General features: G+C 44.6%; 2 protein-coding genes and 1 pseudogene across 5 annotated transcripts; 2 read left to right on the top strand and 1 right to left on the bottom strand.

The window, feature by feature from the left end:
- The first annotated feature begins 38,164 nt into the window (after positions 1 to 38,164).
- Positions 38,165 to 39,853, top strand: LOC123065092 (zinc-finger homeodomain protein 9-like; annotated as a pseudogene).
- A 3,393-nt stretch (positions 39,854 to 43,246) lies between these two features.
- Positions 43,247 to 46,196, bottom strand: LOC123069123 (uncharacterized). 4 transcript variants are annotated; one of them, XM_044491887.1, is made up of 2 exons: positions 45,727 to 46,184; positions 43,247 to 44,223 (listed from the first exon to the last, which is right to left on the bottom strand). In XM_044491887.1, the coding sequence occupies exons 1-2, from the start codon at positions 46,062 to 46,064 to the stop codon at positions 44,187 to 44,189; spliced, it is 375 nt and encodes a 124-aa protein (XP_044347822.1). In that variant the 5' UTR covers positions 46,065 to 46,184; the 3' UTR covers positions 43,247 to 44,186. The 4 variants fall into 4 exon arrangements, with proteins under 4 accessions (XP_044347822.1, XP_044347819.1, XP_044347820.1 ...); XM_044491884.1 differs by lacking the exon at positions 43,247 to 44,223 and adding an exon at positions 44,399 to 44,794 and having other exon boundaries at positions 45,727 to 46,196; XM_044491885.1 differs by lacking the exon at positions 43,247 to 44,223 and adding an exon at positions 44,399 to 44,876 and having other exon boundaries at positions 45,727 to 46,187.
- Positions 46,197 to 52,954: 6,758 nt separating this feature from the next.
- LOC123065091 (protein REVEILLE 4) lies at positions 52,955 to 58,596 on the top strand. Its single transcript, XM_044488457.1, has 9 exons — positions 52,955 to 53,122; positions 53,211 to 53,269; positions 53,354 to 53,522; positions 53,697 to 53,798; positions 53,894 to 54,025; positions 54,113 to 54,234; positions 54,349 to 54,408; positions 56,603 to 56,747; positions 58,457 to 58,596. Exons 1-9 carry the CDS (start codon positions 52,987 to 52,989, stop codon positions 58,594 to 58,596), a joined length of 1,065 nt encoding a protein of 354 aa, XP_044344392.1. The 5' UTR covers positions 52,955 to 52,986.
- Positions 58,597 to 72,089: the final 13,493 nt, after the last annotated feature.

The following is a 72,089-nucleotide window of genomic DNA, read 5'->3' as shown; positions in this document are numbered from 1 at the left end:
AGAGGAGAAGAGCGGAAGAGCGGCGCTGGTCTTGGAAGTATTTTTTTATTGTTTTGCGTATTTTGGGTCAAAGTTTGACCACGTCCTGTCATTACTAGGGAAAAGCCTATACAGAGAATCTTATCAGCAATGCGCTTTAAAATAAAGCGCTGCTGCTAATTAGCAGTAGCATGCTCAGGGGTAACTCGCTGCTAAAACAAATGTAGCAGTAGCGCACCCGCTCAAAGACGCGCTACTGCTATAATTCCCACGAGGCCGCCGCGAGGCTAGTTATAGCCGCAACGCGTTATAACGACGGGCGCTACTACTACGTAGCATAGTAGCAGCGCATTTCTCCAATAAGCGCTACTGCTAAGTTTACTACAAAAATTTAGTCCCACCTCACTCCGTGAAGAGAGTTTCTACCACCTTAAATATGTTACTTCTCAAACTTTGACAAGCACTTGGTCTTCATTGAACTCTATGTGTAGAATTTGTGGCTGCAATATGAGTCTTCACCTGTTCCTAAACCGGTGAGGACTCATATTGACAAATCAGATTGTACACAAAAAGATCGTTGATGATCAATGTATTTTTGATATATTGAACAAAGTCTATTTTTACATGCTGACACATAGCAGTAGCGCTTTATTGTGAAAGGCGCTGCTGCTAGATAGCTTAGCAGTAGAGTCTTTTACTACAGCGCGCTACTGCTAAGCCATTCATCTCCCACCCCCATCTCCTCTATCCGATCCACTCACACAGTCACACACTAGCTCACTGGATCCCCTCTCAATCCCCCGCGCCGGTCCACCCCCGTCGCCCCTCCTCCGTCTGCGCCGCCGTCACCTCCTCCTCCTTGCTGGACTCGGTACCGGCCTCCTCCTCCGTCCTCCCTCTCCACTCGCCGCTGGCCGGCCCCTCCTCGCTCCGCCTTCCTCCTCCGTCCTCCCTCCACTGGCCACGCCGGCCGGCCCCTCCTCGCTCCGCCTTCCTCCTCCATCCTACTCTCTTCTCCCTCCTCGAGTCGCCCCTCCTTCTCCCTCCTGCCCGCTACATTTTGATTTAGTAGCTAGGCTAGTTCATATGCAACATTTTGATTTAGTTGATATGATTTAGTTGATTTAGTAGGCTAGTTGATTTAGTTGACTTAGAACATTTTGATTTAGTTGATTTAGTAGGCTAGTTCATTTAGTTGATTTAGTTGACTTAGAACATTTTGATTTAGTTGATATGATTTAGTTGATTTAGTATGCTAGTTCATTTAGTTGACTTAGAACATTTTGATTTAGTTGATTTAGTAGGCTAGTTGATTTAGTTGATTTAGAACATTTTGATTTAGTTGATTTAGTAGGCTAGTTGATTTAGTTGACTTAGAACATTTTGATTTAGTTGATTTAGTAGGCTAGTTCATATGCAACATTTTGATTTAGTTGATATGATTTAGTTGATTTAGTAGGCTAGTTGATTAGTTGACTTAGAACATTTTGATTTAGTTGATTTAGTAGGCTAGTTGATTCAGAACATTTTGATTTAGTTGATTTAGTAGGCTAGTTGATTTAGTTGACTTAGAACATTTTGATTTAGTTGATCATTAATCCTTTGCTTATATTGCTTTAGGAAAAATGGCGCCACCACCACCACCACTATGTCGACTGTGCAAGTCAAGATGCGCCAGCAGCCTTGCAACTAGCAAGCTGTTCGGCATCTACTTCCAGCCGAGTTTCCGTCATGCGGCGGTAAGAAATTAGATGAAATGTAATAACTATTTTATTTTTAGTGTTGGCATTACTGCATTGTGTCATTTTGCTTATTTTACACAGATCGTCCCATGCAATGTGAGGTTGAAATTCAACAAGCTGACAGGAGACACTGTGACATTTGAGGCTCCTGGGGGGCCATACACTATGGAGGTCGAGAAAGGACGCAATATGTCGCAGATTGGAGGAGATGGATGGGCCCGTTTCGTCGCTCGCATGCGTCTTACTGGTGGTGAGTTGATCAGCTTCTCCTTCCGAGCAAAAAAACCCAAGCTAGCTGTCATTTATCTCAACCCGGTGGAAGATGATGAAGATGACGAAGATGACGAAGATGATGAAGATGATGAAGATAATGAGGACCCACTCGATGAAGATGATGAGGACCCACTTCATGAAGACATCGTAGCTCAAAGAACAAGGCTGGGTGAGGAGGAGGTGTCCAACCTGTGGGACATAATTCCGCCACGTGCTGACTTTGTCGGGGTGCCATTCGTGACTCGCTTGACAAATACCATGGTTGATCGACATGATATGGTATGTTATACTTACAAATGCAAATTATCCGATGAATTACTTAGTGTACAGTCCAATGATATGGTATGTTGTGTGGAATCTAGTCGATGATATGTTTTAGTGTAGAGTTCGATCACATGCTTATTAGTGTAGAATCTAAGGAAACTATTAATAGTGTAGATAATCCATATGTACTTATTTGCGAGGCTATTTATTAATTGATATATTTTTCTTATTCAGAAATTGGCAAAGAGCATATCTGTGAGTTATGGTATTGAGCCTGATGAAGAAGGCTCAGCTAGACTACGCCTTACTGCAAGGGGCTCCGTCACAACCTGTACTTACCGCGTGGACACGGACGATCGCACACACTTAAACTCGGTTGGATGGAAGAAATTCCTCGATGGCAAGAATCTTCGTGTTGGACAGGCCATCCTAATTACTATCAGGAACACCAACCGCCAAGGCTTGAGGATGATGATTGTCTTTGGTATCATCTAGAACTACATATGTGTGTGTGGCTATATCATCTAGAACTACATATGTGTGTGTGGCTATATCATCTAGAACTACATATGATGATCATCGTTGATATCATCTAGAACTACATATGATGATGGCCGTTGATATGACCTTGTACTGCTTGAGGATGCATGTTGACTATGCATGAAATTGTTATCTAGTACTCCCTTCGTTCCAAATTACTCGTCGTGGTTTGAACTAAAACCACGACGAGTAATTTGGAACGAAGGGAGTACTACCTAGTAATGGTTTATGAATTGATATCTACTAGCAGTACCTAGTATCTAGTATCTGAAAGGGAAACTGAAAGGGAAAGGGGTAATGGGAAAATGATGAAAGATATAGCAGTAGCGAGGGATGTCGAAATCGCTACAGCTAGGTAATAGTAGCGTGTTCTTAAAAAGCGTTGCTGATATTGTCAACAGTAGTAGCGCGGGTAAGGGCCGCGCTACTACTATGAGTTAGCTGTAGCGCCTTATTAGTAGCGCGGCCACCCGCGCTGCTGCTAGCCTCAAAACCCGCGCTACTACTAGGGTTTTCCCTAGTAGTGTGTATTTGACAAGCAAAATGTGAATGCATGTCACCAAAAATTGTATCGTTTGGTTCTTATCTGAATGTACTTTCAAATTATATTATTTTTGCAACGTATAACATATATTTTATGCACGAAAATCATGGTCAATTATGATCCAGAATAAAAGGGAGACTACTTAATGTGGGGTTGCTTTCTTAATTGAAGGGTAAGTTGATTTTGATTTTGATGTAGTCACAGCGCGCCGGCCCTCTCGTCCAATCCTAAATCGCTGCCGCACACTCCTCTCCCTCTTCTCCATTGCAAAACCACCTCCTCTCTTCTCCATCATCTCCATTCCAAAGCCCATGGCTCGCCTCTCCCTCTTCTGATCTTCTCCATTGCAAGACCACCCCCTCTCCTCTCCATCATCTCCATTCCAAAACCACTGTCTCGCCTCTCCCTCTTCTCTATTGCAAGACCACCGTCTCTCCTAACATCTTCCAAAGCTAGCACCGGACCACTCAGAAGGACATCTATGGAGAGGATGCAGCAGTGAATCAGGCAGATCGCCGGCGGCGACCAGGCAAAGTTAGCCAGGTTGAAGGAGATCCTTACTTGGTTTGACAATGAGTGGGATATTTCGAGGACGGTGCGGGCCATGTGGCAATGTATGCGAAAAAGCGAGACAACAGTGATGAGGGCGGCGATGTACATGTACTCCTTGGTGGCAGTCACGTTGCAGTCCTCTGAGTTCATCGAGTATCTCCTCTGGGCGATGGAGCAGACAGATTCGCCCGAGGCGACAGTCAGGCGGAGGTGGTGGGCGTACAGGTCGAAGGTCGAGCACCCAGAGGATAATGAATCGATCGAGTATGGTGTGCCATTCATGAGGGTGCAGAGCCAGCCGGAGCCACAGGAGTATTCGTTCTCCCACCGCAAGAGGAGGCCAGATGGCGTGATGTCGCTTCCCCGCCATTCTCCATGGTTCCCTCGATGCTCGCCTCGTTTCAACAGCGGTGGTAGGGTTTAAGGTAAGCTTCACACTAACCTAATCTTCCACCTGCTCATGCTTACAATTAGTGTGACAGCTAATGAAAATCATGCTTACAATCAGTCTCTGAGTACTACGCCAATCACCCTAAAAATAGCTCTGGACCTTTGGGTCAAAGTTATGACACAGTGTACAAATAAAGAAAGATAGATTGGTGCTTCTTTCAGAAAAGAGTACTCCCTAGAAAACTGCCAATATAAGCTACTAGTATTTGGTTAGAGAATTTGCTGCCGAGAAAGATCCGTCCACAGAGAGTGCCACACATCCCACTGGTGGTGGTGGATGCCAATGCGTGCATGCAGCATAGACGGTGTCGATAATTTTTACTTGGCACACCTTGCACTCTACATATATGCCGGTTCCATACGTACATTTGTGCAGTTCCACCAAAATGCAGCTGAATAACCCTGTTTGCACAGATAATGAAAAAGCGTGATTACATTATAGTGGCACTAGTTGATGAAACACACAAAATAAATAAAATAAAATGTTGCGATAGTATCATAGTATGCCATGTTGCGAGGGCGAGATGGGCCCTGCAACGCCTCATACGGTACGCCTCATACTGGAAATCGTCCCAAGACTCCCAGATACACCTTCTGCCAGTGATGAACATTAGTGTACAGTGGTAGTACAAGGAGGCGCCTTGAGACATTCAAATCTCTATTTTTGTACAGATCGACTAAAATTAAGCACCCCAGTTTGCAGAAATGCTTAAACATTAACAATGGGACTAGTTGATGAAACATACATTAACAAAGAGAAGCACTTTCTTTATCTACATTGGAAATGAAATGATAGAGAGGACACTTGCTCTATTTTAACTGTATTATTACTTCATTTTATCAGTGACACTAGGGTCGAGCAGGTGGCAAACAAGGTGTACCGTGCGTCGCAAGGATGGAGGCCGGGGGTGCTTAGACTGGGATGCTGAAGCTGGCTCTTTCAGTCACCAACATGGATGATCCAATTCATGGGACCTTTTGGTGCAGTTCACCTAAAATGAAGCAATGTCCCGTGAGCTAGCAGCCTCTTCTTCAAATTTTTTAAGAAAAGGGCTCCAGCCCCGGTTCCATTTCCATCAGAAAACGAAACCCACAGAGCTTCTTCTTCATTAGTTGCAATAAAATTGAGCAACATCAAGGTTGGTTGTGAAGCTCCTGGAATGCTCAACTATAATTTGGATATCATTTGTGTAGTTCGACTAAGATCGAGCGTGAAATGTATATCTCAGTTTGCACAAAAAAGGTGGAAAGGAGGGTGACTAACAAGTGATGAAACATGCATCAAATCAAAAGAAGCATGTTCCTTATCTGAATGGCAATCCTACAAGGACAGTAACAATTTCTAAAGCAGTGGCATTGCTAGATATTAGTGTGGGCATTAGGATTAACTATGACAACCATTAAATACGACATTACTTTGGGCACGGGAGAGTAGGCGGACCAGGACAGTTGCCTTTCTAACAAAAAGAACCAACTTATCTTAATGGGAAATTTAGCAGGGCATGTAAAAAAGTGCCATCGATTCATATTACTGGAGGCATTACATTGAAAACAACATTGGTTTAACGTGTCCTTACTTTTAACAGTGCGACTGCTACATTTTACCAGTGGCATTACATAAGAGTGGCTCGGGGCAACAAACATCAGAGCAGGATATCTGGGTTGGTCCCATTTTTGTTCGGTATAGCCACCTTATACTGTGTGAGGCTAGCAAATCTAGTGCTGGACTTACTCTGTTGACTTGTCCCCTAGTCCCCACTTTATTTCCTGTTTCAACCAATAGATTAGGTTTATATTGAGTTTGTATTGCGTTTCCCTTTATTTCCCTATTAGACCTAGAGACCAGTTGGATAGCCAGTCTCTGCTACTTTTCGCCCCCATTATTTCCTCTTTCGACCAAGTCCTAGATTCAGGTAACAAATCCTCCCCCACCCCCACCCCCTTTCTTCCTTGTTTGAACCAAGTAGTACTAGATTCGAGTGCATGAACTAGTTTTACCTCTTAAACGTAAAAAAATTAGGTGGTTTTCGAATAGCTGATCGATCCTATCTACGAGGGGGCCTGAGAAATAGTAAAAGATACAAATGCAGCGACATCAGGAGCTCGGGAAGTAGAGCAAGGCCAGTTTCTAAGGAAGTTATACCTGATGGTCACCGGGATGTCGCTAGGTGGGTGGCGGGAGGCCGGATCTGCCCACACTACGGCAGCGAGGAAGAAGGGGTCGGAGGCCCTCCCTCGCCAGCGGTGCTTGGGAGAGAACGGCAAGGCAGGCTGATCGGGACGCGCCAGCAGTGGGTAAGAGCCGTCGTCGAGGACGACCGCGTGAACGTTGCACCTTCTCACCTTCCCCGGCGGAGAGGATCCGGCTGGATCTGTGACTAGCGGTGAGCAGAGAGAGAGAGAGAGAGAGAGAGAGAGAGAGAGAGAGAGAGAGAGAGAGAGAGAGAGAGAGTGGCCACCGCTGTGGTGTTTAGATCCGGAGAGGACGAGACAGTGTGAAGAGAGCAACACTAGCAAGCAAGCGCGGAAGTTCCTTCCTATATAGTGGAGTAGTACTAGTTTTCTTTTGTCTACCGGAGCCGGCTTGACCTCGTCAATGACTGTCGAGAAGTCTTCATGCATGTGGCCCGGAGGCGCAGTTGTCGTCATTTTGATCTGAAGCGCCGGATTATAACATATAACACGAAAAAATGCCACATGACAAGAAATCATAACCTCACTGCCCAAAGGAGACAACATGAATCCCGACGGACAAACTAGACGAGGAAAAAAGCTCAAATTAAAGATAAACTCGTAGAAAACGGGTCCGTCAATAGATGACCTAATTAACATAGCCAGCTTGACCTAGATGCCAGTCGAGTAGTCTTCGTGCATGTGCCCCCAATGACTAGCCCAACTCAGTTGTCGTTGTTTAACCCTCGCAGTGATCCAAAGCACATGGCACCTAATTTTGCGAGATGACAAGAAACCTTTTTTTAGATTTCTCACGACAACTACAGCCATGTACAACATAGCCTGCACAATATGTAGACGATAGCCAATCCAGGCGTGTCTACTGGAGTCTGGTCACATGCATGGACGAACTGATCTTCCGTGTCTTGTAGGGATCGTCCAGGCACCAACGTAGTACAACACTTCTCTAGTACTATCGCTCGTCTCCCTCTTTTATTAAGTTACCCGACTTGCGGGGCCGGGGAGTGTGCCTATGGTTGGTTCTCAATTGCGGTCCCACATGTGTGTGCAAACGCAATATGACACGCGTTCCATTTGGAGAGCAGCGTGCCAGACCGACCGACCATCTGGGATGCGACGCGGACGCGACGGGCATGCTGTATACTCTGTACATGTGTACCGCTGTTTTCTAGAGGATTTGCTCCATGGCGCAATCCATGGATACAAAATTAGTATACTGTACTATTTAAAAGTTGAGGGCGGGGCTTTTCCTGCATGGTAGGCGGGGCAGTTCCGCCTAGTCGGTTTGATAGAGACGCGAGAAGATGAGGGAGTAGGCTGCTGCAAATGTAGGGTTGTGTGATTTGACAGAGTTACTGCTGGACAGGTGGGGCCCCGTGATTAGACTTGCCATTATCATTTTAACTGCGGTGCTAAGACCGGCGTCAGTCTCCCGATTCCTGACCACCTCCATACAGGTGCCTCTCCCAATGCTCCACCATGTAGTAGAGGCTGGCTCTTGCATGAGAGCCCACTTCTCCACTTTTTCCTTGCCTCTCTTTCCTCCACATATGCAAAAATGCCATGTAAAGCGCACTATTGTACTTACTTTTACTTGCTCCTACATGTTCTAAGCTTGCCACATAGGCATACAGTCTGATGTGGCAAGTTAATCAAGAAGAGAGAGACTAGTTTGGTGACCCAAGGAAGAAACGGTGCTAAGCGCGTGTACCTAGGTGAAAAGACAATTTTGAGTCTATAGCTAATTAAATGAAGCAAACTTAGCAACAAAAACTAATAAGCACACCATTTCATTGGAAGAGGTCACTCCTTGGAAAATGCAATAAATACCACTCCATGTGTCCCATAATATAAGAACGTTTTTGGCACTACACTAGTGTCAAAAACGTTCTTATATTATGGGACAGAGGGAGTACGAAGAAAGAGATAGAGAGAAGTAAAAAAATAAATACACTTATAGCCAACCTTATAGCTAACCTTGTTGTAGTATGAGTGACTAAGTGATGACTATGTATGACATGCCAACATCAGATAGCCTAACACATCGTGTTAAATTTCCAAGGGCGCGACTGCGCGAGCGACGCGACGGTCGTGGTAGGCGCGACATAATACGGGCTGCTGGCAGCCCTTGGATCTGAGATCAACGGTCGCATGCTAAGTTGCTGAAAATTTGCAGAATAACCCTCCAGGATAGGATATTCACCAATAGGTCTAGAATCACGCCATGCAACCGTTCGATCTCAGATCCAAGGGCTCTCGGAAGCCCGTATCATGGGAGAATGGAAAGCCACTACACTGCCGTTCGCGCGCTGGCAGTTCGCTCCTACTCGTCCCCGAATGTCCTTTAATACTACGGCGGTTCGCTCCTAGTCATCCCGTCCTTTCACATTACGGCAGTTCCACTAATCCTAACCCTCCTACCAAATCCATGGCGTCCCAAATCTCCATGATCGGAGGTGAGTACAAGGTTAGAACCATCACCGGCGATAAGTTCGATGTCATCTACACCCATTCTTCCGCGACGGTGAAAGGATGCCTTTCTCGCTTCAGACGCATGTTCGAAAACTCAGATGATGAGTGGGTCACTGGGCTAGATGTTGAGTACACCATAGTCCTGGGACGAGAGAAGGATCTAAAGAACGAAGGGAGGAAGAAGCCCGCCGTGATCCAGGTTTGCGTGCATGACTTATGCTTGGTCTACCACATATGCCATGCCAATGTTGAATGCCTGGATTTTAAGAACTTCCTCGAGAGCAACCTAGTCAAATTCGTTACTGTAGACTTTAGGATCGACTAAGAAGTCCTGGGTTGGATAGGGCTCGTTGTAGGCAACCCCTTCGACCTCCAGAAGAATCAGCTGGTGCCCTCTCGTCAGCCTTCAATGTTGACCCTGGCAGGAGCCATGGTTCATCATTCGTACGGTAAACTGGAGAAACCTCCATACACGTTTCATCATTATGCATGGCAGCGGAATGTATTAGATATAGACCACATCCAGTATGCTGCAATGGATGGCTACCTTTGTTTCAATATCTACAAGGGTTGGATGAAGAGCAAGAGCCAAGTGTGCGGTTCAAGCAAAGAAGTATCGGCCAAGAGGAAGAGGGACAAGGACGAAGTCGAGGACGTGGACGAGGACTCCGAGTAAGGTGGCAGTGTCGTTGCTCATGGTGGTTCTAATGCAGTGTCTACCCGAATAGTTGTAAAGTTTAATTTTAGGTATGCTTAATTTAATTTGAGGGGTGTGTTGTGCTGAGCCCCCAGCAGAACTATGTTATGTTTCTTCTCGCTACTTTAACTCTTCAGTACGTACATACTAGTATTTCTTACATTTCATCTTTTAGTTGGTATAGTACTACCACTCGTTTATTCACATTATATACGTACAATATATATGGCCAGCATCATATAGCCAGCAGTTTAGTTGTTAAAGAATTTCAGGGTGCTTAGTTTTGTCAAAGAATTTCAGGATGCTTAGTTTTATTTGAGGGGTGGGTTGTGCTGGACACCATTATTGTGACTAGCCTTTTTAATAGTACTATATGCATAATTTGGCGACGAGCGCTCTCTATAAGTAGCACCTTTTTTTTAATTTCAAGTTTTGCTCCATGGCGCAATCCATCGATACTACTACTGTACAAAAGTATACATTTTTTAAAAGGCTAGAGGGTGGGGTAGTCTAGCTTGGTCGGTTTCACGAGAGGCGAGGGCCTTTGTGATTTGACGGCTCATTACTGCTGGAAGGCGGGGCCTTGTGATTTGACTGCTCGTATAAATGCACCGACAACCTGAGGAGTAGCAAAGAACCGTGCGGTATACTCAAGTTTTCCACTGGAGTAGTACCACGACGGAGGAGGACGAAACACAGCAACCCAGTGCCATATGGCGATAAAAATGATCTAATTTGCTAGTCATCTCATTGTTAGCATTGTTCTATTCATTCCCTCAAAAAAGCATTGTTCTATTCATGCCTCGCAGAGAACGTGACACGTGCAGCGAAACACCCGAAGCAAAAGATGAAACACAGGAGCAAAAGAAGAAGGAAGATTATCACCCCAAATGATCTAATTCTCCGCGAGTCATAACTGCTTCTTCATCGCCTCCATGACCTCCATCTCCTTGCGCGTCTCCTCCGCCATCTTCTTCATTCTGTCCGTGATGCGGGATTTCTCGACGCGAGCCTTCATCATCTGTTCCAAGGCCGCATTACGTACCTTGACAGTAGCCGGGTGCTTGATGCGGAGCTTTGCCAACTCCTCCTTCTGTTCCATGACGAGGGCCTGCAGCATCTTCATTGAGGAACTACTATTCTCATGCAGCTTCTTCTAGCCGGTGTTCTTCTCCTTCAACAGGTCAATCTCGTGGCAGAGCTTCGCCTTGTCCTCTTGAAGTCGCAGGATTTCGCCGGTTGCCTTCTTCTCCGAGGCAATGCTCTTCTTCAGCAGCATCACCAAGCCGGTGGTCAACTTCCCCTGCTTATTGAGCTCAGCGGTCATGTCATCGAGGCTCTCCTTCAGCAGCTCCACCAAGCCTTGGATGAACTCCTTCTGCTTATTAAGGTGCTTATTGAGCTGATCGGGCATGCCGTCGAGGGATAACGACTCCAGCGCCGCTGGCTCGGCATGTTCGCCTCCATGGCTAGGGCGTTCCTGGGAGCCATCGCCTGCCCGTGAGAGATCTTTCGAGGTCTCTGCGTGCCGGCGAGCCCTCTTTTTTTTCCGCAGCCTTGGTTGCCGCTCCCTTGTTACGAGTAGTTCTCGACCTAGAGCTCTGCTCACCGGCCATGGCAAGGACGGACGAAGAAGAAGCACTTATGAGGAGGAAAGGTAGAGTAATTTTCGGTTAGGTAGTTCCCCTTTTTATTGAAGGAAATATGCCCTAGAGGCAATAATAAAGTTATTATTTATTTCCTTATATCATGATAAATGTTTATTATTCATGCTAGAATTGTATTAACCGGAAACATAATACATGTGTGAATACATAGACAAACATAGTGTCACTAGTATGCCTCTACTTGACTAGCTCGTTTATCAAAGATGGTTATGTTTCCTAACCATGGACAAAAGAGTTGTCATTTGATTAACGGGATCACATCATTAGGAGAATGATGTGATTGACTTGACCCATTCCATTAGCTTAGCACTTGATCGTTTAGTATGTTGCTATTGCTTTCTTCATGACTTATACATGTTCCTGTAACTATGAGATTATGCAACTCCCGTTTACCGGAGGAACACTTTGGGTGCTACCAAACGTCACAACGTAACTGGATGATTATAAAGGAGTACTACAGGTGTCTCCAAAGGTACACGTTGGGTTGGCGTATTTCGAGATTAGGTTTTGTCACTCCGATTGTCGGAGAGGTATCTCTGGGCCCTCTCGGTAATTCACATCACTATAAGCCTTGCAAGCAATGTAGCTAATGAGTTAGTTATGGAATGATGCATTACGTAACGAGTAAAGAGACTTGCCGGTAACGAGATTGAACTAGGTATTGGATACCGACGATCGAATCTCGGGCAAGTAACATACCGATGACAAAGGGAACAAAGTATGTTGTTATGCGGTTTGACCGATAAAGATCTTCGTAGAATATGTAGGAACCAATATGGGCATCTAGGTCCCGCTATTGGTTATTGACCGAGAATAGTTCTAGGTCATGTCTACATAGTTCTCGAACCCGTAGGGTCCGCACGCTTAACGTTACGATGACAGTTATATTATGAGTTTATGAGTTTTGATGTACCGAAGGAGTTCGTAGTCCCGGATGAGATCAGGGACATGACGAGGAGTCTCTAAATGGTCGAGACGTAAAGATCGATATATTGGACGACTATATTCGGAGTTCGGAAAGGTTTCGAGTGATTCGGGTATTTTTCGGAGTACCAGAGAGTTACGGGAATTCGCCGGGGAGTATATGGGCCTTATTGGGCTATACGGGAATAGAGGAGAGAGGCCAAAAGGAAAGAGGCCTGCGCACCCCCCTTCTCGTCCGAATTGGACAAGGGGGGCAGCCCCCTTTTCCTTTTCCCTCTCCCCCTCTTTCCACTTCTCCTACTCCAACAAGAAAGGAGGGAGTCCTACTCCCGGTGGGAGTAGGACTCCCCTTGGCGCGCCCCCTCCTAGGCCGGCCGCACCTCCCCCCTCCCTCCTTTATATACGGGGGCAGGGGGGCACCCCATGAAACACAAGTTGATCTACGGATCATTCCTTAGCCGTGTGCGGTGCCCCCCTCCACCATATTCCACGTCGGTCATATCGTCGCGGAGTTTAGGCGAAGCCCTGCGCCGGTAGAACATCATCATCATCACCACGCCGTCGTGCTGACGGAACTCATCCCCGAAGCTTTGCTGGATCGGATCCCGGGGATCGTCATCGAGCTGAACGTGTGCTGAACTCGGAGGTGTCGTACGTTCGGTGCTTGGATCGGTCGGAGCGTATAGACGTACGACTACATCAACCGAGTTGTCATAACGCTTCCGCTTACGGTCTACGAGGGTACGTGGACGAACACTTTCCCCTCTCGTTGCTATGCCATCACCATGATCTTGCGTGTGCGTAGGAAATTTTTTGAAATTACTACGTTCCCCAACAGTGGTATCAGAGCCTGGTTTTATGCGTTGATGTTATATGCACGAGTAGAACACAAGTGAGTTGTGGGCGATACAAGTCATACTGCTTACCAGCATGTCATACTTTGGTTCGGCGATATTGTGAGATGAAGCGGCCCGGACCGACATTAAGTGTACGCTTACGCGAGACTGGTTTCACCGTTACAAGCACTTGTGCTTAAAGGTGGCTGGCGGGTGTCTGTCTCTCTCACTTTAGTTGAACCGAGTGTGGCTACGCCCGGTCCTTGCGAAGGTTAAAACAGCACCAACTTGACAAACTATCGTTGTGGTTTTTGATGCGTAGGTAAGAACGGTTCTTGCTAAGCCCGTAGCAGCCACGTAAAATTTGCAACAACAAAGTAGAGGACGTCTAACTTGTTTTTGCAGGGCATGTTGTGATGTGATATGGTCAAGACGTGATGCTATATTTTATTGTATGAGATGATCATGTTTTGTAACCGAAGTTATCGGCAACTGGCAGGAGCCATATGGTTGTCGCTTTATTGTATGAAATGCAAACGCCCTGTAATTGCTTTACTTTATCACTAAGCGGTAGCGATAGTCGTAGAAGCAATAGATGGCGTAACGACAACGATGCTACGATGGAGATCAAGGTGTCGCGCCGGTGACGATGGTGATCACGACGGTGCTTCGGAGATGGAGATCACAAGCACAAGATGATGATGGCCATATCATATCACTTATATTGATTGCATGTGATGTTTATCCTTTATGCATCTTATCTTGCTTTGATTGACGGTAGCATTTTAAGATGATCTCTCACTAAATTATCAAGAAGTGTTCTCCCTGAGTATGCACCGTTGCCAAAGTTCGTCGTGCCCAGACACCACGTGATGATCGGGTGTGATAAGCTCTACGTCCATCTACAACGGGTGCAAACAGTTTGCACACGCGGAATACTCAGGTTAAACTTGACGAGCCTAGCATATACAGATATGGCCTCGGAACACGGAGACCGAAAGGTCGAGCGTGAATCATATAGTAGATATGATCAACATAATGATGTTCACCATTGAAACTACTCCATCTCACGTGATGATCGGACATGGTTTAGTTGATTTGGATCACGTGATCACTTAGATGACTAGAGAGATGTCTATCTAAGTGGGAGTTCTTAAGTAATATGATTAATTGAACTTAAATTTATCATGAACTTAGTCCTGGTAGTATTTTGCAAATTATGTTGTAGATCAATAGCTTGCGTTGTTGCTTTCATATGTTTATTTTGATATGTTCCTAGAGAAAATTGTGTTGAAAGATGTTAGTAGCAATGATGTGGATTGGATCCGTGATCTGAGGTTTATCCTCATTGCTGCACAGAAGAATTATGTCCTTAATGCACCGCTAGGTGACAGACCTATTGCAGGAGCAGATGCAGACGTTATGAACGTTTGGCTAGCTCAATATGATGACTACTTGATAGTTTAGTGCACCATGCTTAACGGCTTAGAATCGGGACTTCAAATATGTTTTGAACGTCATGGACCATATGAGATGTTCCAGGAATTGAAGTTAATATTCAAGAAAATACCCGAGTTGAGAGACATGAAGTCTCCAACAAGTTCTATAGCTAAAACATGGAGGAGAATCGCTCAACTAGTGAGCATGTGCTCAGATTGTCTGGGTTCTACAATCGCTTGAATCAAGTGGGAGTTAATCTTCCAGATAAGATAGTGATTGACAGAATTCTCTAGTCACCATCACCAAGTTAGTAGAACTTGTGATGAACTATAGTATGCAAGGGATGACGAAAGCGATTCCCGAGCTCTTCGTGATGTTGAAATCGACGAAGGTAGAAATCAAGAAAGAGCATCAAGTGTTGATAGTTGACAAGATCACTAGTTTCAAGAAAAGGGCAAAGGGAAAGAAAAGGGAACTTCAAGTAGAATGGCAAGCAAGTTGTCACTCCCATGAAGAAGCCCAAAGCTGGACCAAAGCCTGAAACTGAGTGCTTCTACTGCAAAGGAAATGGTCACTGGAAGCGGAAATGCCCTGAATATTTGGTGGATAAGAAGGATGGCAAAGTGAACAAGGGTATATTTGATATACAGGTTATTGATGTGTACCTTACTAGTGTTTATAGTAGCCCCTGAGTATTTGATACTTGTTCGGTTGCTAAGATTAGTAACTCGAAACAGGAGTTACAGAATAAACAGAGACTAGTTGAAGGGGAAGTGACGATGAGTGTTGGAAGTAGTTCCAAGATTGATATGATCATCATCGCACACTCCCTATACTTTCGGGATTAGTGTTAAACCTAAATAAATGTTATTTAGCGTTTGCGTTGAGCATGAATATGATTTGATCATGTTTATTGCGATACAGTTATTCATTTGAAGTCAAGAATAATTGTTATTCTGTTTACATGAATAAAACCTTCAATGGTCATACACCCAATGAAAATAGTTTGTTGGATCTCGATCGTAGTGATACACATATTCATAATATTGATGCCAAAAGATGCAAAGTTAATAATGATAGTGCAACTTATTTGTGGCACTGCCGTTTGGGTCATATCGGTGTAAAGCGCATGAAGAAACTCCATAAAGATGGATTTTCGGAATCACTTGGTTATGAATCATTTGATGCTTGCGAACCGTGCCTTTTGGGCAAGATGACTAAAACTCCGTTCTCCGGAACAATGGAACGAGCTAGTGACTTATTGGAAATAATACATACCGATCTATGCGGTCCAATGAGTGTTGATGCTCGTGGCGGGTATCGTTATTTTCTGACCTTCACGAGATGATTTTAGCAGATATAAGTATATCTTCTTAATGAAACACAAGTCTGAAACATTTGAAAAGTTCAAAGAATTTCAGAGTGAAGTGGAGAATCATCATAACAAGAAAATAAAGTTTCTACGATCTGATCGTGGAGGAGAATATTTGAGTTACGAGTTTGGTCTTCAATTAAAACAATGTGGAATAGTTTCACAAACTCATGCCACCTGGAACACCACGGCTTAATGGTGTGTCCGAACGTCATAATCATACTTTACTAGATATGATGCGATCTATGATGTCTCTTATCGGTTTACCACTATCGTTTTGGGGCTATGCATTAGAGACAGCTGCATTCACATTTAATAGGGCACCATCTAAATCCGTTGAGATGACACCATATGAACTATGGTTTAGCAGTAAACCTAAGCTGTCGTTTCTTAAAGTTTGGAGTTGCGATGCTTATATGAAAAAAGGTTTTCAACTTGATAAGCTCGAACCCAAATTGGAGAAGTGCGTCTTCATAGAATACACCTTCTATCACAGATCCGAAGGCAAGTTATTCGTTGCTAATATGGATCCTTTCTAGAGAAGAAGTTTCTCTCGAAAGAAGTGAGTGGGAGGAAAGTAGAACTTGATCAGGTAATTGTACCTTCTCGCTTATTGGAAAGTAGTTCATCACAGAAATCAGTTCCAGTGATTCCTACACCAATTAGTGAGGAAGTTAATGATCATGATCATGAAACTTCAGATCAAGTTGCTACCAAACCTTGTAGGTCTTCCAGAGTAAGATCCGCACCAGAGTGGTATGGTAATCATGTTCTGGAAGTCATGTTAGTAGACCATGATGAACCTACGAAATATGAGGAAGCGATGATGAGCCCAGATTCCACGAAATGGCTTGAGGCCATAAAATCTGAGATATGATCCATGTATGAGAACAAAGTATGGACTTTGATTGACTTGCTCGATGATCAGCAAGCCATGTTAAATAAATGGATCTTCAAGAGGAAGACGGACACTGATAGTAGTGTTACTATCTACTAAGCTCGACTTGTTGCAAAAAGGTTTTCGACAAGTTCAAGGTGTTGAATACGATGAGATTTTCTCACTCGTATCGATGCTTAAGTCTGTCTGAATCATGTTAGCAATTGCCACATTTTATGAAATCTGGCAAATGGATGTCAAAACTGCATTCCTTAATGGATTTTTAAACAAGAGTTGTATATGATGCAACCAGAAGGTTTTGCTAATCCTAAAGGTGCTAACAAAATGTGCAAGCTCCAGCGATCCATCAATGGACTGGTGCAAGCATCTCGGAGTTGGAATATACGCTTTGATGAGTTGATCAAAGCATATGGTTTTATACAGACTTTTGGAAAGGCCTGTATTTACAAAAAGTGAGTGGGAGCACTACAACATTTCTGATAAGTATATGTGAATGACATATTGTTGATCGGAAATAATGTAGAATTATTCTGCAAAGCATAAAGGAGTGTTTGAAAGGAGTTTTTCAAAGAAAGACCTCAGTGAAGCTGCTTACATATTAAGCATCAAGATCTATTGAGATAGATCAAGACGCTTGATAAGTTTTTCAATAAGTACATACCTTGTCAAGATTTTGAAATAGTTCAAAATGGAACAGTCAAAGAAAGAGTTCTTGCCTGTGTTGCAAAGGTGTGAAATTGAGTAAGACTCAAGACCCGACCACGGCAGAAAATAGAAAGAGAATGAAAGTCATTCCCTATGCATCAGTCATAGGTTCTATAAAAGTATGCCATGCTATGGACCAGACCTATTGTATACTCTGCCCTGGTTTGGCAAGGGAGTACAATAGTGATCTAGAAATAGATCACTGGACATTGGTCAAAATTATCCTTAGTAGAATAAGGATATGTTTCTCGATTATGGAGGTGATAAAAGAGTTCGTCGTAAAGAGTTACATCGATGCAAACTTTTACACTGATCCAGATGACTCTAAGTCTCAATCTGGATACATATTGAAAGTGGGAGCAATTAGCTAGAGTAGCTCCGTGCAAAGCATTGTAGACATAGAATATTTGCAAAATACATACGACTCTGAATATGACAGACCCGTTGACTAAAGTTCTCTCACAAGCAAAACATGATCATACCTTAGTACTCTTTGGGTGTTAATCACATAGCAATGTGAACTAGATTATTGACTCTAGTAAACCCTTTGGGTGTTGATCACATGACGATGTGAACTATGGGTATTAATCACATACAGATGTGAATATTGGTGTTAAATCACATGGCGATGTGAACTAGATTATTGACTCTAGTGCAAGTGGGAGACTGAAGGAAATATGCCCTAGAGGCAATAATAAAGTTATTATTTATTTCCTTATATCATGATAAATGTTTATTATTCATGCTAGAATTGTATTAACCGGAAACATAATACATGTGTGAATACATAGACAAACATAGTGTCACTAGTATGCCTCTACTTGACTAGCTCGTTTATCAAAGATGGTTATGTTTCCTAACCATGGACAAAAGAGTTGTCATTTGATTAACGGGATCACATCATTAGGAGAATGATGTGATTGACTTGACCCATTCCGTTAGCTTAGCACTTGATCGTTTAGTATGTTGCTATTGCTTTCTTCATGACTTATACATGTTCCTGTAACTATGAGATTATGCAACTCCCGTTTACCGGAGGAACACTTTGGGTGCTACCAAACGTCACAACGTAACTGGGTGATTATAAAGGAGTACTACAGGTGTCTCCAAAGGTACATGTTGGGTTGGCGTATTTCGAGATTAGGTTTTGTCACTCCGATTGTCGGAGAGGTATCTCTGGGCCCTCTCGGTAATGCACATCACTATAAGCCTTGCAAGCAATGTAGCTAATGAGTTAGTTATGGAATGATGCATTACGTAACGATTAAAGAGACTTGCCGGTAACGAGATTGAACTAGGTATTGGATACCGACGATCGAATCTCGGGCAAGTAACATACCGATGACAAAGGGAACAAAGTATGTTGTTATGCGGTTTGACCGATAAAGATCTTCGTAGAATATGTAGGAACCAATATGGGCATCCAGGTTCCTCTGTTGGTTATTGACCGAGAATAGTTCTAGGTCATGTCTACATAGTTCTCGAACCCGTAGGGTCCGCACGCTTAACGTTTCGATGACAGTTATATTATGAGTTTATGAGTTTTGATGTACCGAAGGAGTTCGGAGTCCCAGATGAGATCAGGGACATGACGAGGAGTCTCAAAATGGTCGAGACATAAAGATCGATATATTGGATGACTATATTCGGAGTTCGGAAAGGTTCCGAGTGATTTGGGTATTTTTCGGAGTACTAGAGAGTTACGGGAATTCGCCGGGGAGTATATGGGCCTTATTGGGCTATACGGGAATAGAGGAGAGAGGCCAAAAGGAAAGAGGCCTGCGCCCCCCCCCCTCTGGTCCGAATTGGACAAGGGGGGCAGCCCCCTTTTCCTTTTCCCTCTCCCCCTCTTTCCACTTCTCCTACTCCAACAAGGAAGGAGGGAGTCCTACTCCCGGTGGGAGTAGGACTCCCCTTGGCGCGCCCCCTCCTAGGCCGGCCGCACCCCCCCCTCCCTCCTTTATATACGGGGGCAGGGGGGCACCCCATGAAACACAAGTTGATCTACGGATCGTTCCTTAGCCGTGTGCGGTGCCCCCCTCCACCATATTCCACGTCGGTCATATCGTCGCGGAGTTTAGGCGAAGCCCTGCGCCGATAGAACATCATCATCGTCACCACGCCGTCGTGCTGATGGAACTCATCCCCGAAGCTTTGCTGGATCGGAGCCCGGGGATCGTCATCGAGCTGAACGTGTGCTGAACTCGAAGGTGCCGTACGTTCGGTGCTTGGATCGGTCGGATCGTAAAGACGTACGACTACATCAATCGCGTTGTCATAACGCTTCCGCTTACGGTCTACGAGGGTACGTGGACGAACACTCTCCCCTCTCGTTGCTATGCCATCACCATGATCTTGCGTGTGCGTAGGAAATTTTTTGAAATTACTACGTTCCCCAACATTTATAACCTAAGTACTAGCACTAGTACTAATACCTGCATAGTGGGAACACATTCAGGTTCGGTACGTACTAGTAGGTGTGAGCAGGCTTTCGAATGGGATGGGAACAAGGTAAAGATTAATTGATGGTTTTGGTTTCGAGGCCCGAAACGGCGCCTGATGAGTTTAGTGGAACATAAATTTCAAGTAGACTACACTGCTCAAATGCGTAAATATTATGTTACTGTCAAAAATTGGCACAAAATACGAAGGAGACCTATGGAAGTACTACTAGCAGCCCATGATTTAACTACTCGCATGCGCGCAGTGGAGTAGTAATGTCTTTCTTCCACCCTCACATCCACTCAATTTGTATGCGCTGTATTAATTGACCATCAATGAAGTGAACGACATTACACGCATCAAATTATCACATGGGGTGGATCTTGGTACAAAATTGCGCCCGCCCGTGTACCCGCGTGTGCGTGCGAGGGAATGAGTGCGTGCGTGGCATGCGTGCACATCTTCGCTTCATGCATGTACCGACAGTATAGCTCAGGGAGGACGACTACATTCTTCTGGAACCAGCAGCACGTCACTGTGATCAATCCACACAAGGAGGTCGGACAACGCCTCCACATGTGCCGCATGGCTTCATGAATGTAGTGTGTCATTGGAATTCTAATTTACGTGTTTTGCACATACTCGAAGTACTAGTAAGGTACACGTGCATTGCACGCATTAGATTTTGCAACCAAATTATGAATAAATACCACACTATAGCATGTAAGCTTTGAGTCATATATGCCTGATGTAGACCTTCATTTAATTCTTATAGTTCATCTCATCCAAAATCAATTAGTTTTTATAAAAAATCTAGGGCCTCTTGGATTCGTAGGATTTCCAAAAGGCGGGAATAGGAAAAACATGGGATTATAGTGGAATGTCGTCTTGAATCCTACAAGATTGTACGAGTGTTTGGTTTGCATAGAAAAAACCTAGAATTCTTTCAAAGAGGTTTGACTGGATGGGATGTTTCCTATGAAATCTAGTGCAAATGAATCATATGGAAAAATTCCTATGGTTTACAATCCTACGAATCAAACAACCAAGATAGGAAAAATTTCTAAGGATTAGAATCCTCCAAAATTCCTTTGAGAATCCTTTGAATCAAAGAAGCCATTAATCTATTTTATGATTCATGGAATTGTGCATTGTAAAGCATGAAGTAAAAACAAATAATGGCAATTCAAGTAGAAAAAAAGTTTGGGCAGTTATGATATGGAAGATTCTAGAATAAAAGAGAACCACTGTTGTTTTGAGGTTTGTGCATTATGCTTAAGTTCAATCATGGAGTCAGCTAGATTGTACATGTGGAAAAATCCGGTGGGGGCTAGAAGATGGTGCGAGGGGCCGAGTGGAGGGAGACTATGAAGGAATGCACAAGTGCAAGATCGATATTTAGGGAGAGGGGCGAGAACATGCGTTGTTGCGTGCAGTGGCGGAGCCATGAAAAATAAATGAGCTAGGGGGCCAAGAATTGCTAATCCTTTACGAGGAGGGTCAATTCATGAACTCAAACCATTTTTAGCAGCAATTGTCTAATGATCACATTCATATTAGCCTCGATATATAATGATGTTAGGGGGGGCAGGGCCCTTACTGCCCCTGTCTTCGCCTTTGTGCGTGCGTCTGAGAGATGAAGCGGAAGTCATGGATGATGAGAGGGGGACGTTGGATATATAATTAATATGGGTGTATTAGCTATATATGTTAATCCTATATAGAGAGGTATAGATTGATCGATGTGGACGTGGGAAAGAGGGTGAGACCTCACTAGATATATCGATTGATCGGTTTGTGTGGAAAACTATGAAAGACCTAGCTATATACACACATACATAGAGGATCATCGATCATTGTGCATGCACGCGTGAGAGATAAAGAATGCCCGATATGATGGAGAGGGGGATGTGTGTGGGTGTGTGCCTTCATGGGAGACCGCCTGAAGAAAAAGATTGCATGTGTGCGATGGATAATGCCGACTGGTAGTGTGTGTGCATGCATGCATGAGAGAAAGTTGGTGGTACAATTATAAAAAGAAGACGACTGCGTGGGTGTAAAGACTAGGTGAGGTCATAATCAATGTAAAGTTGAATTCAAATATTTGAATAAGAGATCTTGATGTTTGAAACCCATGCATGCATGAATATAACGGAGATCTGCGCGGTGTGGGTTGGAAACGAGCACGTTGTAATGTATACACATTGAACAAGGTCAGACTAATTTGAATTTGAGATGCCAATGGCAGACATCATTTGGCCACGTCGCATCCGTGCATGGACACACTATTCTAATTGGAGATGATGGGTGGCTTTCGCATCACATATCTATATCTATACCCCTATATATATATTATATTTTATATTTTTTTCATATTGTGTGCGGGTAACTTTAACTTTGAAAAATGGCCGTTGGATGAGGTGAATCCGATGGTCCAAAGATGGCAAATTTGAGCACTACTGGCCGTTGGATATCATCTAGATTCCACCAGATTTCGCCACATGTATAATCTAGAAGACTACATGGTTGAACTTAAGCATAAGACACAAACATCAAAGCACAAGCACTTCTAATTTGTTCTAGAATCTTCCGTATCAAAATTGCCCAAATGTTTTTCTACATGATTTGCCATTATTTGTTTTTACTTTATGTCTTACAAAGCACAATTCCATGAATCTTAAAATAGATTAGCTTTCTTATAAAAACTAGATGATTTTGAATGAAATCAACTATAAGAATTAAACGAACATATACATCATGCATATATGACTCAAAGCTTACATGCTATAATGTGGTATTTATTCATAATTTGGTTGCCAAATCTCATGTGTGCAATGCACGTGTACCTTACTCTAGTCTAAATGGTGTTTGTGTGTGTTGTGCGTGTTGAGGTACAAATTGTCTTTTTTTGGGTACACGTTAAGCTTGTTCTCCCGAGATTTTAAGCCGCGCCTTGTTATGCCGAAAATTCAAGCTAGCGTCTCTGTCTATCGTGCTGCGAAACTCCCACCTCTTCAACCCGCGCCTTGTTAGCCCGAAATATTTAAGATATATCTTTGTCTCGTTGTTCTCCGACAAGTCCCTCCATCTCAACCCGCGCCTTGCTATTCTGAAATTACAACTCGCGTGAAAACTCCCACCTCTTGTGAAATCCCGACGCGTGAAATGCCTGTGGGACCCCTGAACCGAAAGAACTGCCTCAAATCGGTGGGGGTACTTGCGTAACTTACCCCACATTTTGGACAAGCGCGTCCCTAAGCCATGGTTCCCCACTGCCATCTCATCCGCCCACCCATTCGTACACCGAGGCCGCAAAAACCCGCGACGAAGCCCCACACCCTGCTCCGCCCGCCACCCAGCCGGAGCCTCTTCCCCGATGACATCGTCCACAGCAACACCTCGACATCCCTCATCCACTGTACCGGATGAGTATCCGTCGTCGATCTCATCATCCCGCCGGTTCAGCCACCCCGTCCTCCACCTCCAAGGAGCTACCCCGACGTTCCCCTCGTCTTTCGTGCCACCTCCATTCCCACACCGTCGTCTTCACCTGCACCACTGGAAGAGCATCATCATCACCATTTCCTCGGATGAAGCTGCGGCCTAATCGGCGCCACCAAAGAGGTTGTACACTAATCGTCGCATTTTCTTCTTGATTCCATCTCACGGTGCTGCCGACGCTCGGTCCCGAGTCAACACTGCGTGGCTCCATCCACGGCGGTGTTCGCCGGCCACTTCCTCCACGACGTCACTCCCTCGGCGGCGACGTCCACATCAGTAGGAGCTTCTGCTGCTTTAGCTCTCGCTCACACTGCTGCTCTGCTCTTTCTCTTGGTCCCCTGCCTGGTCTGCTCTTGCTATTGCTCTTGCTCGCGCTACTGCTCTCGCTCTTGCTCTTGCTTGTGATGCTGCTCCGATTTAGCTACACTTCAGTCGACTGAATCGACTTTTAGGTTAGTTGATTTTCTGGGGGTGGGGGGCTCGCTGGGGTGAAGGAAGAACCAGCCACAGCGGGAAGGGGGGCTTGCCGAAGAGGTACCCCACTATCTATCTTAGGGTTCAGGGTGGGGGCGGTGGTCGCCGGCGGTGGCGGGGCATTGGCATGGGGATCGCCTGAGAAAAAGCTCGGCACGGGGGGCCTAGAGGGATGGCCGGGGCGGCGGCGGACCGGCGGTGGGGAGTGTTTTCGGGGCGGGCGGGGTGGCGCACCACCGGCCGCGGGCGGTGGGGGGCTGCTGTTTGGAAGGTGGTGGCTGGCGGCTCAGGGGGGTAGAGGTTGAAGATGAACTGCAGGCCCTTGATTCGTATCCAACGGTTGCAAAATCGACTGACCAGAGATGAAAAATTCAGTTGACCAACGTGTAGCCTCACCTAGCTAGTGCGTTCAGTTTCGACAGCAAAATTCTATTTTGACAGCAAAATTCAGTTTCGACAGTTAAGTTCAGTTTCGACAGTTAAGTTCAGTTTCGAAAGTTAAATTCAGTTTCGACAGTTAAGTTCGGAGATGAGCAACTGATGTATTTTACATCTAGCACTTTGTGGTTATGTATTTTACTTCATGTATTGAAGATGCTATTAGAATTCCACTCAGGTTAATGTTGTCTCTCTTGTCCTGCTTCAGCCTCGGCGTCGTACAACTCACCGGAGCTGCTCCAACGACGAAACCCTCCATCACAGCGGAGCAGTACCTCGGGCTCCATCTCCAGACGCCTAAGATCTTCTTCCCCTCCTCCGACAGCCAAGTCAGCCAGAGCATCCTCACCGGCTAACCCAATCACACTGAGATCGACATGGCTTCACCAAAGAGGTTGTACACTTGTTGCATCTCTTTTTTACTCTACATGTTATATATATTATCCACTGAGCACTCGTAGTAACAGGAAATACGATTATTTTATCCTACTATATGACAAGCAGTGAGGTACCAGGCAACTTAGCTATCCGTGATGGACTCTCTTGAACGCCATCATTATTTATCTCTGCGTGTTTGAGCTGTGCATTTGTTGATGGGCCTGGGAGTTGAGCTAGTATGGCAGTGGCCTGGGTCCAAAGTAATAAAAGTAGCACAAAAACTTTTTTTAGTGTAGGATTTTCCTTGCTCAAGCCTGCCTACTAGAATCGCCAGTGCTTGAAAGGAAAAGTGAATGAAAAACATAGGAATTGGAAAGTTTCCTATGGTACTACTTTTCATGAATTTGGTGCAAAGGAATGGAGCAAAGGAAAACTGTAGGATTTGTTCCTTTAGTGTCTCCTTGAAAGAAAAAACGTATGAATTCTAATTTCCACTTGTCCTCCTTTTCATATTCCTATTCATCAAGCACAAGACTAAGAGATAATAGCATAATAGCATTATAACCGTACATTTTCTTGTGGTTTGAGTTAATCTCACCATGCTTTTTTGCATCCGTGATCTTCCAATTGTTGTGAATCAAACACCCAGATTGGCAGAAATCATGTGTTTTTAAATTCTCTGTTTTGCACGTGCATTCCTATCCTATCCTGTCTATTTCCTATCCCTGCATTGTTTCAAATTCAAACAAGCCCTTACTCAATTACTTCTGTTACAGATATGTGTCAAAGAAAACCTTGTGTGGTTTGTCCTGCTCCTGCGGCATTATGTTCCACCCCAGCTCAGCTGCTCCAATGACGGAAGGGTTCACCACAGCAGGGGTCCGCTCTCCAGGCTGTCTTTCGCCGCCTCAGATCTTCTTCCCCGCCGTCGGCAGCCACGACAACTGCATTACCATCATCAACTGAGCAGATGACCTTGAGGACTACACGGGTCCGCAAGAGCGGTCGCACTCTTCCGTGTCTGCTTATGTTATGCGTCACTTAATATGATGACATGCTACATTATCGTCGTGTTCACCTATTAGACTCCGAGTCAGGTCCAAACTAATGCTGAAACTTGAGTTTTTAAATGGTTGTGGGGTACATATTGGAGTAGCAATCAGTACTATCTGTCTACTATCTGGTTAATCTCGGGTGTCTACTATGAGTTTCATGTTGGGTGCAAACAAACATTAAAGGAGCCATTATCTGTATTTTTTTAACTAAAGCTATTATCAACCTGCTATCATTGGTTTTGGGTCTATCCACAGTTTGCTACCATCACTCTGGATTTGTGCATGCACTCCTTACATAATCTCACTATGTTTTATTCCATGCTAGTTATTGTACACAATGGAACTGATCATGTAGAGAAAAAGAGACGAGCCTTGTGTGGCAATAAAATTTCATGCAGACGTCGTTCCATGGTGGGCGCAAAGGCAGCCCCCTCCACCCATTTCAGATCGTAATCAAGGGGAAGATAATTGTTCTGAGGGGGATTCAAAAGGAGAAGACCACTCCTATTTACCCCATGAGGTCTTCGCTCTAACTTGGCATGCTGATGTTGGTAATATCATGCATATGGTGCCTTGCATTGCTTACTGTATACATTAAAGATGTCATCTGCTTAGTTTAGACATGCTTTGTGTCAATGCCATATGTTTAGTTTCTTTATCATAGATGTGAATCATGCAATGCCATCTTGTTTAGCCAGACATCATATATGTGATTTTTGCAATGCCACCCTGGTTAGCCAGTCATCTTATATGTGAATTATATCATGCCATCCTTTTTTTATTACGTGTTAAATTTGTCAACAATTTTAGTACATTCAATTACTCTTCCTGTGCATTAGCCATTCGGCACGGTCATGGGAAAATCTGGAGTGGAAACAAGGTCTTCAGAGCAGACAATGCTATCTGATGAAGCGCATGTCTTGCTGGTTACCGATAGCTCCTTAGAGGAGGATTCAGAGACAGATGACTAGTCATATTCCCCCCCCCCCGAGGTGCATGCTCTAACTTGGCAGGGTTATGTTGCTCATATCGTGCATATGGTATCTTGCATTGCTATGTCATTTGCTTAGTTTAGACATGCTTTGTGTGAATGCCACCTGTTTAGTGTCTAATTACCATATATGTGAATTATGCAATGGCATCTTGTTGCAAGACATTATATATGTGAATTATGCAATGTTATCTTGTTGTAAGGCATTATGTATGTGAATTATGAAATGCCATGCTGTTTATGCAAGCGTCATATATGTGAATTATATCTTGCCGTCCTTTTTTTGTATTTCTCATTGCTTTTGTCGACAATGTTTGTATATTCAACTGCTCTTCCTGTGCATCAGCCATTTGAATTGGTGATGGAGAAATCTGGAGTGAAAACAAGGTCTTTAGAGCAGACAATGCTACCTGCTAAAGCAGATATCTTGCTGGTTACAGATAGCTCTTCAGAGGAGGATTCAGAGGCAGATGACCAGTCCTATTATCCCCCTGAGGTGTATGCTCAAACTTGGCAGGGTTATATCACTCATATCATGCATATGTTGTATTGCAATGCTTAGTTTTTACATCATATACACAATATTGAATGCAATCTTCTTAGTTGACACATCATATATGTGATTGCCCTCTGCTCACTTCTTTAGTATATAAATCATATATTTGAATTATGTCATGCCATGATGTTTACATAGACAGCATGTATCTGAATTATGGCATGCCAAACCATTTTCTAAAGACATAATATAGTTATATCATCTCATCCTGTTTACATAGTCATCATATTTTAAATTATATCATTCTATCCGTGAATTATATCATGCCATCATGTTTCCATCGACGACATGTTTGTGTTTTATGGCATGCCAACCACTTTAATAGACACATCGTATAGTTATATCATGTCATCCTGTTTACATAGTCATCATATTTTGAAGTATGTCATTCTATCCTGTTTATTTAGCCATCATACATGTGAAATTGTGTCATGCTATCCTATTTAATTAGCCATCTTATATGTGAAATTATGTCCTGCTATTCTGTTTGGTTAGACAATATAAATGTGAATTATTCCATGTCCTTTTTCTTCCCTACTATCCATTGCACTTGTCTATCTTACAATGTCTGTACATTTAATTACTTTTCTTGTTTATCAGCCATTTCAGTTGGAGGGAGTGACGGCAGTATCTATGGGAGTAAAAACATGGTCTTCAGAAAAGATCGTGCTGCCTGTCGATGCAGATAGAACCACGGTTGTACTTGCCCAAGAACTAGCCCCACCACACATAACCCACACTCATGCAGATTGTACCCCTACCCAGTTGGACAGAGAACCAGCTACACCCCTTCTAACCCCAACCCCAGCAGATAGACACCCAGTTCCCGTTGACACAGCACCGTCTCCACCACAAAGCACCCAAACACGAGCAGTTAGTAAGGCAACTACAGTGTCCAAAGCACGAGGACCACCACTCCGAACCCCAAGTCAATGCTTAAAGCAGAAGAAGAATTGTTCTTAGGTCAGGTTCCGTAGCTATGGTTCATACTACTTTGCTCTTGCATCACTGTATTTACTCATACCAACTAATTTCAAATTTGAAGGATGCAATTGAAACTGCAATGGCGCAACAAGTATGTTTTAAACCTGTTTCTTCAACATGTTTGGATGTTTGCTGTTGTAACTTATGTTGATTTCAGTTTCAATTGAATAAACAGTTATGTTCTCATGCCATGCACATTACAAGTGTTGTTATTGTTGTGTAGTTTCCCACACTTATATTATGTCTATGCTGCTTTGTCTTAAATAGATATGATTCGAACTGTATCTATCTTGATTTGGCAACATAAACTAGAATGATATAGACCATACAGTGACCATACTACATAGATATATGTTTGTTTCATGCTGTTATCCTGTCCACCTTACTACTGAACTGGTTTACCAAAATGAGTTTCATATACTACATTGTAAACCTGTGATGTGTTTGTTTGTTTCTCTTTTAGAACGCGAATAAAATATTGGAGAAGAGTACCCCGTTATGCAATGGTAAAGGAAGTAATGCAGATAAGGTTCAAGATAGTGAGACATCCCTGTTGGTCTCCAAGAAAGCTGATAAAAACTATATTGAAGACACTGAGACAACCCCAAAGTCCTGTCTTGATGTAGTGTTCGAGTTACTGGCTAGTACTGCTGGCACCAGCTCTTCGAACTCGTTGCCTAAATTAGTTCGGCTTCTTGAGTCTCAACTTCAAGTTGAAAGACATCGATCAGATGTTATGCGACAGGAAGCTGAAGGACTGAGGAAGTCACTGCAGAATTCAGATGCATACTTTCTGGTGCAACAGCAAGTGCTGGAGGACTTAAGCGCCAAACAAGAGAAAGTTAATAAGCTTGCTAAGCATCTTGCCAGCATTATGGGTACCCAGGATATTGTTTCTTGAGCTCTTCTGAAGTGGTTTCAGTTTTGGACTTGTTTTGCTGTGGCGTTTATATGCTGCTGTGTTCCCTATATTTGCATTGGTGGCGAACTTTGATGCCCAGTGGATGTAATATGTGTAATAGTCGTGATAGCCTAGCGTAAGTTGCTTGCTTATTTATTTCCTTATTGTCTTGTTTATTTCATTGCTTGTAGTCAGTGCAGTTCTTTTTCTGTGGTTTGCTAGTGGCCGCAATAACCTATTTTTTAAAACTAGGCCACAATAACCATGGGCTACATATTTACTGTAGTTACCATTTCCCTCCTACGGGCCGTAGAAACAATGGGCCTTCTACGTGTCATAGAAACAATGGGCCTTATACGGGTCGTAGACACAATGGGCCTTCTACGGGTTGTATCATCAATGGGCCTTGTACGGATCGTATGATCGGTTGGCCAAACATGGGCCAATAACAGACCGCATTATGGCCGTAAACGGGCTAGAGTTGGAATCGCCTATTCATGGGCCGACCATAATGGGCCATCGTTAATCGGCCGTATTTGATGACGCTATGAAAACGGCCCAACGTATTAACGGCCACAAAACGGGCCGACTGTAACCTCGGGCTGAATTTAGCCCACAAGCAGAAAATGACAGTAACGGGCCGTAAGTAAACGAATGCTGGAAATGAGCCCAAGAGTAAATGGGCTCTGAGAAGGCCGAAAGATAACATGGGCTGGAAACGGCCCAACGGAATAACGGGCTGTTAATGGGTATAAAGTGATACACTATTCATTACGGGCCAGTTTCACCACGGGCTGTTAATGGGTATAAAGTGATACACTGTTCACTGCGGGCCAGTGAACCACGGGTCGTTAATGGGCCAAGAGTTACAAAGGGCCTCATATGGGCCGAAAGATGTCATGGGCCATACATGGGCCAGAAGTGAAAACGGGCTGGAATCATATTGGATGGCTCAAATGACGCTACTAGGCCTAATTCAGATAGGGCGTAACGGGCCTTGGGTTAGCGGGTTGTAAATGGGCTATATGCGAACAGGCCGTTAATAGGCTTTCCATGGACCGGCCCGCCACCTTTTTACCAAGTCAAACGGGCCAGCATTTTCACAAGAATGGGCCTCTATTGGGCTGTGCCATGTGTCGACGTATCATAGGCACCTTCTGTCCAATGAATGGATGACATCTGTCCCAACGATGAGCCGGCACGTGTTTCCTCCAGCCAATGATGATTTTACATGTGGAAAATCCCCATTGGTCGGGGCTGTTAACGGGTTATCGGATCCAAAACCCGACCCGATAGCTTAACGGCGTTTCGTTACGGTGGATGTCACGTGTCTGTCACCCTTGACGAAAGCACTTCTGTGACGCGTGATTTATCGTCATGGAAGTGGACACTTCCGTGATGATAATTTTGGTAATGTCATGGAACACTTCTACGACAGCACAGGTATGACTATCTTGATTCTGTCATAAAATCGTCATGGATGTATATGCATGACAAAAAACGCGACCTATTGTGACAAACATGTATCATCACGGAAGTGTATATTTTTGTAGTAATAAGTCATCAAGAGAGAGAAGTAGCAATGAAACTATAACGATCATAATGCTAAGCTAACAGATGGGTCATGTCCATCACATCATTCTCCTAATGATGTGATCCCGTTCATCAAATGACAACACATGTCTATGGTTAGGAAACATAACCATCTTTGATTAACGAGCTAGTCAAGTAGAGGCATACTACGGACTATAAGTTTTGTCTATGTATTCACACATGTACTAAGTTTCTGGTTAATACAATTCTAGCATGAATAATAAACATTTATCATGAATTAAGGAAATAAATAATAACTTTATTATTGCCTCTAGGACATATTTCCTTCAGTTCCTGGATCTCATAGCGGTGCTCCGGCGTTAGCATGGCATAGTAGGTGATCTTGCTACGGACCATGGCGGGGTGCCAGAGAGTGGGCAGAGCGCTGGAGCGGGAGAGGGAGGAGGAGGATGGGCTCGAACTGGTGATGCGGAGCGGAGGAGGGAGATGAGTTAGGGTTGCGGGACGCCGACTGGCTTAAATAGATGGATTTCGTTTTGGGTGGCGAGCTGAAGCGGCGCCACGCGGCGTTCGTCGGACCGCCGGGTTTCCGATCATTTGCGTGTGGGGCCACGCTGTCAGGCCGACATGGCGGGCGTGCCCAGGAACCCCCATATCCGCCCCATAATTAGGCTGGATATGGGGGGTGTCGGTCAGCCTGGGAAATTAAGGGTCGTTCGAGAGGCTTGTCTGGGTCAAAAAATCATGGCCGGGTGGCCCGCCCGAATGTATGAGGCGGGTTTAAGAGGTCTGGTTGTAGATGCTCTAACTTCTATACTTTACAGACACTCTAGGCATGGCCAATAACCTATATATGACGCGTGGACCTACACAACTCAGTTCATTTGTACCTTTACTTCTTAGAATCACTCCTGCAGCATCGGATTCTGTCCCAAAAACGACTCCAATTTCTCAACCTAGTCTCCTTTGAAAGCACAAGTGCACATACCTCTTGTTGGACTAACATTTTCATCTAGTATATTTCAGAGAGTTCAACAAAGGCATGGCATGGACAAGAGGATGTGGAACCCCTTCAAGATGCTAAGTACAAATATTGGCAAAAGCTCAAGACTCTTCATTTCCATTTTAGTGATCCAAGATCATATTGAGTCCATAGGAAAAGCCAATAGTATTAAAATGGGATGAGGTGTTGATTAATGGACTACTTGCTCAAAATGCTTAGTGATATGCTCCAAATCCCTCAACCACTTTCTCATTTCCACATTTTTCCAAAACCTAAAGTCAAACTCGGCCCCGCCAATTTGATTCATTCGGCGCCACCGAGTTCATCGACATAGCCATACCCAGAAACCCTAATCAGTTCAGTCTCACCGATAGGATCTCGGTCTCACCGAGTTGGCCTTGCAAACTCTCTGTTGCCTGTTGCACTTATTTTGGTCTTACCGAGATGTGCAATCGGTCCCACCAAGTTTTCCTGACCAACTCTCTGTTTGCCCATTGCTGAAATCAGTCTCACTGAGTTCATGCAATCAGTCACACCGAGATGAGGTTTTGCCTTAACCCTAGCACATCGGTCCCACCGAGTTGATCATGTCGGTCCCATTGAAAAGCCTAACGTTCACATTTTGAACTAGATCGGTTCCACTGAGTTTCTCTATTCGGTCTAACCGAGTTTGGTAAATTCTGTGCAACGGTTAGATTTTGTGTGGTGGCTATATATACCCCTCCACCCCCTTCTCCACTAGTGAGACAGCCATCAGAACGTGCCTACACTTCCACTACCTATTTTCTCAGGGAGAACCACCTACTCATGTGTTGAGACCAAGACATTCCAATCCAACCACAAGAATCTTGATCTCTAGTCTTCCCCAAGTTGCTTTCCACTTAAATCATCTTTCCACCATATGCAAATATGTGAGAGAAAGTTGAGTGTTGGAGAGACTATCATTTGAAGCACAAGAGGAAGGAGTTCATCATCAACACACCATCTATTAACTTTTGGTGAGTGGTATCTCCTAAATTAGTTAGGTGTCACTTGGGAGCCTCCGTCAAGATTTTGGAGTTGAACCAAGGAGTTTGTAAGGGCAAGGAGATCGCCTACTTCGTGAATACCTACCAAAGTGAGACAAGTCCTTCATGGACGATGGACATGGTGGGATAGACAAGGTTGCTTCTTCATGGACCCTTCGTGGGTGGAGGCCTCCGTGGACTCGCGCAACTGTTACCCTTCGTGGGTTGAAGTCTCCACCAACGTGGATGTACAATTGCGCCACCTATAGGAACCACGCCAAAATCTCCGTGTCTCCAATTGTGTTTGCACACCCCAATCCCATCCCTTTACTTTCTTACAACTTGCATGCTTTACTTTCCCCTGCTCATATACTCTTGCCCCAACCATGTTTGTGAAGATCCGGTCGCCGCCTTCAAGGGAACCACTAGTGGAATCATGGCATCTCGCATTGTCTGAGGGTGTGAGGAGAATATGGTGGTCCTGGTGACATCTTGGGGAGCATTGTGCCTCCACACCGCTCCTACGGAGACATACTTCCTCTCAAAGGGAAGGGAGTTTGGTAACACATCCTCGTCTTCACCGTGCCACTTGTGGTTATCTCTTACCTTTACTTTGTGCAAGCTTTGATTGTGGTGTATCTTTTGCTTGCTCTTGCTCACCTAGTTGCACATCTAGACAACCTATTTGGTGTTAACCCTAATTTGTTAAGAAAAGCTAAAAATTGGTAGTTGCTTATTCACCCCCCCCCCCCCCCGCCGCCCACTCTAGTCAACCATATCGATCCTTTCACTAGGTTTTGATATGAGATGGTGTTGATGAAGATGTTGATGAAGATTGGCCTCCCCGAGATGAGAGGGTTGTTGGTGATGATGATGGCTTCAATTTTCCCCTCCCGGAGGGAAGTTCCCCTGGCAGAATTGCTCCGCTGGAGGACAAAAGTGCTCTTGTCCAAGTTCCACCTCGAGATGGCGGCGCTCTGTCCTGAAAGTCCTCTCCTTATTTTTTTTCTAGGTCAAAATATCTTATGTACCAGAAGATGGGCACCAGAGGTGGGACAAGGCCCCCACTACCCACCGGAGTGCGCCTGGAGGGGGTGGCGCCCTGTTGCCTAGTGGGCACCTAGGTGGCCTCCTCTGGTATTTTTTCCAATATTTTTTATATATTCCAAAATAATTCTCCGTAAAATTTCATCTCATTTGGAGATGTGCAGAATAGGTATCTCTGACGTAGATTTTTCAGTTCCAATTCTAGTTGCCGATATTCTCCCTCTTTGTGTAAACCTTGCATATTATGAGAGAAAAGACATTATAATTACTTCATAAAGTGTTATATTGCATAAAAACACTATAAATAATAGTTGAAAACATGATGCAAAATGGACGTATCACTACTATAGACTCCATCATCACGAAGTTTGATCATCATTTTAATGAGGTATCTTCAGAGCTGGTCCAGAACTTCTCTTGTCTTAACCTAAGAGACTCATTTTCTAGGTTCAATGTGACTCGACGCCGCTCAGGACACCCGCCCGCTCTCTGATGCCGAAGCCTAGCTCCGTCGCAGACTGAAGGGAGCATACTTAGGCCTAGCTTCTCTTGAGAGGTCGATCGCGCGCCAGCGCACCCGGTTTCGTTGGCTCATGGATGGAGACGCGATCACCGCCTTCCTCAAAATGCATGCTGCGCATCACCAGCAGAAGAACCACATATTCCAGTTCAACGACAACGGTAACATGGTGTCTGACCACGCTGACCTGAGCCGCATGGCATTCGAGCACTTCGCCGTGATCCTAGGCTCCCACGAGACACGCACCTACTCCATTGATCTCCAGGCCATCTACCATCCGGCCTTCGACATGTCCGACCTTGACGCACCATTCTCCGAACCCGAGATTTGGGCGGCCGTCAAGCGGCTACCAATAGGCAAGGCGTCGGGCCCGGACGGATTTACCGCAGAGTTTCTACACGCGTGCTAGGACATCATCAAGCACGGCATCTGCGAGGTTTTTCACAAGCTCTACTTGATGAATGGATGTGGATTCCACAAACTTAACGAAGCACTCCTGACTCTGCTCCCGAAGAAGGCCGACGCCTCCTCCCTCTTTGACTACCGTCCCATCAGCCTCATACACCTCCTGGCCAAGCTATTCGCTAAGGTCCTCTCCCTAAGGCTGGCTCCCGGTCTCGGCAATTTGGTTTCTGCCAATCAGAGCGTGTTCATCGCCGGGCGTGGCGTTCACGACAATTTCATGCTCGTCCAGCAAACAGCGCGCCTCCTCCACAACCTCAGGGCGCCGCGAGTCCTCCTCAAACTTGACATCGCCCGGGCTTTTGACACCGTCTCCTGGCCATTCCTCTTCGAGGTCCTCCGTCACCTTGGCTTCGGTCGGAGATGGTACGCTTCGGTGGCAATCCTCCTGTCGACCTCCTCCACGAGAGTGCTCATCAATGGAACCCCCGGACCGCCCATTGATCATGCTAGCGGACTGCGGCAGGGCGACCCGATTTCTCCCATGCTTTTTGTCCCGATTATTGACGTACTCAACACCTTGATCCAGCACGCCACTAGTCGATGCATTCTCCACCGCCTCACGACCAGGCACGCCATAACCAGCATCTCGCTTTTTGCGGACGACATTGTCCTATTCTACCACCCCGGCGATCATGATCTTTGGGCCGTGCAAGGCATTCTCAAGGTGTTCGGTCAAGCTTCTGGCCTAATTACAAACTTCGCTAAGTGCTCCATGACACCCATTTGTTGCACGGATGAGTCAGCCACCAATGTCGATGTGATGCTCTCTTGCCATACCATGCACTTCCCCATCCAATATCTTGGACTTCCGCTCTCCACCAGGAAGGTCCCCATTTCGGCGCTGCTACCCCTCGTGGAGAAGATGGCCAAGCGCCTTGCCACTTGGCAAGCTTGCCTACTGTCTCGTGGCGAACACCTCGCTCTTGTTCGACATGTCCTGAGTGCCATGCCCGTCCACCTTCTACTGGCCATGGCCCTCTCTCCATCCATCCTGAGGCTTGTCAACCGGCTGATCCATGATTTTCTATGACATGGACGCAAAGAGGCCCGCTCTGGCAACTGCCTGGTTAACTGGCAGAAAGTGTGCCGCCCCCTCGAGCTTGGGGGCCTTGGCGTACGGGACCTTCAACGTACCGGCATCTCCCTCCGGGTTAGGTGGCTCTGGCTTCGCATCACTGACCCCACGCGGCCCTGGCACCATCTACACCTGCCAGATGACGCCGACGTGTGCGGCATCTTTCGTGCCTCTACATCCAGGACCATTGGAGACGGACTCACGTGTAAATTCTGGACTGACCATTGGTTAGATCGCAAGTCGATCGCCGAGCTTGCTCCGAGCCTAACCGCTCTGGTTCCTCGAAGACGCCGCAATAAGCGCTTAGTCCAGGAGGGACTCCTCAATCGGGCATGGATCCAAGACATCCGTGGCGCACTTGGGGTCGAGGCCACTGTCGAGTACATCTTTCTTTGGAGGCGTCTTCTTCAGGTCACCCTCTCCTCTGACCCCGACCACATACGCTGGTGGTGGACTGCTAGCGGCTCATACTCGGCCTCATCCTGCTACCTGGCTCTTTTCCATGGATCCATTGCAGACATGGACTGGAGAATGACATGGAAGGGCTGGGCCCCGACCAATGTCAAAGTGTTCTTATGGCTCGCCAAGCAGGACCGTTGCTAGACCGCGAAAAGACTTGCTAAGCGAGGGCTAACCCACCCTCCCCGGTGTGTCCTATGTGATCAAGACTTCGAGGACATTCATCACCTCCTGACCACCTGCGTCTTCTCCAGAGAGATCTGGCATCGCTCTCTTGCCTGGTGCAAACTCACTGTCACCCCCCCCCCCAATGGCGATCTCAACCTCTACGACTGGTGGCGCGATGCTACCGGCTCCATCCCAGTTTCGCTCCGGAAGGCCCTTGCGTCCCTAGTACCGCTGGTCACCTGGGCCATCTGGAAGCACCGCAATGCTTGCATCTTTGACCTTCAGCAACCCTCGGTTAGCTGCTTGTTCTCCTCGATTCAAGATGATGTGCGCACCTGGGCCTCGGCCGGCGCCAAAGGACTCCAAGTTATAATTGACGCGTTATAAACCACTGTAACTGGGCCGAGCATCCCACTTCTTCTGCTCACGAGGACACTTGGCACGCCTACTTGTGTACGAGCTAGGTGTCCTCTAAACCTGTATTCTTTCTACCTATCAATGCAATGATATGCCGACTTGGCGTATTGGAGAAAAAAAAGGTTCAATGTGAAAAAGCTTGAGACTCATAGAGATTTATCAAGAGTATTTCTCTAAGTATGAACGCGAACACATAGAAGATAACCTTGAGCTATTCATTATTCATATGAGAAGAATTTAAGACTTGTCATGATATTGCAATCCTAAAAGATAGTTGAACTTGAACGGCACATCATGTTTCCTATGGTTTATCGCCTCGTTGAGTTGGCATTGCTACTACCGGTAATGAGGACAATAGCTGAAAGAGCCTTCTCAGCAATGAAAATAATTAAGGCCGAGTTGTGTAACATGATGTTCGGTGGCTGGTTTAACTATTTGATGGTGTTTTACATTGAGCGAGGAGGGATATTCAAAAGTCTTCATCATGGTAAAATTAAGGAAGATTTTCATAATGATGTTTGGGCATTGCCATTGGCTGGGACTTCTAGAGATCATTCAAAGTTTCGTTATCGGTATGTTTCAGATTATCGAGTAAAATTTCTCGTTGTGTTGCATTAGTGGGATTTGTTATGCCTTATGGAAATATTTTAGGCTATTTTTTGCACATGCGTGAAATTTAGATGCCGGCTTAGTCTCTCGAGTGTGCTCATAGTGATAGGGAGTGCGTGCATTCATAGGGGTGAGTGTATACGCATATATATGAGCGTTTGCGTCTATACTGTGTTAACAAAATACGAGTCACAAATGTACAATAGTGGTCTTCACACGTCGTGTACATCTATCTGATGATGTAGTAGTAAATTGACAGCTAAAAAATGACCGAGGTCAAACCAAAAACGGCCGGGTTTCCATGCATGTATACCCCCAGGCAGCGAGCGGCATATAACAGTGCGGTTTCATATGATCTAATATTAATTTATCGCACAATTTTTGGATATTCTCTCTTTTCCATAGTCACTTCTAATTACAAGATTAATAATATCTGTTCTTAGCGTCGGCGTTGCTCTTTTTATACTCTAACCTCAAGCCTTCGTTTCACATCTTACGAGCTTCCCTCTCCTTCGTTGATCGTAACTAAATCCGTGAGCGTTAGACACTAGCCGAGTGACACAGCGGAGGCCATGGACGTCAAGTACCTCAACGGTGGCTCCGTCAAGAAGGTGAAGCAGGCCGTGGCGCCGGGGGTGGAAGAGGTGACGTACATGGAGTGTGGCAGAAACCACGGGCTGGCTAGCGGTGGGCACGTCGTGGACGGCTGCGGGGAGTGGATGCCCTTGGGTGACCACAACCCCGCCGACGCGTCGTCGTACAAGTGTGCGGCCTGCGGCTGCGACCGCAACTTCCACCGCAAGGTGATGACGGAGAGGTCGCCGCCGCCCCCCCCCCCCCCCCCCATGGCGGCGACCGTGCTCCATGGCTTGCCGCAGCGCAGGGAGGAGACGCTGGAGGACCGGCTCCCGGGCGTCGACTCTGACACCGACTCGGATGGCACGGAGTATGACTCGCATGCCACAGAGTACGACTCGGGAAGGCACGGAGTATGACGACAAGCTCTCCGTGTACCGACCACTGCAGCCTCCACCCGCGTATCATCCGGCGCGGGTGGCGCAGCAGCCGCCACCGTACATCTCTTGTGCGCGACACAGTCGCCCACTAGGGGCACTGCAGATCCAGAGGCTCACCGTCCAGCGCTCACCGGTGACGGCGCCACCGCCCCATGGGGTTATGTCAGAGAGGAAGCGGTCTCGCACAATGTTCACTGCCGACCAGAAGCTGCGGATGCAGGAGTTGTCGGAGCACCTGGGGTGGAGTCTGCAGAAGCGCGACAAGGACATCATCGAAGCAAGAGCGAGAACATCTTCAGGAACTGGATGAACAACAAGAAGCGCAAGTACCCCAACGGCCACGACGGCTCCGCTGCAGCCTCCTCCGGCGTCGGACCATCCTGTCTCCGTCTCCCCCCACCACCGTCACACCACTAGTGTTAGAATAAATCTTGTATGTGCGTCTAGTTTCTCTGCCATGGCAACATTCAGCCATGGGTTGTTTTTCGGCTGCCATGACAAGCCTTTTTTATGTTAATGTTTTTTGCTGGTAGGCTCAACTACTTTGAGCGATTTCCGTGGCGCGCTGGATCCGTTCGTGAGATGTCACGAACCTGTCGGGGCCGTGGGCGTTGCAAGTTTCCCTTGTATACCAGAATAAAAGGAGGTGAAAAAATAAGAAAAGTCGCAATTGCACGCGCTGCAGAAAACTCTCTGTGTCTCTTCGTTCTTCGTGTTCATCGAGCGAGTGTGAGCCGTTTGTGTGTGAGAGGAGATTGCCGCAATTGGCATTGAAGCCTTCTTGCGTGATGAGAGATGACCAAACAAGCCCCCTCGGCAACACCGTGAGCTAAGATCACTAGTGCCGACGAAGAGTCATGGTGGATCGTGAAGACTCGGATGGTGTGCGAGGGTGGGGGAGGCATACCCTGTCCCATGCCCACATGTACCAACTACAAACATTGGGCCCTCCTGATGCAAGTGATGCTCGAGCGCCACTGGGAGGCGATCGAGGTTGGCACCACCATCCGAAGCGACGGCCGGCTAGCCCATAAGGTAGTCCTCCATGGTGTTCCACTGGAAATAATGACGATACTCACCACCAAGCCCACGGCCAAGGACACCTGGGACACCCTGAGGACGATCGGCCTTGGAGTGGCACACGTCTATGAGACCACGCTCGCGACACTGTCCAAGCATTACAGCGACATCCGATTCACCAACTGCGATATGGTGGAAACTTTGCCATTCGCATCACGAGCATGATGGTGCAAATGGTGCAGCTCAACCAGACGACCCGGGAGAAGTGCATTGTCCGTAAGTTCCTATCCGTTGATTCTAAGAAGTAGTCGCAGATTGCCCTGTTAATCGAGATGCTCGTCGACCTCGACACACTCACTGTCGAGGAGTTAACGGGGTGCCTGGAGGTGGCAGAAGAAGCAGTTCAAAATAAACAAGATCGATAATGTCGTGGGTCGATTGTTCCTTGATACATTTCAAGCATATCTATAATTGTTATATGATTCATGCTATATTGCTATCAATTACATACACTTCGGACATACTTTGTATCAACTTTTATTGGACTAACATATTAATCAAGTGCCAAGTGTTAGTTCCTATTTTTTTGTCTTTTTTCACTTTCAGGAAAATCCCTATAAAATCGGAGAAAAAATAGTTCAAAAATAGTTCGCGCAGTTTCACATCAAAAGAAGATCCAGGAGCCAAGGCCCGGCCCCAAGGGCCTCCTCAGGTGTGTAGGCAGCTAGCGATGGTGCCCTGGGCCTCTAGGCGTCTACAGCCTGGGGCATCCTCCCATGTGGATCCGGTGCCCGATAGTCTTTATATACCGCCAAACTCCTATCCTAATTACCGATGATTTTTTCGGCGTGTCCACGTCGCTTTTCTGAGGCGATCTTCGTTTTCTCTCTGATTTGGCACTCTACAGAGGGGTGAACCTTCATCTTCAACCTGTACATCAACTATTGTTGCTCTCATGGCGATCTAGGAGTAGTTCCCATTCAAGGCTACCGATTTGTGCTAGTAGCTATGTGTCATGTATCTCTTCTTGATCGTAAGAATTGCCACCATGATTAAGATCTTTTGCATTGATGATTAGTTGAATTGTATGATGTACCTCGTGTGATAAGTACTTTTATGGATCAAATCTTGTTCATGTGATATTCTTGAACTTAAGGAGTTAATGAGAACCCAAATCTCCAAGAGTAACAAGTGTTGGTGAAGAACGAGTTGGGAAATCACGAGCGGGTCTTGTGGAAGTGTATGTCGAGTGAAATTTTTTCAGACCCCAAAGAATCAAAGTGTTTGGGTGGAGGGACAGGAAGTAATCGATCTTTTACGGTTTGGGAAGAGTAGAGGAAGAGTAGAGCAAGCTCAAGTCAAATGTTGAAGTTGAGAGGTGGTAGAACAGGGGCCAAATTGACCGTTGTTCTGGAGGGGAACCTGGGTGCCCAGGTTATTTGCCCTGGTGTCCAGGCTCTTTAGCGCCATCTGAGTGCCCAGAGTAGGGACTTTGGGTGCCATTGGTATTTAGTAGGATAAAACCCACTCTAGGGACCCATGGGTTCACTATCCGCGAGAGTCGGCCTATCTAGAGAACCTTCCTCTTGTGATCTGGGGACTCCGGCTACCCAGAAGTCCGTGAGTTTAGAGACCCTGTGTGTCTAAAAACCCTCTCACCATTACGAGGAGCAGGTCCCTGTACCCGAGGGACCCGGGGTATCAACAATTGCCAAATATTGGCCTATGGTTTTACCCTACTCCCTCTGGTCCTTTTTAGTCTGCATATATTAGTTGTCATGGATTATATAAGAATGTTCATTGAATATTTAAAAAAATAGTGAATACAAACATTTCTAATTATTAATAACGCATGAATATGTGAATCTAACTTTTATTATTATGACTAACATTTAGAGAAGTTTTACATTTCTTTAGAAAAGAAAAACATGTGCTAAATGGGCCACTGGTTGTAGTCCATCTAAGCAACACAAGTCTTTTTATTTACAATTCGTTTGTTAAAGATTGCAAAGTTTGTATAGAAATGTTGTTCGTGTACTGGTCAACGCAGCTTGTCTTGGAGCTGCAGGTCGCAGATTCGACTCCGTCGTGTAATGTTTTAAATTTTAATTTTCCTTGTATACTGACAGATGGGGCCCATTAGAGAGATATATATATTATTCAAGTGATAAAGTCTTGTCGCTACAAGTGGGCGCCATGCCACGTCAGACAAATACGATGCCATGTCAACGCACTATACAGCTACATATTAGATTAACACCGTATTTACAGGCGTGTGCCAAGTTCTAGGGCCAGTTCGGCGTATTTTTTAAGTTCAGACACTAAACTGAACATGTATGGCAAGTTTAGACACCACCGATGCAATTACCTTCTTTTTAGAAAGTTCAAAAATTTCCAAATGTTCATGAATTATTAAAAAAATGTTCATGATTTTAGATTTTTTTTGTGAATTTCAAAAGAAGTTCTTTCGATTTGAAAAATGTTCTCAGATTTCAGCAAGTGTTTCTGAATTTAAGAAAATGTTCACAAGTTTGATTTTTTTCTTGGAATTCATTTTTTTTAAGATTTCATAAAATGTGCACAAATTCAAAATATAGACGAATTAAAATAAGGAAAAGCAAACACAGTCCAAGGGAGGTTCTAGAACCTTGCTAAGGCCTTTTCTAATGCATGAGTACCTAGAAGAGGTGCTAATTGTATTAAATGTCTTAGCAACAAAAATCTTGAATGCATTAGTGCTTAGTCTTTTGTTGCTAAGCTCCCTTCGTTTAATTAGGTGTAGATTCTGAATTGAGTTCCCACCTACGTACATGTGCTTAGCACCGTTTCTTTCTGAGGTCATCATACTACTCTCTCTCTCTCTCCTTAATGAACATGCAACATCAGATGTTTTGCCTAGTTGCAACCTTAACACCCTTACAAGGTGGAGCATTCGGAGGGGCCTAAAACCAATGGGAAAAAGACAGACTCTTTAGGATTTGTTCATGGATCGCCATAGGAGCCCCCAAGTTCACATGCGAATAGGACCAGCCACATTGCACAATCAATCCGCTCCCTGCCATGTGGGGCCATGAACGTGGAAGGTACCTCAATGCATCACGATGTTCCATTTAGTGGGAGTTTAAAATATTTAGAGACTAGACAATGAAATCAAACACAAGACGCCATTGTTTAAAATTAGAAGCTTCGATGTGATACCTACAAATTCTCAAGCTCATGTCATGCGTAATTAGGAGACTAAACCCAAGTAACAATGTTTGTCAAGCTTGCATATGAACTTGTGTACAAATGGGATGTAGAAAAGGGGTATGCATTTTTATATGCTTCTAAAAGTAGTAAAAGAACTGAAACATGCAATATATTATAATTCTATAATGGCATAGCAAAGAGAAATTTTTCTATGGATAGAATCCGTAAACCTAGGAGTCCATTTCCAAAATCTTCCTTTTGTTGGGTGACTTCCGTAATGATTTGTAGACTTTTGTATTGATGTCATTTATAAAAAAAAATTGAAAGAAGGAGTTTCCTCGTTGATTTCATTAAGAAATTGATGGTTTTCTTACAACACTCAAATCCAAACATAAAAACAACATTGCATGCAACAAGGAAACTTAAAACAGTGAAACTTCATCCAAGCATCACTCCTACTCACAGTTTTAAATAGCGCCATCTAGCATTTGTAAGAGCATCATGCTAAGTCATTTAATGCCATTTAGCACACTAACACTTCTACCGCTATTTTCCATAGCCAACTATTTAAAACTTTGCTCCTACTTAACAACTACAACAGAGTTAGAAAAGCCTCTGAATCACATCACCCTTACATCAAGAAGAAGATTTGAAGACCAAATTAGGCAACATGCCCTATCAACAAGTGATCATGCATCTGTGACGGATTCCAACCATGGCTCCTTACATAGTCGTCTTGCACCACGTTGTTGATCATCAGGGTCACCTACTCAATTCTTCCTTTCTCTTGGCTTTTATGGTGTATTGTTTTTAGAGGTTTCCCTCCGCATAGCAAGTGCAATCATGTTACCATCTTTCTGGCCTTTGACCCTTTCGTATCTTCTAACAGTTACAACATTGGACCCATTTGCTGCTCCAGCTTTCCCCAGCCCGTGCCTTCTCGAACTTGGTATTAAAGATTCTTGTGACTTCATCTCATCTTCCCCTTCCTCCTAATAGAAATGCAACCTTTCCCGACTGCGCCAGAATCAAACACCAGATCTAGTTCATCACTTTTTTACCACCTTCTCCAATGACATTCTCTTTGACACATACATCTTCTCCCCCAGTTTACTTCTCCAAAAAAAATCCTTATTTTCACCACCAAGATCTTATGAGCTTTGATATTGATTTACTTGTGAGACGGAGGAGAATTTAGTAGTATTGAGCATGACCGTGTCAAAATTTGGCATTATAACTGCCCCTTCCTCAAATAAGACCACGAAATGGAAGTCATTTCACTTGTTTTCACCCATGAACTCAGCTTCATCTCCAGCCTTATGCTTTTTCTGCATCTAGACAGGAGTTCCTCCTACCATTCTGACCCTCATCATGCACCAATTGCCAAATTCAACAACAAGCTCAATCTGATAATACATATCACACATGCATAAAACTGATATAAGGCTTCACATAATATTTCAAAGTCAAAGCAAACATTTTTCAGATCATGAAGAATTTGCATGTCTACACTATCTTTTTTGCATGTCTACACTATTTTTTTGAAAACAAGGATTACCCCCTGACTTCTGCATTGAGCGATGCACACAACCATCTTTATTGGATTATTTAATAAGATCTTATAAAATAAATACATAGATCAATCCAAAATCACCTTCCTCGCAAAATTGTCGCCCTACTACAAGATTGATGATGTGCCCTGACCGTGCGTCACACACACCAAAAAAATCGGTGGCCTCACCAAGCCGCCCGCCAGCTAGCCGGAAGCACCAACCGGTCAAGCACACCCTCAATGTGCACCACATGCACATGCTGTAGAATCTGCCGCCACCTTCTTTCGCAGTCCCATCTTTAGGATCAATCAATGCACTGATCTTATTAGACCCTTCTGCCGTTGAAGCCACCGCAATGCTAAACAGGGCCTGCCTCCTGCACGCGCCCATTGAACGGTATCCAGCATCTAGCCCCCGCTGCACCCTGCCGCCAAGACTCGCCATCGTCAATACTGTAGATGGCACGCCACTCCATCTTGATCACCGCACACGGAATATATGAAGATCTGCGCCCAGCCATCAAGCCAAATAATTGTCCCTCTAATCGATGTACAACCCTAAAAAGATGCCCCATAGATCCCCAATAATAGATCCCGCATGGGAATTATATCGTCTCCTTTGGCTCATCCTTCGCTTTCACCCAGACTATAAACATTCTTTCATTGGACACAACGTCAATCACAAATTTCTCCAATTATATACCGATTATATTTGAAATGTATTAGATCCAATATTTACATCTTATATTATATTATGGGATGGAGGAGAATGACATTTTGTCTGTCGTCTTTCATGGAGGCCCACTTTTTTAAAAATTCAAAATTCAAAAAAATCGGGTTCAAAATATTCTGAAAAATTGTACAAATAAATAAGGATGTGACGCGTGTGTGTAAAATTTTAGAATGAAATACGTTGAAATGCGACCTATACAAAATAGACAAATTACTGGTTTGTGGGGATGATATTATGTGTTAAAAAAGCTCAGATTTGTCTTTTTTGCAAGGCATTTCGTCCTGAAAATTTACGCACTTGCACTCTGCCTTCATCTATCTTCGTAGTTTTTTTCAGAATTTTTTGAAATGTAAAAGTATGAATTTTCATAAATTTTGAATTTTGCATTTGAAGGCCTCCATGCTCCCGACCTCCAAAAAGCAATTTCCGGGGACGGAGGGAGTAATTCTTTTTTATTTATGTTATTTTGCTTGATCATGCAGACGTGCAAAAACACCTTCTACTAATTTATGTATATAATAATAGTATATCATAGCTATCTGCATCGGGATACATAGCTTTCCATCGAGAAAAAAAAAGCATGCTCATCTAAACCCCGGGGGCTTGAATATCTGGAAGTCGGACCTGTGAGACACAAGCACCAGCAGCAGAGCCACAAGGGCCGCGACGCCCCACGGCGACGTGCCGGAGCCGCCCTCGGGCTGGCCTCGCCATGCCGCGGGCACGGCGACCCTCCCCTCTCCGTCGAACAGCACATGCTGCGCGAGCACGCCCAGGGCGAGGAGTCCCAGCACCATGAGCACCCAGAAGCCTGCCTGGGTGCGATGGCGCAGCTGCTCCTCGAACTCATCCATCTGCCACGAAAGGTAGAGGAAAAAGGTCACGATGCCGGTGACGGCGAGCACCGGCGCCGGCGGCAGGCCGACGGCGAGCCAGCCCTGCTGATACTTGCCCTCGTCCATCGGAGCTTAATTTGGGACGTGTGGTCTGGGATCTACTGCGTGCCTGGCTTCCCTCAGCTATGCGTGTGGTCATGTGTTCCGTATCTGCTGTGTGACGGGCAGCGGCGTTATATGGAGGAGGACCGGAGGAGAGACGTGGGCGGCCAGTGCGCGCTTTGCTTTTGTGGCCATGGGAAGGAGTGGAAAGCTGGTGGATGCCTCTGGAAGAGAAGGCGGCACCGCGTGTCTTCTCTGACGGGAGCTTTCGAGATGGCTACGAGACAGTCGGCGGTCGGTCGCTGGCGCCTTTCCAGGATTCCCCAATCTTCTCCGGATGCTCTACTTTGCGAGAAAACCGTTCATTTCTTCGCTTGGAAACCTACCCGTGAAAAAGGAAGAAGGGATTTCATTTTAGCAAAACGAAGAAGGGATGGAGAACCTGAAATATCGTGCCGACTCCTTTTTTTTAGAAGGAGGAAATATCATGCCGACTAGGGCTGACCGCGCTCGACTCGGACGGGCATCACAACAGGCCCAACCTGGAAACACTAAACCCAAGCCCAGCCCAGCCTAAACATAAAAAAATGAACTAATTATTTAATAAAAGTTGAAATATATTAACATGCGTATTTTCTGAATAAAAGGTTTGTGGGCAGGGGAGGTCCTATTCGGCACCAGCGACGAATTAGAGCGGGAGCGCTCCCATGCCGCTCAGTAGGAGTCACTCTGTCCGTTTGGTACACTCGCTCGATCACTTGCTCGTGTTTTTCCTAGTTCACTTGTATCATATGAAAGAAAAAACACTCCACCTGCTGGTTACAAAATTTTTCTATATTTAATATGGATCGGAGGGAGTAATAGATTTGAAAGAAAAAATGTTCAAGAATTTTAAAAATGTTGGCTTTAAAAATATCATGAATTGAAAAAATTTGTGAATTCAGAAAAATTACTTGAATTTTACTTTAAAAAATGCCACTATGAAAAACTGTTCAAATTTTTGAAACATAACTCATGAATTTTAAAATACTCATAAAATTAAAAGATGTTCAGGAATCCTAAAAATATCCAACAATTTGAAATAATGTTCCTTTTTAAAGGAAACACGAATGTAAACAAATACAATTGAATTTAAAAACTGTCACATATTTGAATTATTTTTTGAAGAAAAATCAAAAACATTAATAAAAAAATAAAAAAGGGAGAACAAATGACAAAACCGAGTAAAAACACAGAAATAGAACATCTGTCTGGAAGTTTCGCAAAACCGGTTGAAATGAAAGTTTACATGGGGCAGCCTTTTGAAAGTGTGTTCGCAGGAGGGGATATGCGCCAGGTATGCACGCAGCGAGACTAGCATCCGTCTCGCCTGAATGCTTTCCTGGCGCACACTTATAGGGCGGCCAATAACATGTTTACTCGTTTGTTCGTTTTTATTTTTTGTTTGGTTTTCTTATTTCTTCTCTGTTTTCTTTTTGAAAGTGCCTCTGGTTTTCTTTTGATTTATTTGTTTTGTTGTTGTACTTCATTTTATTGGTTTTTCTTTCTCTCTGTTTCTTTCATGCTTATTTCAGTTTTTCTTTTCTTTCCCATTTTTCTTCTTTTACGGTTTTCTTACTTTCTTGGTTTTCAAAAGTATTCTTTCGTTTTTATGGGTATTCATTGCTTTCCTTTCCTTTGCACTTGTTACTTCTGTTTTCTGTTTTTTTGTTTCATTTGTTTCATTTTAGGTTTGCGTTATTTTTTTTGCTTTCCTTTGTTTCGTTTGGTTTTCATTCTATATTTTTCATATGTGTGCAGAACATTTTTCTAATATATGTTCATCACTTTTTAAATACATGTTTAACATTTTTTAATACACTATCAACTTTTTTCTATCCACATTTTAAACATTTATCAAATGACTAATTAGTACTTTGTATTTAAATTTATTTAATAAATGGTCATAAAAAATTCTGCACACATTTTAACATTTTCAAATGCTTGATTAACCTTCTTTTAATACATGGTCGATGTTTTTCCTATACACATTTAGTATTTTTCACATGCTTGATTAGATTTTTTTTTCAAATGCAAGATAAACATTTTCTAATACATGACCAAAATTTTTCTATACACATTTTCTTGTTTTTAAAATGCTTTATTAACATTTTTTAAATGCATGATTAATATTTTTCAAATACTTGTTCACATTTTTTCAAATGCTCAATTAAAAATATACATCTCGCTATAAGTGAGACACTAGCAAAAAGGCCCGTGCGTTGCAACGGGAGAGAAAAATACCATAAGCTCTTAATTTACAAAAAATATTCTATAATCTGAGAATTTGTAGCTATTTCTTAAATACATGAAGGTTTGTTAAAAAGGTTGCTAAAAAGATACAAGATTTTTTAATCATAAAAGAAGATTTTTTTTTGTCTGCAAAAGAACAATTTTGTATGGTCTCCTGTTGACGCAGGTACTTGCGCCCCTATTTAATCACTATTTCTTGCCATACAAGTCATAGGTATTGGACCCTATATCATCAATATTTATATCTTATCAAACTTGTCTTTTATTTTATTTTTTGTCATGCATGCTTCCTTTTTACTTTTTTTCATGCATGTCCTCTCTTTTTTCTTCTTATATATAGGAGAATAGCGCAACATCTCATCTTTATCCGATCTCCTCTGCATTTTCTCTTTTATTTATTTTATAGCGGACATCCCATCTTTATTGGGTCCGTCTTTTATTTCTTTTCATGCATGTACTTATTTATTGTGTGCCTCTAGCAAATTTATCTTCAATTTCATGTCCAATCCTGATTTTGCTTAGGTATTCATCCCCAATCTGAATCAATATCGGTATGAAGAAAAGACGGATAATGCATTGTTGATTAACATTGCAGCCTACATAGTAATTTTTTTTCTTTTAAATTGTACAGATAAAATAACATCATATTTAGATTCTACATATTTTTCTAATCAAATTCCATATATAACATGTTAAATTTGGAGTTACGGTTTAGAAGATATGAGTATTTAAAAAAAACATTTGATATGTATTACGGGTTTAACGTCAGAAATATTATGAGGTTTTCTACAATAGCATGACGGACTAAGAATATCTATTTCTTTTATTAGTAGGTATAGATAGGGGGATGGAGGAAGGTACCGGATGAGTTCTATTTTGAGTGCCAAATTGGAAAATCCGGTAATAGCTATTTTCATATTTTATGTTGGAGTTTGGATGACAAAGAGGAGCCCGAGCACGGACCGCCAGGTTTGGGCTGCCCATTCTCACGTATAGTGTCGACCTTGCTTGGGGAATACAATATGAAGATAGTGAAACTTATAGTTGTAACATGATTGAGATTACTGGTCATCACCAGTGCATTTCCACTACTAGAAATTTCAAGGAACATATTAATGTGTTAGGGATTACCATACGACTAACAATTTAAGGAAAAAATAAATGTGTTAGGGTACCATACAAATACCATTTTTATCATTGTAGAATAATATTCGCCTCTTGACTTGTAAATATACAAACATAATTTGTTCACTTAAAGTGCGTCGGTGACACAATATTTACAAAATTGTTCCAAGATGAAAGATCATCAACATTTATTTTGGTGCCTAATATAGAATCAGTGACGTTGATGCCTTGACAAGAGGGAAGTATGAAGCAATCATCAAAGAGATTGTAGCTGCTAGGCCTACCTTTACTCTCTGTAATTTTGTCCATGAGAAGGAAGGCATATATGGCTTCAAATAAGTAATTTTACCGGTGCCGGTATGTACTGGCGCGCAATCCACCATCCGGCACTATTGTCAAGATCTGTGCTGGTTTTATACTCTATTTTGTACTAGCAATACACATAGCAATACATGTACTAGTGTCAAATATTATCAGCTTTTACAGAAGAGAGAGAGAGAGAGAGAGAGAGAGTTAGAGTGGAGAGAACGATGCATGCATGCATTCTCTAACGCCATACATAAGGCATGCATTTTATTTTCATCCTCATGTTTTAATGATTCATATTTTTTGAACCAAATGCAACTTTTTGTATATTTGAATTCGCGGTGACAAGACCTTCAGAACAAGATCAATTTTGGATATGCTTGAAATATATTTTATTTTATATATTTCAATTATCTTTGAAATCACTTTCATAAAACATTAGATTGCTTAACTATTTTATAAAAAAATTCTAGTGTTTCGCTCGTCTTCACAAACTGGAATATGGAACTCACAAAGACACGGATATATTTGATATATTAGTGAAATAGAAGTTTAATATATTCTTAATAATAAATTCCGCACAGTGAAACAACCAAATTCTCATATTTCAAATAACCAATTTCACATATTTTGACGCTGTGGAATAGGCAACTTGACAAACACACTATATTTTTTGAGTGAAATATGTGGATTGCAACGCTACAATTTAGACGTGTTTGAAATAGTCAATTTCACATATTTTAAATAACCTATTTCAGACATTTCACTATTTTTGTTTTTTTATTTCAATTATCTTTGAAATAACTTTCATAAAACATAAGATTGTTCCGCCATTTCATAAAAGTGCTTTTGACTCTTTCATCAATTTCAAAATTTATTTCGCTCATTTAAACAAATTCGCTCGCTTCATAAAACAGATTCCGCTCGTTTCAAAAATTATATTTCCTCGTTTGGAAACAATTTCACTCATTCAAACAATGATTTCACTCACTTCATAGAATTGGTGTCACTGAATTCGAAAACCCTATTTCACTTATTTCAGAAAAAAAATCATATGTATGGAAAACAGGTTTCACTCAATTCAAAATACCAATTTCACTTCTTTTAGAAAACTGATTTCACTCATATGTATGAATAAAAGTATGTTTGTTGCGCGGGAGCGGAGAGAGACAATATATTTTATTCTGCTATATGCATGCACTTCTAATGGACCTAGTCGTACGTTTTTGCAGAGAATATGAGAGATGGGCTGCCACGAATATGGGTTATACATATTAATGGTCTCGCTTGGGCACAGATCATAAAGTATTTGGACGGTGGATGCAGCGCCGGTATATACCAGAACCGATAAAAAGGTGTTTGCCTACATGGCTTGGCCAGCCCCATGATCCCTTTTATATTCCCATGAACATTAATCATAAAACTTAAAGTGTTGTGCCCAAAAATAAAATAAAAATCGAACGTTCAAGGTTATTAATTCACTTAAACTCACAATACCCCTAGAAAACTTAAACTCGCACATGCATCTTTTTTTTGGGGTTCCTCCGTTCTTGCATGCCTGCATATCTTCCTGCCATTAGAAACACGTGCGTGATGCGAGCGACATTAATCCTGCTCAAACCATTCCTTATCCGAACGTACGTGCTGAATAGAAACGTGCACGTGCCCTAAACTCCGGCCGGCTCGCCGCACGGCCGTCACGACGAACACATGAGCTATATTGGTTCGCCGGCCAAACCCGATCGACAACGTGTAAGACGTGCTGTTCCATCCTGGGATTCTCTGATGAGGACATGGCACGTAAACGCAAGTACGTGTGTACCAGTTCATCAGCTGTATCACCTCTCGGTCTCGGCTTGGCGCCAAAAACAAGCCCCTTTCTGGCACGTAGCTAGCTTTGTCCAGGGGGTGATGGGACCCTTTGTACCTAACCATTTACCGCGGCCCGAGGGACGCGTTGAAAAGACAAGGCTTGGTTGCACCGGCCGAATTGACGCGAGGTATATCTTTGCCGACTCGATCGAGCTTGGCGTGACACCGCAGTGAATAAGCGCGTGTTAGACCGACCGCGGTAAAGCCAGACACCAGGCAACATAGTCTCAAAATAAACATCTCAAGTTTAATAATACAATTTTATTCTAAAATTAACACAGTACTCCCTCCGTCCAGATGTATTGGGCGCCTAAGGAGCTGCACCATGATCTAGGTGTGATTGGATTGACCGTTTTATTGGATATAATTAGCATTAAAAATCTTGTAAGCTGAGCTAATTGATTGCAATTCCTTCACCTTACCAATCAACATGCAGCACGAAACGCATGCAACCAGAGTTATTGCCCATAAGATTGAAAACTTGTGCATGAGGGTGAAGCGAACGAGGCACGGGAGTGATACGAGGCTGATTTAATTCCTTCGCGTCTTACTCATTTGAAAATTCTAAAATCGCTAAGATGCCCAATACACCTGGACGGAGGGAGTACAAAGTTAAGACAATTTTATTTTAAAATTAATACAGTATAAAGTTAAGACATTTATTTTGAAATGGATGGACATGTTTTCGGCGAAGCTGGATATTGGAAGAAGGTTCGGAGGCGCTCGGCTGCTTACACCTGGTCGAGGAGGAGGACGCAAGGAGAGGAAGAGGCCACGTCGCCGTGTTCGTCGGCGGCCAGTCTCGTGTCGTGGACTCTGCGCCGAACCGTGTCTGTCCGCCCGCCAAAAAGAGAAACGAACCGTGCCTGCCCCCCGCGCGCGAGGCGAAACCCTACCGTGCGCTGCCGACTCTGCCCTCCCAAAACGGAAAGAACCCGGGAGGGATAGCAATAGGATAAGCGTCCCCGTACGCGCTGTCCCGCGCCTACACCGCCGAGGAAGGCCACGTCGCCGTCAGGCGACACCACCGAGGCCCGGCCGCTCACTTGCACCAGCCCGCATGCAGCCCCGCCACATCCATGCAAGCGCCAACTGTACGCGCTACTCGCCTCGCCGGCCTAATTCTCTGGCCGCCAAGAATAGCTCCACCTCGTGGCACAACAATGGCCGCCGATCAGTGTAAAAAACCCAGAGGACAAAATGGGTTTACGCGGGGCCGCGCGCGCGCGCGCGTGCGTGGGTGGCGGAGTCTATATATACAAGTACGCGGTGTCGCGCTAGCTAGCTTGGGCATCGAGAGCGGCCAGCAGCACAAGGGACCTAGCTAGCTAGCCTGTTGGTCTGGTGGATCATGGCGGAGAGGGGAGGAAGCGGCGAGGGGTCGTCGTCGTCGCCGGGGAAGAAGGCGAGGAAGCCCTACACCATCACCCGGCCCAGGGAGCGGTGGTGCCCCGAGGAGCACGAGCGCTTCCTCGACGCCCTCCTCAGGTGATCACTCTGCGTCTCTGAACAAGCTAGTAAGTCTGAAACTTCGACTCCTCGCTGAATCAACTGGCCATTTTGTGCGCTTTTCCTGGTTCGGCCGCGACTGGAAGAAGATCGAGGAGCACGTCCGCACCAAGACCGCGGTGCAGGTAAGTTCAATGCCAATCTTGCGTTCTGACGATTCGAGAAATGCAAGGATTGTAAGAAATGAGATGGAACATTGTGCGCTGCAGATACGCAGCCACGCCCAGAAGTACTTCCTCAAGGTCCAGAGGCTGGGCCTGGCCGCCGGGCTGCCGCCGCCGCAGCACCCGAGCCGCAGGCTCGCCCTGTCGCGGCAGCAGACCTCGCCGGCCGACGGGACGGCAGTGCTGCACGGACAGCCGCAGCATTATCCGACCGGCGCTGTTCAGGATTCCATCGGCTGGAGCTTTCCGGGACCAGGAAACCTTCCAGCATCCAGTGGCAAGTGACTCTGCCTCCCGTCTCCACTTTCTGGGCTCAGCGTTCTGAACCTCTGATTCACTCTGCTTCTTAATTGATCTAACATGGGAGTGTGCTCTGTGTGTGGTTCAGACATGCAGAACTTGGACTGGGCGGGCAGTTCAGGCACTTCAGCCTGGGTGAGCCATGGAGGTGCAGGGAGCCAGACCGAACCATCTGCATCAACACATCCAGGTATTCTTCTGAGCTTTTTTTCCATTTCCACACGCGCACGCACAGAGTTGCAACGAAAACACCATAGTTATAACTTCTGTTTCATATTTACTTAGGTGGCAGCTCATTCATGGGGACGCCGAGCTTCGATGACACGGGCATGGACTGGACTGGCACGGGCAGCACAGGCGAAGCGTCGGCCATCGCCGATGCAGAGGACGAGACGATTCCGCTCCCATTGTCGCCAGGTAAACATGTCATCTTTTGTCTCACGATGGTTAAATTTGTTCTCTGAATCCCATTTCAAAATTTCCTGGTGCCGTACGTTCTTGCAGACGACATGCATTTCGCGCGGGTATACCGGTTCATCGGCGACATATTCGACCCGGCCACGCCGTGCCGCATCGAGGCCCACCTGCAGAAACTCAAGGACATGGATGGCATCACAGTCAAGACGGTCAGTGCTTCAGTACTTCACTTTTAGTTACTTTCTTCAGTATGTATGATCATTCGCAATATTCAGTATCCCCTTCTCTGCTGCAAACTAAGAGAGCTCCGTCACGCCCAGCAGATCCTGCTGGTGCTAAGGAACCTCGAGACGAACCTGACAGCGCCTCAGTTTGAGCCCATCGTGAGTGATCTACTCTGAACTCCCCCTCCCTTCTCTGAAAATTGCACTACTGAAGGTAAGTATTCAGCTACCAACTTACCATGTACAATGGCAATTGACTTCCATCTGTTGGTGTTTGTTCTGTGGCGTTTGGACAGAGGCGGCTGCTGTCGAGGTATGACCCGGGGCGAGGCTTGTCTGGCCAGTTATAGAGTGTGCATGCACCATGAAAGGAAAACTACAAGTGAAAGATAGAGAAAGAACGTTCCAAGTGTGGCTGGAGGACTGAAGAGAAGATATGGCAGGTTGGAATAGAATAGATATTGGTCGGCCAGAGATATGACATGCAGATATAGTCTAATAATGTTTGCTTCCAAGATTTTAGATACAGGACTGAGATCTGCTTGTAGGGGACCGGCTCAGATGTCACAGCATGCGTTCAGAGTTCAGATTGTCTAGTCGTAGTACTGAATTTGTGTGTGTGTGTGTGTGTGTGCGCGATGTGCTCAGCTTGAAGAAATGTCTTTTACTGGGAATAGGACATATAAGAATTCCACTTTATAATTTGGTCTTGGCGTTTGGCATGGCTCCTTGAGAGCTCGAGACAGAGCAAATTCAGGCAAGGAGCCGTGCCAAACGCCAAGACCAAATTATAAAGCTAATTAACTTTGGGAGCTCGAGACAGAGCAAATTTAATTACAAATATAATTTGTTAGGGAACCTTGATTTTCATATATCATCTCTAATGACAGAAGGAATCCCTTGCCTGAATTTGCTCTGTCTCGAGCTCCCAAAGTTAATTAGCTTATAGAAGGACTTGACAGAGTACTTGTTAGAACATACATGTTTGGAGGGATTCCTTCAAACTTTGGAGGGATTCCTTCTGTCATTAGAGATGATATATGGAAAATCAAGGTTCCCCCGAATATACATGTTTTTCTTTGGCTGATTTATTACAACAAAAGTTTAACCAGAGATAACTTAGCTAAGCGTAGGCATGTTGAGGACATGTCCTGTGTCTTTTGCTGTGAACCCGAAACTATCCAACATCTGTTTTTTGACTGCATTGTTGCTGAATCTGTCTGGAATTTAATTGCTGACATCTCTGTGATTGATGTTCCTAACTCTTTTGATCAATTAACTTCCTTCTGGAGGAGAAGAAAACATTATGAAGCCTTGAATATTGTTTCTGCTGCTGCCTTGTGGAGCTTATGGCGTCTTCGAAATGATTTTGTTTTCCAGGGGCGAAGATGGCGAAATATGCGGTGTGTCTTGGACCTGTTGGGGGCGACGATCAAGAAATGGAAAGTGTTATGTTCAGAAACTCAGGGTGCGCTACTTCTCCGGTGCTTAAGGCTTTTGGACCACCGAAGAGGGGAATTGCTTAGGATTGCTTGGAGATCTTAGTGCTTCTTCCCCAATGTGACGTCGCTGGGCTGTAATTGCTGTTAAGCCATTTGGTTTGAACTATCCTAGAGCTTGTAAGAGGGCAGTCCTTTAAAACCCTTTTATATCTGCGGCAGCTACTCTCTGTCGTCGAGCGCTGTTTAAAAGTCCGTGCCTGATTGTTTTGCCTTGGCTTTATATAAAGTTGGGGTGGGGGGAAACCCCTTTTCGTCAAAAAAAAGAGCTCTGTCACGCTGTGCAGATCCTGCTGGTTCTAAGGAACCTCGAGACCAACCTGACAGCCCCTCAGTTTGTGCCAATCGTGAGTGGCCTTCTCTGAACTCTCCTCCGTTCTCTGAATATTGCACTACTGAAAGTAATAATTCAGTTACCATGTAGTATAATGGCAATTGACTTCCATCTGTTGGTGTTTGTTCTGTGGTGTTTCGACAGAGGCGGCTGCTGTCGAGGTAAGACCCCGGGCGAGGCTTGTCTGGCCAGTTATAGAGCATGTGTGCGTGCGTGCAACCTGAAAGAAGAAAACTAACCGAGAAAGGAAGTACAGGTGACATGGATGGCACGGGAGAAAGAAAGTTCCACTGAAGACCAGATATGGGAGGTTGGAATAGAATAGACATTGGTCGGCCAGAGAGATATGACATACAGATATAGTCTAATAATAATGTTTGTTTGGAAGATTTTGGATACAGGACTGAGATTTGCTTGTAGGGGACCTGCATTCTTTCAGAGTTCAGACTGTCTAGTCGTAGTACTGAATTTGTGTGTGTGATGTGCTCACTGGTACCGGCATGTGATGTGCAGCTTGGAGAAATGTCTTTTACTGATAATAGGAAATATAAGAATTTCTCTCTATAATTTTGCCTTGGCGTTTGGCAAGGCTCCGTGCCTGGATATGCTCTGTGTCGAGCCATCAGAGTTGGATGTCCTCCCATGTTGGCTAGGAAAAACACCGGGTATGCGCATGATTCTCACGTCGAACTTGTGTTTGTGTGCCGCGCTTGGCTAGCCGTACGTGTGCAGTACAGCGTGTGTTCTGTGGAGATTTTTTGTAGCAGAGTGTGCTTTTTTTTTGAGGTGTAACTAGGGTTTTATTCATCAACCAAATCTGACGGGATACAAATGATGTCTGGTGTGTTCCCTAGCCACACATGTCGACCAATAGGGAGTGTCGAGGCTACTTTGCCAAGGCACGAGCCTCACAATTCGCCTCCCTATTTTCAAAACGAAAACTAACTTTAACAAAGTCTAAAGATCTAGCTTTAATCTCTTCGAGGATACAAGCATAAGAAGATGATTGCGCATCGCCATTGATGTCTGAGACGACTTGCAGGCAGTCCGACGCTATGATCACATGTGATAGATGAAGATCTTGAGCGAGGGCAAGTGCCTCATTGCATGCTTGGGCCTCCAGACTTGCAGCGTCAACTAGGCCTTCGAAAACCACCGCCGATGCGCCAATGTAGCTTCCTCCTTTGTCCCTACAGATAACAGCGCATGCCCCCGATCGTCCTGATCTGGAGACAGCGCCATCCACATTCATCTTCGCCGCATCCTTGCCAGGAGGGATCCACTTCCGGCCTCTGGGCTTTGCCTCGCCGCCATGCACTATGGGATCGTGCTTCGATGCTATTTCAAGGTCCTGCAGATACCTGTTAATGAAGCACATGGTAGACAATGGGCTCTGGAATTCATTATCATGGATTGCTCTTCTCCGTGCCCACCATATTGCCCACATGGTGATTAGAACTCTAGTGAGGTCTTGCTGATTCAGAGATTCAAAAAGCCAGAATAGCCATAAATGTGCATCATCACTTCTGTTGGAAATCAGATGTTCCAACGTTTCCTCATCACCTAGAGCCCAGACGCACCATGCCATCCTGCACTCAAACAAAGAATGTCGCCATGAGTCATACTCCGCTTCGCATAAATCACAAACAGGTGACGTGGCCATGTTACGCTCGTGGCGGACTGATCCAGTAGGCAATGACATTTGTGCTAATCTCCACACAAAAACCTTGACCTTAGACAGAACTTTCACTTTCCACAATTGAGGCCATGATCTGCTCTCAGCTTCAGTGTTCGAGTGACTCGGCCTGTGCTCTAGCCAGTCCTCTCGCTGGTGTTTAATTCCACTTATCATCCTATAGGCAGATTTGACTGTGAAGATTCCCCGACGATCGTAGTGCCATGACCAAAAGTCAGGCTGTACACGAGTGCTTAAAGGGATGTTCAAAATAACATCCACATCCGGCTGAACGAAGTTCTCGGTCAGTACTTGTACGTTCCATGATCTGGATGTTGCATCAATGAGTTTTGACACTAACGGCGGCGGGGCGGGGGAAATAGAACATAAAGGTCTCAACTTGAAGTCACGCGGCAGCCAGTTGTCTTCCCAAATTTGTGTTTCAGTCCCCGACCCGATTCTTTTTATAAGGCCCAAAGCGAGCACATCTCTCCCCTCCATCAGCGAGCGCCAAACTTGGGAAGGCCGGGCGCCAAGGCTTGCAACCAAAATGTTGCTCTGAGGGTAGTAACGAGCACGAAGAACACACACACTCAAAGACTCCGGATCCTGAAGTAGCCGCCAGACTTGACGAGCAAGCAAAGCAAGATTAAAAAGCTCTATATCCCTGAATCCGATGCCTCCCACATGCTTTGTTAGCACACTCTGGAAGATCTGAAGCGGGTTGGGCTTGGCTCTTGAATGGGGTTTATTTTTCTGGGCACACTTTATTTGCTGGGCCGAATAAGTTATGGAAGTTTCATCTCGGACCGAACGAACAATGGCCAAGGGTCTTATAATGAGCTTACTGGTTGATCCTGATAAGATTGCTCTTTTCCCACAGCTCCTGGAGCAACTAATCAAGGAGTACTCGTTGAGGAGCCCCAGCCCCACAAGGATCACTTTTGATGGGCCGGGAGCGCGCCACTTGACGCGCTCTCAGCTATCACCCGTGTCGCGCGCTGGATGATTCCTCTGGTTTTCTTTTCTGTATGCGTTTTTGACTTTTAGATGATTTTTCTTGTTTTATCGGCTTTTCGTTTTTTTCCTGATTTTTCTTAGGTTTTGGAAAAAATGAGTAAAACGCATTTAAAAAAATTTATGAGAGGCACAGATTTGCAGATTTGCTTTCGCAAGAGGCACAATCATGCCTCTCCGAAAAAGGGGAAAACACGTTTTTCTTCCTTCCACGAGTGGGACAAATTTATTTCTTGCGGAGGCATGGACTTGGTTCTGCGAGAGGCAAAGTTGTGCCTCTCGAAAAAGGAAAAAATTATGTTTTTTTTCAGGAGAGGCACAGATTTACTTTTCATGGAGGCACGAATTTGCTTCCATAAGAGGCACAATCGTTCCTCTCAGAAAAAAAATGTTTTTCCTTTTGCGAGAGACACAGATTTACTTCTCGTATAGGCACGGATTTGCTTCAGCATTATGCCTCTTGGAAAAAAAAGAAAAAACATGTTTTTCTTTCTTTCACGAGAGGCATAAATTTGCTTCTCCTGGAGGAGATTTGCTTTCACGAGAGATACAGTTATGCCTTTTCAGAAAGGAAAAAAACTTGCTTTTGATTCATTTTTTCCGTCCTGTTTTTTGGTAAAAAAATAAAATTCGTCGAAACCTATCAACATGAGATCTGGTTTTTAAGATTTTGACGCAAGAAATTCAACAGTAAAAATTGTTCGAGATTTGAAAGCACGGTTTAATAGATAAACATTTTGAATAAATGAAAATCTACGAAAAAAAACTTCCAGGTTGACCTTTGTAAAAAGTATTTCTTAATTGGTGATTTCGCACAGCTCCTAATCCGCGCGTAGACGTTATGTAGCGGCCTACCGTGTACCACCACGTGCTCATCCACCCTTTTTTTGGTTGGCCCATTTTTCTTCCGCTTGGGGGTGTGTAGAGCGGGGCGGTCTGCTCGCTGGTTTTTTCTTCCACCGCTTTTGGAAAGGTTCTAGAAATTCTGTAGACCGTTTTTTCTCTGTTTTCTTTTTTTTTCTTTTCCCTCTTTTTTACTATTTTTAAATTGTTCTCCATCTCCTTCCCTTTTCTTTTCCGTTTTTAATCTCGTAAACATTTTTACAACTTGCAACTGAATTTGTGAACAACTTTTGCAACAGTTTTCAAACACATGAATATTTCTGAATTTGTGGACATGTTTTTGAATCCACAAACATTTTATAAAATTCATGAACATTTTTTGATATTGATGACATTTTTGAATTACAATATCCTTTTGAAATTTACAAACAGTTTTTTTAAATGCATTTTTTGAATTCGTGGACATTTTTGGATCTAGAAACCTATTTTGAATCGATGATTTTTTTTAAATTCATGAACTTTTTTGATTTCATGAACATTTATTGAAATCTAAAAAACTTGAACAGTTTTTTGAAATCCCGAACGTTCTTTTTCGAATTTAAGATTCATGAAGAATTCTCAAAGTAAAAAAAAGTTGAAAAGAAGTTTCTTTTTAAAGGAGCGTCCAACCCCACTTGGGTCGGCCCAAAATGTGTGTGTGTGGGAGGGGGGGGGGGGGGGTACACGCGCGTTTAGTGGTTATTTGCATACCTACGCGTGAATAGGGGCTTCACTCTTTTCTACCCAAGTCTATGTATATATCGTTTGAGCAAAACATCTCCGGCTTGTTCCTCTCGTCCCTGGCGGCTCCAACCCTAGCCGCTGGCAGGAGACGCCAATCTTCCAGCGCCGTCCTCCGGCGGCTCCCCTCCGCCGGCAACCTCGGTCGTCGGTGGTGAGGGGGGGTTGCCGGATCCACGCTTGTGGATCGTTTTTACTCCCTCGTAGTGTTGATTTTTAAACTATTCATCGTCTTGGCTTCGGCGGCGACGATGACGGTGTTGAATACAGATTTTTTGGATCCTTCCCTGACGAGGCCATTGGCCCTACGATTGCAGAAGGATTTAGAAATCAGCCTGTTCAAGTAAGCATGGCGTGGCGGCAACTGCATCCTCATGGTGGACCTATGTCCTCGGGCTACGCCATTGCGACGATGTTTGCTCCAGCATCGACGCGGAGCTTGAGAGGTAGTTCAGGAGCGGATGCAGATTGTGGTCTGAATCGATGACATCTGAAAGATGGAACGTGTACTGAGTTCGTGGTTCGTGGATGGCAGGTATGGTTTTCTCCTTCGGCGTCTTAGTCGTGATGGGGTGCTAGATCTGGAGTTCGATGGCGTGTCCGGGGTGTTGCCTCGGTCTGATTCGTTCAACGGTAATGGCTTCACTTTTGATGAGCTACCTTGGAGGTCCGCGAAGCTGCATATCAGCAATGGAACCGCATCGAGCTCGAGTAAGGAGGTGATCTGTCATTCTTTTCTTCGGTGGCTGCTGTGGTGGTGTCGGAGGCAGGTGACAGGTGTTGGTGTCAAGCTCAAAGATATTTTTCTATCTTTTCAGTTTTGTCATGTCGGTCATTACGTGACTTGTACTTTGATCTTTATGATATGAGTGAGACACGTATTACCATAAAAATAAACATCTCCGGCTCAAATAATAAGTTGATTTGGGATGATCCGATACCTCTCAAGATTAAAATAATGTGATGGTCATTCCAAAATGTTGTGTTAACTAGGAATCCTAGAGCAACTCTAGCAGACCCGCATAAATTTGACCCGCAAAACGCGTTTGCGGTTCCACGAATATCGCGTCCGCGGGTCGAAAACTAGCGCGTCCGGACAGACCCCGTATCTAAACCTGCATAATTTGAAAAAACACTTTCGTGGGAAAAATTGCACAAACAAAGTTCATCACATACTACATAGTTCATCACATGATCAACAAACTACAAGCATAGTTATACTACATACTAAGTTAAACTAGTACTAGAGGGATCAGATCTGATGGCGGCGAGGTCACGGCAAAATGGACGACGCTGTGGAGGAGCTGGACGCTCAATCCTCCTCGCCGGAGCTGCACAGGTCGACGTACACAGCCGCCTGCTCCGCGCGGATGTGGCGCCACTCCTCGGCCTTCTCCTTGGCGGCGAGCTTGGCGGCGACCGCCTCCCGCCACTGGAGGGCTTCGAGCTCCTCAGCGTGGCGCTGGCGCTCCGCCTCCTCGCGCACGCTCCGCTTGGCGATGGCGGCCGCAACGGCGTCGACGTCGGCGACGTAGTATTCCGGCCCGATGACTCCGTGGTGGCCGAGCGAAGCGGGCTCCTCGGGCTCCTCCTTCACGGGGACGAAGGCGAACGCGTCTGGCTCCTCCGGCTCCTCCTCGTCCTCCACCGGAAGCTCGTCGGCGGCGACATGCAGCGGTTGGTCCACCTCCGGGCCCCGCGCTTCCGCGCGCCGTCGGACCGGACGTGCCGCTCGTGCTCCGAGTCCCTACCGCCGCCGGATTTGCTGCTGGATCCGCGTTCGGAGCTCCACATTCGGCCCCACATGGCGGCTGGAGGCGGGACGGGTGGTCGCCGGCGGCGAGAAATGTGGAGAAGGGGAAGGGGAATCGCGTGGCTCGGCAGCGGCGAGGGATAGGGTTTGGACCCGCAAACGAGTCGCGGAACCGTAGTTATAGCGGTTGGGGCATGCGGTTTGCGGACCGCGGAAAAAAAATTGCGGGCCGGGCAAGTATGCAGGCTCTGTTCTGACCGAAAAAATGGGCCGAACCCGTATACTCGCCGGAATTTTACGGGTTTTGCGTTTTATGCGGGGTCTGCTAGAGTTGCTCTAATTGCTCTTTTCGTAAAGGAGTTGATGACAATCATCTTCTTTCTTGGCTATATCGTTTTCTGCGTGGGCGGAGAAATTTTATATGTTACGTATTGCTGCCATATGTTTGGGGCCCTGGACTATGCGAAATAAAATAACCTTTGATGCTCTGTTGTTCGAACTCCACTTGAGATTGTTTTTGCTGCATGTTCTTTTCTTATGTTTGGGCAAGGCTTTTGAAGATTGAAGCCCATGAGGCTATGGAGGGTGCACGAGAGCTGCTATACAGATGCTAAGAGAGAGAGAGAGAGCTGCTGTACACACGACGCACAACGGACGTTCTCTGCCCGACAAAGCATATCAGCTCATCCATGCAAATCAAAAAAGTGCAGCAAACGGCTGGATTAGCCTTCGTGCAGCTGTCGTGCAGACTTCGTCGTGCACACAACAATTTCAACTTCAGAAGGTGATGCAGACTGCAAAAGTGTTTGCTTGCCAGGCCGCGCGATACAGTGTTCTTCGCATTTCGGATTCGTGAAGTTCTGTGGTTCCTCTTCAAGTCCCTGGTGGTTTCGTTCTAGGCCTGGTTTACAGTTTGTTGTAAATTGGTTGTTTAGTTTTCGAGATTTCTTGATGTACTTTTGGTGTGTCCGCCCTTGTGTGGACTCTGCTATGGTGTTGTAGATTATCTGTACTTTGGCGTTATAAGGTTTCCGCCCCGTGGTAAAGCCGGCGATGGCGGCAATTTCTATGTCGTCTACTTCTTGAAGACATGGTCGAGTTGAAGCTCCAGACTCCCTCCACTATCTTCAGGGGAAACCCTAGATCAGACGATCGGTTGACGGCGGCGCTCTTGTGTCGTTCCCCTCTTGGGGGCATGATCCTTGGAGGTGTGCATTGTCTCGAGGGATCAATGGACGATTTCAGTGGTTGAGCGGCGTTTCATGTGACGCATCGACGTCGTGGAGTCTCAGTGGCGTGGCGCTGCAGGGTCTCGGCGACAGATGTGTGATGATGGACGCGCATAGGGAGGAGGCGTTGTCTGGTGCCGTGGCAGCGTCGACGACAGGCCTGGTAAGGTCGATGCGCCAGTACCTACTCTGAAGATGGATCGATGGAAGAGGCGGCGGCGGCCAATGCGCTGGACCGATGTGTGCCCAGACTCGGGCAATGGCTTGGTTGGGGCCTCAGGCTTTGATGTGAGGTCTGTTGGGTATTCGCTCGGACTTTCGTCACCCTTCAACAAGTGGATAGGAGTACCAACAGATATTGCCAAAATGGTGGCTTCAGATTTACTGTCATATTAATTACTTTATAAGGTCTTTGTGACTTATTAATAAAATTGCTACATGCATCACCCAGATGCAGAGGCCGGGGGTCATCCTCCTTTTCGAAAAAAGGTTGTTGCACCGAGTGCTCCAGCGGGTATTCTTCTAATGCCCCAGTTCGCTTTTCCCTTTCATACCTTCCTAGGGCATCTCCAACGCCGACCCGCAAATCTCCTGCATCCGTCTGGACCACGGAAGCCATCCAATGCCGTATCGGTCCATGGTCCGGACGCGTTTTCTCCCACAAACTAGAGACAAACTGTAACATCCCAAATTTTCAATTTGGAATGTTATACATAGATCATCATATGCATATCATATTTTAATTGCATTTTGGTTGATCCTAGAAATTCTAAGCAACTCAAGGACCCACGCAGAGAGTTGGGCATTTCATTATTTTTATATTTGAATTTTTCTCAAATATTGAAAAGAGGATTATTTTGGTTTTAATCATTTTCTCTTCAAATATTTCCAATATTAAAATAAAAGAGAGGGGATGAAATGACTTCTCCAAAATAAAAGAAATATTGGAGGAAAAATGTTAAAATCAAAATTTATTTTTATTTGGATGTTTATTGCTATTTTATTTGAATTAGAAAAATATGCATGTTTTCAAAATTGCATTTTTAGGCCAGAAAAATATTCACTTTGTTCTAAATATTTTATTTAGATAGTGAAAATTGTTTTTGCAATTTTTAGAATTTTCTTTTATTTTATTAGGATTTTTCTGTTTCAGCGGAATTAGTTAAAAAAAAGTGCCGCGGACCGAACTGGGCCAGCGGCCCAGCCGGCCCACCTGCGCCGCCGCCTTCACCGGGCGTGCCCGAGCCGGACTCCCGCTGGAGTCTGAACTGCTGCCGCGGCCGCCGCCCGGGGGTGCCCCTCCCCCAAGTCGGATAGTCCCTCGACCCCCTATAAAGCCGCTCGCCCCGCCGCCCTCTCTGCCAGCCACCACCGCCCTGCCACCCGAAGCCGCCTCCGCCTGCGCGCCTCGTCGCCGCAAGCCACCGCCGCCGCGCAGCTTCGCCGCCGCCCGCGCCGCCGTCACCCCTCGCTGCCCCGCCGCCCCGCGATGCCACCTGGAGCCCCGTCGACGCCGCCCTGCCCCGCCAGAGCATCGCCGGAGGTAGCTTCCGCCACCGTTCGTTTTTTAGAAACCCTAGATCTGTTTTTTAATATATCGGTTCGGTTTTGTTTTCGGTTTAGTTATTTAGCGGACGTTCGTCCGTTCGTTCGTTTTAATGAACGTTGTTCACCGATTAGGATATGTTAACGAGCGTTCGTTTGTTAGCCTGTTCGTCTCATTTTATTTTCTAGGGTTTTTATCTACGATTATTTTTGATCACGATTTTCGCCCTGATCTTCGATCTAGTATAACTTTTTGGTCGTTTATCCAAATTAGATGAAACCAGCGCCTAAATCTTCGTCTCGAAGCCCTCTTTCTGTTTAACCAACTTGAACATGATTTTGGTATTCTAAAATTTGACTTTAGTCCAGATTAGTAAACGAATCTTGTTTCATTCGTAGTTTGAGTTTCGTTGCTCCATTTGAGTTGATTCTTTTTGCAAATCGAAGTTCTTCAGTTGAACTTTCTGGTTGGATCTTCTTATTTGAGTTTTACCCATGCTTCTTGTTTAATTGCTTATGTATGCTACTGTTTGTTTGCAATAGAATTCCCGGAGTGCGAAGCGTGCTACTACGAGTCTCTAGGTTTTGCAAATCGTCAGCAAGACAAGTAACACTTTGATCATATCCCTTTATTACCCAGTTTTTATACATTACTTAAATCCTCAAACATTGCATGGTTAGGATCTGATTAACATGTGGGTTTGGGAAGTAGATGATGAGGTAGAATCTATTGCCCTTTTATTTTCAAACCTTTGGGAGTTCCTTCTACGTTATGCTCAGGATTGCTATGCTATGCTTGTAGACGTGGTTTGGGTGAGTGTATCCATGACATATGTGAGTATTGTTAATTAATGGTTAACTTAAGGTGGCTACTTAAATACACATCTGGGTGGATTGGTTGCGGGCACCTGAAGAATCCAGTGTTGTCCTAGGATATCCCGGAGTACCCGTGTGATCATCCTACGATTCGCCACCCAGGCTTAAAGGGATCATAAGATTATTCATGCTAGAAACTTTCGTGTGCAGCCACAAGCCATTATGGGCTTTGGCATAGTTGAGTATGTTGCGTGAGCTCTTGAAGAGGTAGACTAGCAGATGTAGGGGATGTAGGTGGTACTGTCTACCCGTAGTAGAGAGTTAATGCTTCCGAAAGACTGTGTCTCGGTCATCCATTTCTCAAACACCATGTAGTGTGAGAAATCTAACGGGGGATATCGAGTCTTGTGGGGAAAAGTGTGCAAACCTCTGTAGAGTGTACAAACTAATCATGGTTAGTCGTGTCCCCGATTATGGACATCTTGAGTATCTGGTTCTTGGATTATCATGTTGATCTCTTCACTCTAAATTAATTTGTTGGGATATTTGATATTGTTTAATTGGGATTGAATTGGAGGAACCTTCTTAATGTTTAACAACCACCATGATAGTTAAATAAAATTTATTCCTTTGTTGTAGGAAAAAATTGGCTTTATGCAAAACTGTAACCATAGAGCTTTCCACCAGCCATATATGCATGTAGTGATAGTATTTATCTGTTCATTACCCCTTTGTGTTACATTGCCAGCATATTCCATGTACTGACCCATTTCGGGCTGCAACATATCATGTTGCAGACTTTTCATACGACGAGTAAGGTGCCATAGGTCGTTGTCATTCACTCAGCTATGCCGTTGGAGTTTGATGGACTCACTTTATCTTCCAAGCCTTCCGTTATTATCTTATTTAGATGTCCTTAAGCCATATTATTGTAATAAGTTCTCTTTTGAGACTTTCAATGTAATAAGTGTGTGATTGAAACTCGATTATAAATCCTCAAGTATTGTGCGTGTCAGCATTACCGATCCAGGGATGACACTGATGCACAGAGACTAGACTGTTTGAGGTCTGGTCGCTACAAGATGGTATCAGAGCACACGCTGACTGTAGGACACGACCACTAAGTTAAACCATAGGTCACTCTTCTCTACTCATTTCTGACTCCTCTCCCTTTTCCACTCTATAGGATGGCAGACTCAAGGAACAAGTTTACACAAGCGGATGAAGATACTCCATTTGGATGACCCTTGAAGGAAGTTACTAGGTACCTGAACATCGGAATACCAAGCTTCACCGGGACCTACATCGCCACTTTACTAGAAGAGGAGCGTTGGATGATTCGAGTTCAAGTTCCAGGAAGGACATTCATGCCAGTTACTGAGCCCATAGAGTTTTCCTTTGATGCACCAACCTGGAGTCTAGGAAAGAGCATGGCAGCCCACATCGCCATGGGACGCATTGGAGAAGTTTATCACAAGGATCTTAAGGACACTATTTACCAGATATGTGGGTGCCGAGATGAGCAATGGGAGATGATCAGCACCAGGAAGGACATGTCCATTGCAACTTTCATCTAGGAGTTAGACCAGCACATTCGCCGCCAGAAGAACCAGATGTGCGCAAGCATGATAGATCTGAAGAAGGCAATGACCAGGATTATGGAGCTAGAAGAGGAACTCAAGTCTACACGCGACGGATATGAGGAGGAAATGATGATACTAGTGTAGAAGAATGATGACCTGACAAGGAAGCTAGGAGTATTCATGGGAGACCCCGCGCCAGGAGGAGATGACGACCATTCCAAGGACATTCGTTCGGAGGACTACATCATCATCGACGACACCGATTCTGACCCAGACGCTAGCAATGATGACTACATTGATGAAGCTGGAGCGGATATCATGGAGTCTTCCACCGATCAAAACTTCTAGTCGACCACCATATTATTAGTAGTATTCCCCCATGTATCTAGAATAGTCCGAGCACTTCTAACGATAGTTAGATCAATTGTAAGCCCTTGTTTGAATTGATTGATGTGATATGATTGTGTTTGTCTCATGTGCATATGGGTAGTGTTTTCCCTTTAAACCTCATTCTATTCCGTTCTCTCATCTTTTCTAAACCCATTAGATACCTCCGAGACGTGACAATGGATTTACCTTCCCACCGAAGCTCACTCAGTTGATCCAGCAGCAGAATACCTTGATGCAGCTGCTAGTTAAGAATTAGAACCAAGGCAACAACAACAACAACCCACCACCACCACCTGTTGATCACTTAGCCTGTTTCCTAAGGCTGAATCCACCGGTGTTCTCTAGTAGCACCGAGCCGATTGTTGCAGATGATTGGCTCCGTAAGATTGGAAGGGATCTCACCACTGCATGATGCATAGATGCGGAGAGAGTGCATTTCGTTGCACATCAGCTTGATGGACCCGCAGCATCATGGTGGGAGAATTTCACAGCCACTTACCCCATTGACACTGTTACATGGGATCAGTTTCACCAGGCTTTCCGCACTTCCCATGTTTCAACAGGAGCTATGAACATGAAGAAGTGCGAGTTTCGCAACTTGCACCAAGGAGGACACACAGTGGGCCAGTATGTGGATGAGTTTAGTAAGTTAGCACGCTATGCCCCTGATGACGTAGCAACTGATGGTGCTAAGCAGGAGAAGTTTCTGGAAGGACTGAATGATGAGCTGAGCATGAAGTTGATGGTGGCAACATTCAACAACTACCAGGAGTTGGTAGATAGAGCTCTTATGATCAAAGGGAAGCAACAGTAGATAGATAGCCACAAAAGGAAGTATGGACAAGGGAAGTAGAATTTAGGAGCTCAGTAGAGATCTCGTTTTACCCCGAACTTGGGAGGACACATTCACTATAACCATGGAGGCCATAATTCCAATGGAGGAAGTTCGCATAACCATAGTGGCCCCAAGAATGGGAATGGGAATGGAGGAAGCAGCAGCCAGAATCGTTCCAACCCAGCAATGCCCGCCAAGAAGGATCTAGGTCACATTACTTGTTTCAAGTGCGAGAAGAATGGACACTACGCCACCGAGTGTTCTGAAGCAAAGAATGGAAATGGCAATGGAAGCTCTGGGAAGAAGCCCAACCCTTTCAATAGGGGACAAGTGAACCACGTTAGCGTGGAGGAGGTTGAAGAGCACCCAGAAGCAGTTGTAGGTAAGTTTTTGGTTAAGTCATTTACTGCAATCGTTCTTTTTGATAATGGTGCATCACATTCATACATATCAAGGGGATTTGTGGATAAGTATCACCTGCCAACCCAAGCCCTTAGGTCACCCATGTTAGTAACTAATACGTCTCCAACATATCTATAATTTATGAAGTATTCATGCTATTATATTATCTGTTTTGGATGTTTATGGGCTTTACTAAGCACTTCTATATTATTTTTGGGACTAACCTATTAACCGGAGGCCTAGCCCAAATTGTTGTTTTCTTGCCTATTTCAGTGTTTCGAAGAAAAGGAATATCAAACGGAGTCCAAATGGAATGAAACCTTCGGGAGAGTTATTTTTGGAATGGAAGCAATCCAGGAGACTTGGAGTGGAAGTCAGAGAAGCTTCGAGGTGGCCACGAGGTAGGGAGGCACGCCCTACTGATGTCTACTACACAACCTTCTTCTTGTAGACATTGTTGGGCCTCCAAGTGTAGAGGTTTGTAGGATAGTAGCAAATTTCCCTCAAGTGGATGACCTAAGGTTTATCAATCCGTGGGAGGAGTAGGACGAAGATGGTCTCTCTCAAACAACCCTGCAACCAAATAACAAAGAGTCTCTTGTGTCCCCAACACACCCAATACAATGGTAAATTGTATAGGTGCACTAGTTCGGCGAAGAGATGGTGATACAAGTGCAATATGGATAGTAGATATGGGTATTTGTAATCTGAAATTATAAAAACAGCAAGGTAACTAATGATAAAAGTGAGCGTAAACGCTATTGCAATGCTAGGAAACAAGGCCTAAGGTTCATACTTTCACTAGTGCAAGTTTTCTCAACAATAGTAACATAATTGGATCATATAACTATCCCTCAACATGCAACAAAGAGTCACTCCAAAGTCATTAATAGCGGAGAACAAACGAAGAGATTATGGTAGGGTTTGAAACCACCTCAAAGTTATCCTTTCTGTTCTATCTATTCAAGAGTCCGTAGTAAAATAACATGAAGCTATTCTTTCCGTTCAATCTATCATAGAGTTCGTACTAGAATAACACCTTAAGACACAAATCAACCAAAACCCTAATGTCACCTAGATACTCCATTCTCACCTCAAGTATCTGTGGTCATGATTATACGATATGCATCACACAATCTCAGATTCATCTATTCAACCAACACAAAGTACTTCAAAGAGTGCCCCAAAGTTTCTACCGGAGAGTCAAGACGAAAACATGTGCCAACCCCTATGCATAGGTTCATGGGCGGAACCCGCAAGTTGATCACCAAAACATACATCAAGTGGATCACGTGAATATCCCATTGTCACCACAGATAAGCACGACAAGACATACCTCAAGTGTTCTCAAATCCTTAAAGACTCAATCCGACAAGATAACTTCAAAGGGAAAACTCAATCCATTACAAGAGAGTAGAGTAGGAAGAAACATCATAAGATCCAACTACAATAGCAAAGCTCGCGATACATCAAGATCGTATCACCTCAAGAACACGAGAGAGAGAGAGAGAGATCAAACACATAGCTACTGGTACATACCCTCAGCCCCGAGGGTGAACTACTCCCTCCTCGTCATGGAGAGCGCCGGGATGATGAAGATGGCCACCGGTGATGGCTTCCCCCTCCGACAGGGTGCGGGAAAGGGCTCCCGAGAGGTTTTTGGTGTCTACAGAGGCTTGCGGCGGCGGAACTCCTGATCTATTGTTGTCTTCGAAGGTTTTAAGGTATATGGACTTATATAGGCGAAAGAAGTCGGTCAGGGGATGCTCGAGGGGCCCACGAGACAGGGGGCGCGCCTAGTAGGGGGGGCGTCCCCACCCTCGTGGCCACCTCTAAGCTTCCTTGACTTCAACTCCAAGTCTCCTAGATCACATCCGTTCCAAAAATAACGCCCCCGAAGGTTTCATTCCGTTTGGACTCCGTTTGATATTCCTTTTCTTCGAAACACTAAAATAGGCAAGAAGACAACAATATGGGCTGTGCCTCTGTTTAATAGGTTAGTCCCAAAAAATAATATAAAAGTGTATAATAAAGCCCATAATAATCCAAAACAGATAATATAATAGTATTAATGCTTCATAAATTATAGGTACGTTGGAGACGTATCAACATCCCCAAGCTTAATTCCTGCTCGTCCTCGAGTAGGTAAATGATAAAAGAAAGAATTTATGAAGTGCGAATGCTAGCAGGTGCACAAGTTTGATCAATGATAATTTCAATCACCTTTTCTAGCATGATTATATGTCATAATAGTAGCTCATCTCATAAAACTTTTCATGATCAAGTAACAAGCTATTCACATGTTAAAGCATAGACCATAAACTTTCTTGAATACTAGCAAACTTCATTCTCAGTCATCAAACAATTGCAATTCATCTTATTTTCAGGAAGGGTCTATGTCAGAGCTTTGATTTAGCAAACTCCACATACTCAACTATCATATAGTCTTCTATAATTGCTAACACTCATGCAGTACTTATGGTTATGAAGTTTTAATCGGACACTAAGAAAGATAGGGGCTTATAATTTTTCCTCCCAACATATTCACCTTTGGGTAATGTCATCAATAATAGTTCATGCTAACTTACATCCAATTGGATATATATATCAGGATCTTTCCGACACGAGGTGCTTGTCAAAGGATAAAATGAAAAAGGGAAAGGTGAAGATCACCTTGACTCTTGCATAAAGTAAAAGACATAAAGTAAAAGATAGACCCTTCGCAGAGGGAAGCAAAGGTTGTCATGCGCTTTTATGGTTGGATGCACAAATTCTTAATGCAAAAGAACGTCACTTTATATTGCCACTTGTATATGGACCTTTATTATGCAGCCCGTCGCTTTTATTGCTTCCATAACAAGATCGTATAAAGCTTATTTTCTTCACACTAACAAGTCATACATATTTAAAGAGCAATTTTTATTGCATGCACCGATGACAACTTACTTGAAGGATCTTACTCAATCCATAGGTAGGTATGGTGGACTCTCATGGCAAAAATTGGGTTTAAGGATATTTGGAAGCACAAGTAGTATCTCTACTTGGTGCAAAAAAATTTGGCTAGCATGAGGGGGAAAGGCAAGCTCAACATGTTTGAATGATCCATGACAATATACTTTAACTGAGATGTGAGAAAACA

Source organism: Triticum aestivum, chromosome 3B (genome assembly GCF_018294505.1).
Source record: "Triticum aestivum cultivar Chinese Spring chromosome 3B, IWGSC CS RefSeq v2.1, whole genome shotgun sequence".
Classification (NCBI taxonomy): Eukaryota; Viridiplantae; Streptophyta; class Magnoliopsida; order Poales; family Poaceae; genus Triticum; species Triticum aestivum.
This window is presented reverse-complemented; position numbering and strand designations above follow the sequence as displayed.

Coding starts and splice junctions, on each gene's coding strand:
- LOC123069123 (XM_044491884.1), bottom strand. CDS start 46,064: ATGGACGAGGGCAAGTATCAGCAGGGCTGGCTCGCCGTCGGCCTGCCG. Junction 44,795..45,726: donor CTGGTGCTTGTGTCTCACAG/GTCCGACTTCCA, acceptor TCTTGGCGGCAG/GGTGCAGCGGGGGCTAGATG.
- LOC123065091 (XM_044488457.1), top strand. CDS start 52,987: ATGGCGGAGAGGGGAGGAAGCGGCGAGGGGTCGTCGTCGTCGCCGGGG. Junction 53,270..53,353: donor GCACCAAGACCGCGGTGCAG/GTAAGTTCAATG, acceptor TGTGCGCTGCAG/ATACGCAGCCACGCCCAGAA. Junction 54,235..54,348: donor ATGGCATCACAGTCAAGACG/GTCAGTGCTTCA, acceptor CACGCCCAGCAG/ATCCTGCTGGTGCTAAGGAA.